Genomic DNA, 64,222 nt, shown 5'->3' with positions numbered 1-64,222 from the left:
TATCAGAGCAAGGTCTCTCCTTGTTTTAGGCTTCACCGTCTTGAGAGTAAAGATGTCGGCTAGTATAGTGCACAATGACACAATTGTCTTTAATGGCACAAATTATCTTTTGTGGCGTAATTGCTTGCTTTGTAATCTTCGGACCTTGTGTCCACATATAGAGCAATTTCTTGATGTCGGTTTTTCTCCTCCGATGGATTCTCAAAATCTATCTTTAGAGGATGAGAAAAACTTACATCTTGAAGCTCAAGTATCTAATGAGCTTTTATTCTCCTTGAGACCCGATTTTCGTAGGTTCTTGATATATATAAAGCGAAAGTCGTCTCATGAGATGTGGATCAAGCTTAATGAAATTTTTGGTGGATCCACTTCTCATTTGGTCGGTGGTGACTCCGAGGAGCTCTCTTCCCCTTCACATCATGAAGAGTTCCAAGTTGCTTCCACCTCCGGCCGTGATGAGTCATCATCTTCTTCCACTTCACCAACGTGTTGCAAGACATAAGGTAATGATATGGTGAGTGGTGAGGGAAATTGCAATGTTGATATTGTGCTCATTAGTGATGACTCTTCATCTCTATCTCATTGCAATGTTTCCTCTTTGGACTTAAACACATCTTGCATTGAAAATAATCTCCATGCTTGTGTTGATAGTCCTTGCATATCATGTGTAAATTGCTTACATAGATCTCATGAGGATATGCTTGCCTTGTCTTGCTCCCATAATCAAAATGTTTTTATTTCCTCTAGTTGCTTGTTGACTAACATTGTAGAGGAAACCGAACACTCTATGGATCAAGACATGATTTCAAATGAGGATTCAAGAATATCTTCATCTTCATCCTCCGGTATGCACATGTGCCTTATGGCAAATGGACCAAAGGTATCTCCTACTTTGACTCCTAACACATCCTCTAATGATGAGAGTGATGATGATGATGATAATGATGAAGAACATAATATCTTGGTGCATGATATGGCAATGGTATATGCTTCTCTTCGTGGTAATAAAGAAGCTCGTGCTTATCTCGAACACTCTATGGATACCTTGAATAAATATAGGGAAACCATAGTGGAGTTGGAGTCCCATGTTGAAAATGGCGAAATGAGATTCACTCTCCTCAAGCATGAGCTAAAAGATGAGAAGCATGCTAATTTCATGCTTACACAAAAAATTGAATCCTATATGCATGAAAATGAGAAAACTATTGTTGATGCTTGTGCTACTAACTCTAATTCTTGTGAAGCATCAACCTTAAAGGAGAATGTTGAGCTAAGGGCTCAACTTGAGTTGCTAACTAGCAATTATAGGGAATTGGAAGAAAGTCATAAAAAGCTCTCAAGCTCTCATGATGATCTTCTAATTTCCTATGATGGGCTAAAGTTAGCTCATGAGGCAAGTATCACTAAGGTAACATCTTGTGAGCCTCATATGGATGTTAGCACAATCTCTACTACAAATGTTATATTGCCATGTGCTAGTCCTTGTAATCCATCTAGTCAAACTAGTGATACACCTTGTGTTGGATTACTCACTTTGCCTTGTTGCTCTAACAATGAAGCTTCTACTTCCTCTAGTACTTGTATTTCTACTAACCATGTAGAGGAAATAAAAGAGCTCGAGGCTCAAGTCCTTTCTTTGAAGAAAGACTTGGAAAAACGTCATGAAGGGAAATCCGCACTTGACAAGATGCTAAGTGTGCAACAATCCCCCAATGACAAGATTGGACTTGGATTCAACTCCAATAACAAGAACAAGTCCAAGAGCAAGAGCAACAAGAAGAAGGGTCAAGACAAAGTCAAGGATCCGGCCAAGTTGGTTTGTTTCAAGTGCAAGGTTGAAGGGCATCATGTTAGATCATGCCCATTGAAGAAGAAGAAGAAGCACTTGAGTGAGAAACAACAAGGGAAACGGCCACAAGGTAAAGGTCAAGCTCATGATCGACCTCAAGTTGAAGATAGGTCACTTCCCAAGAAGAATCAAGATATTGTTCCCCAAGAGAAGAAATCAATAAAGAAGAGAAAGGGGAACACTTGCTACTTATGCCGTGAGAAGGGGCACTTTGCTTCTTCTTGCTTAGGTGGTACCTTATCTAACCTTATAATTGTTGATGATGATTATTCTCTAGGGAAGGATAAGGATGGCAATGTGTTTGCCAAGTTTGTTGGAACTCAAAGTGGTTTCAAGAAAAGAACCATTTGGGTTGCCGAGCCTATTGTGACTAACCTCTTAGGACCCAACTTGGTTGGGGACCAACAATCTCAAACTTGATCAATAGGCACAAGTGGAGGGCTTTGGAGATTTGGCTACTTCATGAAGAATTAAGGGATCTTCATATATTAAACTTTGACCAAGCCAAGTCATATGGATCATCATCTATATCTTATATCCAATGTTCCTCCTTGCGGTAACTTATACTTCAACTCTTCATGTGTATTGTAAGTTACTTGCCCCCTTTTGCATGTTTGGTTTTGTACCAAATGTGTGTATGTATGTGTTGTGTCTTACTTGCTTATCTTGTGTGTTCAAGTATGTTTGTTTGACTCACCATATACTTGTGTATTGTTTTGAGCCTAATGCATCTTGATGATATCTTATTTGGCTCTCTTGAAGTGATTAATGGAACATCCCATTTTGGGGGAGTGATATGCTTTGTGCATCTCTCTTTCTTTAAAATGTGTGTACATGGGTACCACCACTTAGTATTGATATCGCAAGATTATCTAGTCACTATGTGGTGTGCCATACTCATGAGAAATTCAAATTCTAAATATCCATTAATCATCTCTAGTTGAATTTTAGTTGCCTCTTATTTAGAAGAAATGTTTTATCACATTATGGGGGAGTAATATGTTTTGTACATATCACAAGCCTAGAAAATGTGAACATATGAGGTTATGCCACTTAGAGTTGATGCTCTTAATTATCTTGTTCCTAGGTGGCATGTTTGCTCAAACAAGCTCCATTCCTAATAAAAATATTTTATTACTCACCTTGTGGGCTTTTGTTTGAATATGAAATTCTTGGTGCGGTTTTTCCTCAAATACATATCTCTATATCTTATTTGGGACACCGTTTGCTTCAAGTTATTCTAATCATTGCCGTGCGTGATTGTGTGACTAGTTGAAGCTATCAAGAATCTTCATCCGTGCATAGTGCTCAATTCTATATACTTATCCTATGCCTTTTATTGTGAAGTTGATCCTTTCTAACATTGTCAATACTCCACCGGAAATTATTTCCAATATACTCATTGTCTTTGACAATTGATAACCTTGTATGTGGTTGAATTTTTGGATCATCTTCACCTTGGATTGTTTCTTATTGCCTTATTTTACTTCCAACAAATCTTTGTTGCTCCCATGTGTCTTCCTTGTCCCTTTGAAAAATCTTTTGATAAATTCTCTTGATTCATATCAAGTGTTTGTTTTGGAAGACAAACCTTTTCCTTACGGTACATTGTGCCATTGTGAAAAGTGTATAGGGTTTGGTTTATTTTGTTTGAACCTTGCTCTTTTGGGGAGTTTGCTATCTCATTCTTTCTTACATGATTTATTTGCTTGAATGAGATAAATCCTTGAGCATGTTTGCTTTATTTCATCCTTTATGCTCAATGGTTTCTTCTTAGTTCATTTGCTGAACTTTGTTGAACAAATCTTTTGTGATTTGCTTCTTAGATATAACTTGGATAACAAATTTGTTTTGTGGCACCTCTATGCCTTATCTAATTCTTTTGGTGTTTTGTCCAAAGTATATCTTTCTTGGATCTTTAAAGGTTTTGGTGCATGCTTATATGTAATTTGTTTATACTTGTAGCATGCTTGCTTTCTTTTGATCCATTATGTAGGATATACTCCATCAAATCCTAAATGGCTAAGATGTGCATGAAATTCAAACTTCATCTAAATATGCACATGTTTATATGGAGTGTGTCCTATATATTGTGGTTAGTCTAACCATGTTGGACCCAATGAGTTTGGGGACCAAGATGTACTTGAATAATTGATACGTCTCTGACGTATCGATAATTTCTTATGTTCAATGCCACATTATTGATGTTATCTACATGTTTTATGCACACTTTATGTCATATTCGTCCATTTTCTGGAACTAACCTATTAACAAGATGCCGGAGTGCCAGTTGCTGTTTTCTGCTGTTTTTGGTTTCAGAAATCCTAGTAAGGAAATATTCTCGAATTGGACGAAATCAACGCCCAGGGTCCTATTTTGCCACGAAGCTTCCAGAAGTCCAAAGAGGAGACGAAGTGGGGCCACGAGGTGGCCACACCCTAGGGCGGCGCCCCCCCTTGGCCGCGCGGCCCTATGGTGTGGGCCCCTCGTGCCGCCTCCTGACCTGCCCTTCCGCCTACTTAAAGCCTCCGTTGCGAAACCCCCAGTACCGAGAGCCACGATACGGAAAACCTTCCAGAGACGCCGCCGCCGCCGATCCCATCTCGGGGGATTCAGGAGATCGCCTCCGGCACCCTGCCGGAGAGGGGATTCATCTCCCGGAGGACTCTACGCCGCCATGGTCGCCTCCGGAGTGATGTTTGAGTAGTCTACCCCTGGACTATGGGTCCATAGCAGTAGCTAGATGGTTGTCTTCTCCCCATTGTGCTTCATTGTCGGATCTTGTGAGCTGCCTAACATGATCAAGATCATCTATCTGTAATTCTATATGTTGCGTTTGTTGGGATCCGATGAATAGAGAATACTTGTTATGTTGATTATCAAAGTTATGTCTATGTGTTGTTTATGATCTTGCATGCTCTCCGTTACTAGTAGATGCTCTGGCCAAGTAGATGCTTGTAACTCCAAGAGGGAGTATTTATGCTCGATAGTGGGTTCATGCCTCCATTGATATCTGGGACGATGTGAAGAAAGTTCTAAGGTTGTGGATGTCTGTTGCCACTAGGGATAAAACATTAGTGCTATGTTCAAGGATGTAGTTCTTGATTACATTACGCGCAATACTTAATGCAATTGTCTGTTGTTAGCAACTTAATACGGAGGGGGTTCGGATGATAACACGAAGGTGGACTTTTTAGGCATAGATGCATGCTGGATGGCGGTCTATGTACTTTGTCGTAATGCCCAATTAAATCTCACTATACTCATCATAATATGTATGTGCATGGTCATGTCCTCTTTATTTGTCAATTGCCCAACTGTAATTTGTTCACCCAACATGCTGTTTATCTTATGGGAGAGACACCTCTAGTGAACTGTGGACCCCAGTCCAATTCTCTATACTGAAATACAATCTACTGCAATACTGTTCTACTATTTTCTGCAAACAATCATCTTCCACACAATACGGTTAATCCTTTGTTACAGCAAGCCGGTGAGATTGACAACCTCACTGTTTCGTTGGGGCAAAGTACTTTGGTTGTGTTGTGCAGGTTCCACGTTGGCGCCGAAATCCCTGGTGTTGCGCCGCACTACATCCCGCCGCCATCAACCTTCAACGTGCTTCTTGGCTCCTCCTGGTTCGATAAACCTTGGTTTCTTTCTGAGGGAAAACTTGCTGCTGTGCGCATCATACCTTCCTCTTGGGGTTCCCAACGAACGTGTGAGTTACACGCCATCAAGCTCTTTTTCTGGCGCCGTTGCCGGGGAGATCAAGACACGCTGCAAGGGGAGTCTCTACTTCCCAATCTCTTTACTTTGTTTTTGTCTTGCTTAGTTTTATTTACTACTTTGTTTGCTGCACTAAATCAAAATACAAAAAAATTAGTTGCTAGTTTTACTTTATTTGCTATCTTGTTTGCTATATCAAAAACACAAAAAAATTAGTTACTTGCATTTACTTTACTTATTTCATCATGTTTCCTCCTAAGTTTGTTCTTAAAGATGTACCGGTAGGTCGAGGGTCTATCCTTGGGAAAGACAATATAGAAGATTTTTTCACTCATATTAGTACGGTCGAAGATTTTGAAGATAGACACTTGGTAGAACTTGCTCCCACTTATGAAATTGCAGTTGCTTCTTTAGTACACGCGTTAGAAGCTAGATTTGTTAATCTTAATCCTGTGATTCAACATATGTTTCTTACACTCAGTGATATGGAAGAAGGGGAAAAGAAAGATTTTGTTTTAGAAACCCTTCTTAGAGAATTTGGTGGTATAGCAAGAGAGGCTAGAAAGGTCTTTGCTAAATTTAATATGCTTGGTTCCTATACCAATTTTGTTAGTCTCCTTGAAAAGATGGACATGGATAGAATAAGATACACTAATAATATTGATGATGGTGGGGAGATCAAAGCACCAATACCATGTAAACTCCTAGCTATGAATGATGCACTAGAAAATAACTATGCTTGGCTTGTTCCTGAAAATTTGTTTGATGAGAGTAGCACGCCTAAGACTAATGAAAAGGGAGATGCTAAAACTTATGTATCTAATATACTATGCCTGGTTGAGAAAACTCCGCACCCCGCTGTAGAAGCCCCATCCTTCGATAATACTTGATACACACTTTCTGCGCCTAGCTGAAAGGCGTTAAAGAAAAGCGCTTATGGGAGACAACCCATGTTTTTACCTATAGTACTTTGTTTTTATTTTGTGTCTTGGAAGTTTTTTACTACTGTAGCAACCTCTCCTTATCTTAGTTTAGTGTTTTGTTGTGCCAAGTAAAGTCGTTGATAGAAAAGTTCATACTAGATTTGGATTACTGCGCAGAAACAGATTTCTTTGCTGTCACGAATCTGGGCAGTTTTCTCTGTAGGTACCTCATAAAATTATGCCAATTTACGTGAGTGATCCTCAGATATGTACGCAACTTTCATTGAATTTGAGCATTTTCATTTGAGCAAGGCTGGTGCCTCGATAAAATTCGTCAATACGAACTGTTCTGTTTTTGACAGATTCTGCCTTTTATTTCGCATTGCCTCTTTTGCTATGTTGGATGAATTTCTTTGATCCATTAATGTCCAGTAGCTTTATGCAATGTCCAGAAGTGTTAAGAACGATTGTGTCACCTCTGAACATGTTAATTTTTATTGTCGCTAACCCTCTAATGAGTTGTTCTAAGTTTGGTGTGGAGGAAGTTTTCAAGGATCAAGAGAGGAGTATGATGCAACATGATCAAGGAGAGTGAAAGCTCTAAGCTTGGGGATGCCCCGGTGGTTCACCCCTGCATATTCTAAGAAGACTCAAGCGTCTAAGCTTGGGGATGCCCAAGGCATCCCCTTCTTCATCGACAACATTATCAGGTTCCTCCCCTGAAACTATATTTTTATTCCATCACATCTTATGTGCTTTGCTTGGAGCGTCGGTTTGTTTTTGTTTTTTATTTTGTTTGAATAAAATGGATCCTAGCATTCACTTTATGGGAGAGAGACACGCTCCGCTGTAGCATATGGACAAGTATGTCCTTAGTTTCTACTCATAGTATTCATGGCGAAGTTTATTCTTCGTTAAATTGTTATATGGTTGGAATTGGAAAATGATACATGTAGTAATTGCTATAAATGTCTTCGGTAATGTGATACTTGGCAATTGTTGTGCTCATGTTTAAGCTCTTGCATCATATACTTTGCACCCATTAATGAAGAAATACATAGAGCATGCTAAAATTTGGTTTGCATATTTGGTTTCTCTAAGGTCTAGATAATTTCTAGTATTGAGTTTGAACAACAAGGAAGATGGTGTAGAGTCTTATAATGTTTTCAATATGTCTTTTATGTGAGTTTTGCTGCACCGGTTCATCCTTGTGTTTGTTTCAAATAAGCCTTGCTAGCCTAAACCTTGTATCGAGAGGGAATACCTCTCATGCATCCAAAATACTTGAACCAACCACTATGCCATTTGTGTCCACCATACCTACCTACTACATGGTATTTTCCGCCATTCCAAAGTAAATTGCTTGAGTGCTACCTTTAAAATTCCATCATTCACCTTTGCAATATATAGCTCATGGGACAAATAGCTTAAAAACTATTGTGGTATTGAATATGTACTTATGCACTTTATCTCTTATTAAGTTGCTTGTTGTGCGATAACCATGTTCACTGGGGACGCCATCAACTATTCTTTGTTGAATTTCATGTGAGTTGCTATGCATGTTCGTCTTGTCTGAAGTAAGAGCGATCTACCACCTTATGGTTAAGCATGCATATTGTTAGAGAAGAACATTGGGCCGCTAACTAAAGCCATGATCCATGGTGGAAGTTTCAGTTTTGGACATATATCCTCAATCTCATATGAGAAAATTATTAATTGTTGTTACATGCTTATGCATAAAAGAGGAATCCACTATCTGTTGTCTATGTTGTCCCGGTATGGATGTCTAAGTTGAGAATAATCAATAGCGAGAAATCCAATGCGAGCTTTCTCCTTAGACCTTTGTACAGGCGGCATAGAGGTACCCCTTTGTGACACTTGGTTAAAACATGTGCATTGTGATGATCCGGTAGTCCAAGCTAATTAGGACAAGGTGCGGGCACTATTAGTATACTATGCATGAGGCTTGCAACTTGTAAGATATAATTTACATGATACATATGCTTTATTACTACCGTTGACAAAATTGTTTCATGTTTTCAAAATCAAAGCTCTAGCACAAATATAGCAATCGATGCTTTTCCTCTATGGAGGACCATTCTTTTACTTTCAATGTTGAGTCAGTTCACCTATTTCTCTCCACCTCAAGAAGCAAACACTTGTGTGAACTGTGCATTGATTCCTACATACTTGCATATTGCACTTATTATATTACTCTATGTTGACAATATCAATGAGATATACATGTTATAAGTTGAAAGCAACCGCTGAAACTTAATCTTCCTTTGTGTTGCTTCAATGCTTTTACTATGAATTATTGCTTTATGAGTTAACTCTTATGCAAGACTTATTGATGCTTGTCTTGAAGTGCTATTCATGAAAAGTCTTTGCTTTATGATTCACTTGTTTACTCATGTCATATACATTGTTTTGATCGCTGCATTCACTACATATGCTTTACAAATAGTATGATCAAGGTTATGATGGCATGTCACTCCAGAAATTATCTGTGTTATCGTTTTACCTGCTCGGGACGAGCAGAACTAAGCTTGGGGATGCTGATACGTCTCCGACGTATCGATAATTTCTTATGTTCCATGCCACATTATTGATGTTATCTACATGTTTTATGCACACTTTATGTCATATTCGTGCATTTTCTGGAACTAACCTATTAACAAGATGCCGAAGTGCCGATTCTTGTTTCTGCTGTTTTTGGTTTCAGAAATCCTAGTAAGGAAATATTCTCGGAATTGGACGAAATCAACGCCAGTGGTCCTATTTTGCCACGAAGCTTCCAGAAGTCCGAAGAGGAGACGAAGTGGGGCCACGAGGTGGCCACACCCTAGGGCGGCGCGGCCCCCCCCCTTGGCCGCGCGGCCCTGTGGTGTGGGCCCCTCGTGCCGCCTCCTGACCTGCCCTTCCGCCTACTTAAAGCCTTCGTTGCGAAACCCCCAGTACCGAGAGCCACGATACGGAAAACCTTCCAGAGACGCCGCCGCCGCCGATCCAATCTCGGGGGATTCAGGAGATCGCCTCCGGCACCCTGCCGGAGAGGGGATTCATCTCCCGGAGGACTCTACGCCGCCATGGTCGCCTCCGGAGTGATGTGTGAGTAGTCTACCCCTGGACTATGGGTCCATAGCAGTAGCTAGATGGTTGTCTTCTCCCCATTGTGCTTCATTGTCGGATCTTGTGAGCTGCCTAACATGATCAAGATCATCTATCTGTAATTCTATATGTTGCGTTTGTTGGGATCCGATGAATAGAGAATACTTGTTATGTTGATTATCAAAGTTATGTCTATGTGTTGTTTATGATCTTGCATGCTCTCCGTTACTAGTAGATGCTCTGGCCAAGTAGATGCTTGTAACTCCAAGAGGGAGTATTTATGCTCGATAGTGGGTTCATGCCTCCATTGATATCTGGGACAGTGACAGAAAGTTCTAAGGTTGTGGATGTGCTGTTGCCACTAGGGATAAAACATTAGTGCTATGTTCAAGGATGTAGTTACTGATTACATTACGCGCAATACTTAATGCAATTGTCTGTTGTTAGCAACTTAATAATCGGAGGGGTTCAGATGATAACCTGAAGGTGGACTTTTTAGGCATAGATGCATGCTGGATGGCGGTCTATGTACTTTGTCGTAATGCCCAATTAAATCTCACTATACTCATCATAATATGTATGTGCATGGTCATGTCCTCTTTATTTGTCAATTGCCCAACTGTAATTTGTTCACCCAACATGCTGTTTATCTTATGGGAGAGACACCTCTAGTGAACTGTGGACCCCGGTCCAATTCTCTATACTGAAATACAATCTACTGCAATACTGTTCTACTATTTTCTGCAAACAATCATCTTCCACACAATACGGTTAATCCTTTGTTACAGCAAGCCGGTGAGATTGACAACCTCACTGTTTCGTTGGGGCAAAGTACTTTGGTTGTGTTGTGCAGGTTCCACGTTGGCGCCGGAATCCCTGGTGTTGCGCCGCACTACATCCCGCCGCCATCAACCTTCAACGTGCTTCTTGGCTCCTCCTGGTTCGATAAACCTTGGTTTCTTTCTGAGGGAAAACTTGCTGCTGTGCGCATCATACCTTCCTCTTGGGGTTCCCAACGAACGTGTGAGTTACACGCCATCAATAATGTTTTAGGTACATTAGAGATGCAATGGAGGCTTGTCTCATCTATAAGGAAAGTGTTGTCACCATATGAGAATTGGAGTCAAGCTAGGATGATCGATGAACTCTTATCTACTACATCAAGCCATTGCTATCTCGGTAACAAGTATCTTTTTCATGCATTCTCATATAGCATCCAACCTCTTATAGGTTGTATCTTGGCATGAAATTATTTATTTCAAAAATATTGCGGTTCTTGAAAACTCATTTTTAAAGTAAAACTTTTTATTGTACATTTGAGTAATTTGAGAAGATGCATATGTTGGGAATATATATACATCATGTTTATGATTCACCTACCCAAATATGCCCTCTAGCAATTTATTGCATATCAATTCCTCAAAGAGCTCTTATGTGCAATATTGATGAAATTGCAAAATAAATCCATATTTATGATACTTGTTGCCTTTCTCAAAACACTCCAACTAGCTCTATTTCCCTTATTGTTAGTTGTGATGTTTTTGAGGTTTAACTTGGTTGAAGTTCATTCATATACCATAAGTGAAAATTGGAGCCATAGGCTATATATGCTTCTTAAGCAAACATCCTTTGGTATATTTTATGACTTCATCTAGGATATCTTGTCTTATCTATTTTGTTAACCTCTTGTGTGTGCATGTTTCTTTATGGATCACTTTGTCCACTTTAGAAACTCATATACATAAGAGCGTTAATCCATCATCTTGATATCCTTGTTCTTTGCCGACCATCTTTTACCCCTTTTGTTTTTAGTGGTTTGGTAAAGAAAATTTATGAGTGCTTGGTTTATTTATTTTCTTCATGCACTCATATCTCGTAATTGTTGGACTAAAGTTGTTCTTGATAAGCATACTCTCTTTATCTTAGTTGTGTTCTAAATGATATATAGGGAGTGAGGATTCCATGTTTGTGCATATTGTATTCAAATGCAAACATTATAAATTGTGCACGAACCTTGGGGAGCTTTCTTATTTCCAGAAGCACTATATCTCTCTTATCATGATATCTTTGTTTGTCCAATTGGATCTTTGATTGCTTGCTTTATTTGTTGAAGCTCACTTCACCATGTTATCTTTATGCAATCTTTGATCCTCAATATAGTTTGACTTCCTTCAAGTATTCATCATTGGATATGTGCACTTGATTCCACTCAAATTATGAGAAGTGCACACTTTGGGGAGGAACTCACATTATATTGGCCTTCTAAATTTTTCACCCATTTTGACAATCGATGCCAATGGGGGAGAAGTTTAGAGGGTTTAAGGGAATGGTTTTATACTTAAGTTTGGTTTGTGCTTAAGTGTTTTGCCTCTCATGCATTCCATATCTACATGTCTTGCATGGTTGTATATATATAGTGGAAACTATCCCAAAGGTTAATCTTGACAATATATGCAATGAATTCATGTTCATCACACGTGCATACATTGTGGGGGAGTTTTCTATATATATATTGGTTCTACTCACATCTCCTGCATTTGTTGTAGTTGTGTGAGTAGAGCCAGTTTTGAGATGGGCTAGTAGCTTTGTGCTACTTGACCATATCAAATACAACCTCTTGTATACAACTTATTCTCGGATAAGTTGCGTACTTGTTTCTAATATTCATTATATAAACCCTCTTATTGTGGTTGTCATCAATTACCAAAATGGGGGAGATTGTAAGGGTATATTGCCCCTATGTGTGGTTTTGGTAATCAATGACAACCCCTATGGACTAATGTTTTCATTGAGTTTATATGAAGAAATATTCCATAGGATCTACTTGCTCTCCATGTGTCGGATTCAGGTATGGATGCCATGAAGATAAAGATATACCTTGTGATTTGGCATCAAGATCATCGGTATGAAGATATATATGTGATATGATCAAGAAGAAGAAATGAAGATGGAGTTCTTATGTGGAACTCAATATTAGCCATGCTCTATCTCAAGTGAGTATGAGAAGATACAAGGTTGAGTTGGGCAAGTTCAAGATGAGCATCTTGAGTGGATCACATGCTTGAAGCTTGCCGTCCATTTGGTGATAGTGGACATGTGAAGATGTGCATCAATGAAGCTTTCCCATCATTGTGTATAGGGGAGCATTTGTGAGTATACACGAAGCGACAATGATCAAGTGATGGGATGCACAAGGCAAAGGTATGACCTAGATAGGTTTTCCTTTTACCGGTCTCGAGGTGGTTGATGGGAGACCGGATTATAGGATAGATAGCCACACTATCAAGAGGGGCTTTCTGTTGGGTAACTTGATCACGTCGTCTTAGGGAGCTCAATCCTTTGCATCTTTGCACATTCTTATTGCTTCTTGGTATTTCTCGGTGTGAGGTTCTTGAGCTTGTTGCTAGCTTTACAACAAGTCCAAGTTCATTGAAAACGGAGTTCGCATGCATCTTCTATTGCGTTTTCAAGGTTGGGTGATTTTACCGGTTATTCATGATATAAGGTTGTACCTTTTATATTCATGATAAAATCCCCTCCTACAGATTCTTGGGTTTTCACTTTCCATAAGATAGCATTTGTTGTTATCTTCCAAACAAAATTGGTTTCATGCGATTCAGAGTTCGGGAGCATTTGTTATTAAAGAAAAGATAAAAAGGGAAAAGAATAAAAAGAAAAGAAAAGAAAAAAAGAAAAAGGGGGAGAGGCTGCCGGCCGGCCGCCGGCTGCGGGCCGCAAGGCTGCCCACCCGGCCGAGTCCGGCCTGGCGGCCTGTGCCATCCGGGGGCAGGTCCCGTGGGCCTGCCGGTTTTACTCCGGCCCAAGTGCCGGTTCCGCAACGGGCCGCCAGTGCTCACCCGGCCCGGCCAGGGGCCTCCTCCGGACCGCGCGTCGCCCCCTTACGCGCCGCCCACGCGCGGCTGGGCGCCCGGCTTGCCCCGCCTGGGCCTGGCTGCTCCGAGCGGCCCACGCGCCCCGCCCGGTGGCAGCCGGCCTGACCGGACCGGCCACCGGCCTCCTCAGCCTGGGCCGGTCATTGGGCCAGGCCACTTTTTGGAGCTTTTTTTCTGCCCGTTTTTCTGTCTTTTTCCCCCAACAGTTATTTTTCCACTTGGGCTATAAATACCTTTCTTCCACCTTGAGCCCAGGTAGTTCTTCTCTCTCTCACCTCCATTGTTGCTATTTGAAGAACTCGCTCTCCCTCTTGAAACCTCCAACCATTCTTGCTCATATTTGAGGATTTGAGAGAGGGGATCTAGATCTACACTTCCACCAAACCATTTCTTCTCTAAGTGAGGGAATCTCTTGGGATCTAGATCTTGGAGTCTTTGGTTGACTTTCCCCCTTGTTCTTCCTCTCCAATCTCATCCTAGCATTCGTTGCTTTGGTGGGATTTGAGTGTGAAGGAATTGAACACCTCCGGTGTTCTTGCTTTGCATCATTGCATAGTGTTGAGCTCTCCACCACGATTTGTTCGAGTGAGAGACCGTGAGCTTGTTACTCTTGGAGGGTGACCTCCTAGTTGGCTTGGTGATTGGTGTCCCGGTGATCTCTTCGTGGAAGATTGTGAAGGGGCCCGGGCTTCTCCTTCGTGGAGCTTGTGAAGTGGTTGTGGAGCTTGCCATCTCCGGAGCGGAGGAAAAGCTAACCATAAGGAAAGGGCCATTATCCTTCGTGGGTGTGGTTCGGAGAATAGGGTGAGCCTTCGTGGCGCGGGGAATCCTTCGTGGGACCTCCACTCCTCCAAACGTGACGTACCTTGTTGCAAAGCAAGGGAACACGGGAATACATCCTCGTCTCCGCGTGCCTCGGTTATTTCTATACCCGAGCTCTCTTTTCTTGTGATAGCCATCGTGCTTGAAGTACATATATCTTGCTATCACTTGTGCTACATATATCTTGTGCCTATCTTGCTTAGCTCTAGTTGCTATTGTTACACTTAGTTGAGCTTAGCATATTTAGGGTTTGTGCTTGTAAACTAAACGATAGTTTAATTCCGCATTCTTACAAGACAGATCCGCAAGAGTTTGTAATTGCCTATTCACCCCCCCCCCCCCCCCCTCTAGGCGACATCTCGATCTTTCATTAACAAAATCCGAAATAAAGAAATTTGCAATATTTTGGATGAACAAGTTTTAATGAAATTTGGTTTGGAAAATGTTGAACTTGCTTCCCCATCTTTCTTCATCCTCCCCTTTCTTTCTTTTGCATGCTCCATCCATTCTACCTTCTCTCTATTTTCTATCTTCTTTTCTCTATATGTGTTCCTGGAATATCTGACCGCAACCTTCCTATTTGGAAGTGTATTGTGTCTTTGGCCTAACTAGTAAGCGTGCACGTGCAACAGACGTCCTATATTGTGTCACAAAACATATATACCGTCAATCACATTTTTCTTTTAGTGTGTTATATGCCAAGCCACTTAAATGTAGTGGTCTGGAATGTCTTTAGTGGCATGCTAGAATCCGTACAGCTATATTAAAACAACTGATATCCATATTTTCATCTATCCTCAAGATGTTCCTTAGTTGCCTCAAATTTAGGCTAATAGGATAAGAATATGAACTTCTCACCCATTCCCCCTGTAAAATCGGAAGGATGATTTATTTATAAGAACACAAAACAAAATGAAAAATATGACTTACTCGAGTGAAGGGACAACATGCTGATGTATAAACAAAGTTCATATATTAAATCCTCTTGTGTTGGATTGGGATTGGTAGAGGGTGAAAAAGGCAATGAATGCGCTATCAACTCAACTTCTGATGAGCTGTTCGATGTTTTGATTTTTAGAGGGTCCATCCACAATCATACAATCCGTCGGATCTGTGTCGCTATCATCATTTTCCAAGTCCCGGTTTATCATAATTTAGTTCCAAGTCTACTAAAATGACAGCTAGTTTGCTTCTAAAATTTGTCATATGAACCTATCATCAATAAAGTAGTAGTCAAAGTTAGTTTTCAAATAATGATACAACGTGGAACAAGTATGTGATACAGAGCAAAATATACTTGTTCAGGAATGTCAAATAAAATACTGTGAAATACTCCATGAAATTTAACATCCACATAGCACATGATGACCTGCATATTTATACAAAATGTACCATATAAATATACTATACTATTAATAAAAATAAATTATCAACAAAACTTAACAAGCTTATAAACCCTGAAAATCATGGAATGATCATGAACCGTACAAAAGGAACCTACACACAGGCAGTAGTACATTATCAAACCATACGTGCATTGAGAGAGATTTTATTTGTTTTAAGAAACGATGGTTGATGGCCTCAATCAGTCACTGAGCGAGTCACAACTCACAACTCCCAACATCTATCCCCACCGATTTTGCCAAAAAAAAAACCTCTATCCTCACCGTAGTATCTCTCCCAGCCTCATCTCCTTCCCCACACTCCTCACTCCTCGCTCCTCACTGTTCTCCATGTTCCTGGTCGCCTCATCGATGAAGAGATCGACTCCTGCCACCTCAACCTCTCGCGTCTGTACTCCTCCTTCCCCGGCCCTCCTCCCAGCGACACACCGGATTCAGCTCTCCCCCATCCCGCCTCCTGTCTGACCGATGGCTCCACTTCGACCTCCAGCGATCGCTGACCCACGAACGACGGGAGCACGACTACCTCCGGCCGGAACCCCTGCTTCACGCATCCGCTCTAGCCTGCCCTCTAGGGACTCCATCCAGGCGGGTCCATCCTCTCTGCTTTTATTTCCTTTTTCTTGCAATGAGAGGATTTTGTGATTCAGCTTAGGCAAAGATTCAAGAATCAAGATATGATGTGTGCTTATTTTTGTAGGCATAATGGTTGTTTTGCTATCTACTGTGATGCATGATCCATGGGATAGAATGGCCTGAAATTTTAAGGTTTTGTTGAACAAATATTGATCCATCCCATGTATGCAATGAACTGGGTACAAAAATAGCCGTGGTGAAATTTCTGTTTGTAGTGTAGTGAATTTTTTGTGCGGTTTATCTATAATAAATATTCACATATTTTTGTGGCTCGGAGATATTATCTTAACTTTTGTTAATTAAGGCCTTGGGAATATGTCATAATGTTCCTGGAATATATTCTGCCTACATTCTATTCCAGTTTCTACTTTCTAGCGATATGATATTATTCAGGTCAGGAATTTTGGTCAGCGTTGTTGCTTCCTAATCTTAGTTTGATTTTTGGCCATTTATAGCGGAGTTTTCATTTCAAAGGAGGGACAAGAGAGCATCTCCACTGACAAGGACATGTATTTGAATGCATCAGGTAAAATTAACTTTTGGTATCATTCATTTTCACCCTTCTAAATTTTGTAGTTTGCTATCTGTATGAAGCTTCATGGTACAAAATTGCATGGTTTATAAAATGAAATCCTTGCAGAAAAGGTTTAGTGTCAAGTAATGTGCATCGATACTACTAAAAAGAAGCTAAAGGTACATCATCATGGCCATTTGCTTAACTACTAAAAACAAAATTTTAACTTGTGTATTCAGTTAATAGGACATCTAAAAAGAATAACACGATAAAACTTATTTTCGAGTCTGCTGGAGTTTTGTTATTACCTTTTGTCGCCAAGCATTCTACCATGTAAAATCAAGAGCTTTGAGCCAACATGAAAGGAAATAATAGACACGAAATTTCACTTGCATATATGAATTACCAGGCAAGCAAGGATGGCTATTGGATGGATCAAATAATCCTCTGCTACCATTGTGTCAGTTTGAATATCATCCATTGTGGCAGCCTGAATATCTTCATCATTGTTCACAATAAATGTTCCATGGCTTTGATTAGTACAGTCTCCTTTCTAGAAGCAGTAGTAGTAATTATTAATAACGCAAAACTGAATGTACAAACTGCGAATATGAACATGTACATAATATCTTAATCAATATACCATTGTTTGAATGAGAAAATATCTTGCTTGGAGTTGAGCCTACATCGGCAGTACCCATTAGTTTGTCTATTTTTTATGACTGCCAGCAGCCTCAGCTTTACTTTTTAGGTAGTACGTACTCTTATTCTGACGGAGAGTCTCCACTTGTTCGGGACTCATAGAGCAGTATCGAGCAGTATGAAGTTTTTGTCCGCTTCACGAAAATTTATCTGCGTCGAGCCTGCTTTTTCAGGAGAATGGTGGGCTGACAACATACAAAATATATATGTAAGAATTTATGATCTCATAAAATATTATAGATAGAATAAAATTAACAGAAATTCAGCAGAAGTGTCTATTTGAGAAACGTCCATAGGATCTTGAACCGGTCATTGGCTATTTTAGAAACATTCATAGGAGACTGAACTATATGGTTACTGACTTTTTGTGTCACATCCATAGGAATCTGGTACTTGGTGACTGCACTTTTGAGACACATCCATAGGAATCTGACCCAATTGGTTACTGCACTTTTGAGACACATTCATAGTAGACGGAAACATTTGGTTACTGCATTGTTGAGACATATCCATAGGAGTCCGAAACAATCGGGTATCGGTTATTTGAGACACTTGTATAGAAGTCTGAGCTGATTGGGTGCAGACATTTGTAAACCGAGGTTTGGATTTGGAAGAATCCAAATGGAAACCTTTAACAGCATATGCTTCCATAATAGTCTTCCGTTTATGATACTACCCACATTTTTTTTGAGATATGCTTCTTTCTTTTTGACGCTCATATTTGTGTATCTTTCTCTGGCACGCTTATTTGATTGCTCTTCAAGGCTTGACTTACAATAATTAATGGCAATTGGAGTAGCTAAAGAATGCAGGTCTTGATTGGAGCAAAACAGAAGAAATATTTAGTATAGGATATTATACAGAACTAACAGTTTTAAAATCAGCTAAATTACCTTCATCACAGTTAGATGGTGTTGGATGATTGTTGACAACACGCGAATTATTTAGACCAACTGTACAGATGAACGCAAACATATGAAAGATCAAATAGTAAGCATATGCATAGGAAAGCTGTTTAAAATTAATGTTTTCGTATTTACCTTGTGTTGAATCAGAGCGGCGGATGAGTACGTTTGTAATATCGCCTAAAGCAGGCCGAACCATTACTCCTGACACAATATTTACATGGAAAATGTTACATCATTTCCTGGAGAAATATACATAAAACTTCTGACAAATATACTTTGTTGTAACTACTATTGTTTATGCTACAGAAGTATACAACATCATTCGTAGGAGAAGTAGTTCTTACTCACTACTACATTTGCAGGAGAAGTATACATCATTTGACAGGAGTACGATATAGGCTGGTCCGCTGGTGTGGACTGGAAATTGGTACTGTTGGTAAGGTATGGTAATCTATCTCACAGCATGATGTTCATAATTATGTTTTTTGCATATCATATTGAGGAGATTTTGTATATCATTTCTAACTTTTCATAAACTCGAAAACACATTTGGATCTGGCACCATATTTGTTGTTTATTCCAGAATCTACAAAATTGCAAGCCACAGATTCAACAAAAAATCCGCAAATACCTTAAGCTAAAGTGGACAACTGTGATTTTGTATTGGTATTAACCTGCCCAGGATTGGTATCTCCAGGATCTATTTCGCTTTTTGGACATGATTGCCCTCGTCTGGATTCACTGCGTGCAGTTCCTTTCTGGGTGTGCGTGGAGTTCCTTGCTAAGTGGAGTTCATTTCTGGGTGTGCGTGGAGTCCCATATTGCCACCACCACCTCCTACAGCTATTGTTTAGTTATCAGGTCTGCCTTGTGAGTGGTAGTGCATGCTAGTGCTGTTTTATCTCGTTACCGTTATTATTATCTTATCGGGTTATATGTTAGGTAGAATCATGGTTACTTTAGTTGTTGATAATTGTTTAGCGGAGGCATCGGTGGGTCAGCTGATCGTTTTATGACGGCTCACTTGTATTTCCTAAATATCTTAAGACCCCGAGTTCTTGTTATCTGTTCCGAGACTGAGCGCTCTAACCACACGCGTGTATGCTTACCGGCTCTCCCCTCGACCATTGCCGAAATCTACAGCTTTGTCTGTAACATCCCAAGAGTAATACATAGATCCTTTTTACCGTTCTTGCATTTGTTTCATGTCATCATGTTGCATTCATGCATATCACCACCTTTGGTTTTACTAAATTGCTTTTGCCTTTGGTTTTTCTTTGTTGCTTGTTGTTCCCTCCTTCTTCTTCTTGGTTCATCCCCTTACTCTTGTGATGTTCCAAGAAAAGCACACACCATCCTCCCCATCTCTTAAACCCTAAAACAAAAAGGTCATGGCCAAATTTTCTAAAATTTGGTGTCAACCCTAACCTCTTCTTTGCCCAAACCAATTTATGATTGGGTTGGAGATACTCCATCCCAAGTAATTGGTTTGATATGTAGTACAACCAATATCTTGTTGCACATAAAATCATGGAGTTTACATTTATTCTAGCTCCGTGCATCTTCCTCTTTTAATGCTATTCTTCTTTCTTCATCACATGTGTATGTGACTTCCCTCATATTTCTCTCCCCTTCAAATACTCAAACTTTATCTCTAATCAAAATACACATTTGGTTTTGAGTTGAAAATAAAACAAAAATCAGAAAAAGGAAGAGAGAAAGAGATAAAAGCCTAACCTAAACACTATCTACCCAAAAACTAGCCGGAAGCCCACCTAGCAACCTGGCCCAGCTCTCTCTCCTCTCTCACCGTGGCCAAGTCCATCTCTGGCCCAAACCCACTTACCTCAATCGGTACGAGGACCCCTCGTCTCATCCTCTTTCCACGTCGACGAAGCAACCTGTATCGAGCAATGGTGTGCTCCTGCCTCTCCACGTCGCCATCTCCCTCCATCCTCCGGTCTCCCTCCTTCTCTTTTAAGCAGCAGCACCAGCAGTCCTCTAACCCTAGCCTCCTTTCCCTCTCCAAGCCGCCGCCACCATCCCTGTCTTCTTCCAAAACCCTCCTGTGAGAAAATCATCACCACCGTCAAACCAACCATCCACCGCCACCGTCGCCATGGCCGTCAACGCGCCCACCTGATCTGTGGAACGGAGCCACCTCGACCTCCTCTACGCCATCGTCTTCTGCACGGAGAAAAGGGAGGCCAAGATCTGCTCGAGCCCGACCATCTCTGCCTCGTCGTCACGGCCACCTCGACGTCCTCGACACCGGCGACCTCCTCTGTCTCCACCATCTCGTCGTCACGCACCCCAGGGTGAGCATCAGCCACACCCTGCCCTCCTCCTCCTTGCATGGCCCTGGATCGACGTTGATGAGAAAGAAACGAGTAGATGAAAAACGTATGTTTTCTGCTTCACAGTGCCCTCTTCCGACGAGCGTCGCCGACGAAACGCTCCACCTCAGGTCGTTTTGCTTGCACCGCTGGATGCACCGCATCACCCTCTCTCTGGAGCACTTTGAATCGCCCAAAACGGATCAGAGACGACGACGCCACCTTCTTCCAAAGTTGGACCAGAAAACGTTTTTCAGAGTTGTGCTGTTCCTCGCTGCGTCACTGCCCCGTTTTTCCGATGATCACCGCCGGCGCCACGCTGCTCCGTTTGCAACGAAACATGTTCCTTTACAATCTTGGCACCTTCCTCTTACTCAAAATTTCCAAATCCATGCCTAACAATGCACGGTTTCGTCGCGTCATCCACTTTAAATTTCGTGCAGAGAATAGCAGCTGTCACGCTTTTCAGTTACAACTGCTTCGTTGTCAGTTAATCGCCGCCGCCTCGGCCTCACTTCTCCGGCGTTTCACCGGCGATTACGACCACCTCAGCACAAACCGTGGACATCATTCGAAGCACACCACGGTGTAATTTCTCAACCCCCTTTCTCTCGCTCAAACCGGTGGCCAGAATCGTCGCTACAGTTGCTTTAAAATCCGTGCATAAGTTTACCTGCAGCTGTCACGATCCAGTTCTGCACTGTCGAAATTCAGTTAACTCGTCTGTAAACGATACCTTCTCTGAAATCTGTATCTGCACAAGATCCGTACAGCAGCCCATTGGCTTCGCCAAGCCCCTCTCTTCCGAGCAGCCTGAGTTCAAATCCTGGCCGGCTCTGTTTTTAAAATCCTTTTTTTTACAAAACTGCTGGTATTCAGTTTTGCCCCTGCCTATATTTCATATGTTTCAAAACTAGTCTTCTACTAATCCAAATTTGACAAGTTATATATCCATTTTGATCAGCATTCCATGATCTATCCATATAAGAACTTTGTTTTGGTTTTTGGATAAATAAAATTTGGACATATTTAAAATCTGAAGTTAATTGGAGTAATATGGCATAATTCATATCTTCTTTTCTACAATTCCAAATTCTACAAACTTTATGTCTATTCTCATTAGAAAAATGTGAGGATTTCAAATCTGAAATTGTCATGCATCATTGGTATCATCTCTGAATTGTCTAAATTAAAACTTGCAAATTCAATTAAGATCTATGTGAGGGTGTTTATCATTTCGTGTGAATTATGAGCACCCCACTTAATTTTGTCTTGCACAAATCATCTTGCCATGCCATCATGCATCATATTGCGCATTGCATTTACTTGTATTGATTTGTGCCTTTACTTTCCTTGTATGTGCTATTTGGTTCTTCTCGAGTAGACGCCGACGCAGAGCAGTACGAGCAGGAGTACGAGTTCCCCTTGGAGGATCGTGTCGGTGCTTCTACCTCTGATCTGACAGGCGAGCCCATCCCTTCACCTATTTTACATTTACATGCTCTTTTGATCTATTGCTATCCTTATGTTGCGATTCTGTTGTGTCACGTGTCCTATTCCACCTGTTACCTATATGTCCGAGATACACCTCCTCACCCTACCTATTGTTTGTTGTTTGTCAGCTTTGCGAGTCGTAGGCGAGTTTAGGGTTTTTGTTGATATCTCGAAATGTTCGGGATATCTTGTTGGGATGTTGACACATGTACTACCTTTTCGAAAATGAAGTGGATAACTTTTGCTACAACTAAAATTGCTAAGGGTTATAATATTGCAGAGGCATCGGTGAGCCCCTTTGTGAAAGCATCGGAACTTTGACTTGCTAATGTCCCCTAGGACCCGAGTTCTTGTTATCTGTTTCTAAGACTGAGCGCGCTAACCACTCGTGGGAGGTTTTATCGGAACCCTCCATCACCCATTACCATTTCTCAAGTCTGTTGAAAAGGGGGCCACAACCTTGGTTTTATTTGCCTATGCCATGTATACCATGCTTTACTTAATGTTGCCTTCGGGTGTTTACTTCCTGCTGCCTTCGGGTGTTTATATTCTGTACTGTACCTTGCGGGACGTTTAGCGAAGCGTGTGGCTCGCACGCCTATCCGCCGGCGCAAACCTCTGAGTCTCTCACGGAGTACGGCCGAACTTCGATACGGGTAGCTTAGGCGGGTGCCCCCCCTAGACTTTCTTGTTGATTTGGGAACGGTCTTGTTGTGAGACTCCGCGCTTGTCTACGCGGGTTCGAGCATGCGTGTATGGTAACATTGGTGCACCCCTGCAGGGTAAATCTTATCGATAAGCCGTGTCCGCGGTTATGGACGACTTGGAGCTGTTTAACTCGATCATAGAACAACTTACACCTAAAGTTGTCGCTAATAACTTGCTAATTACTTGCGGAGTAAGTTAGCCCTATTATAATGGAATGGATATAAAATTGTCAACTGTGTGAGTGCCTTGTTAGTACCTCTTGGCTAAGGGGGATCGCACTGGCTGGGTTTTTGTTTGCAGAGTATAGAACTGCTAGAATATGCGCTCTCTCACCTTCTCTATTAGACGGATGTTGTAGCGTGTCTCTATTGGTTAGTGCTTTGCTGCCGCTAAACTCCACATATAGCCGGGCGAAGTTTACACCGCCCACCAGCAAGCATAGCTGGTCTTGTCTCGCAAGTACGTGCCAACGGTACTTACCCTCGTTTTTCTTCCTCTTTTTCCGGAACACGCTTTTCGACAAACAGGTACGACAGATGATGAGCAGTACGCAGGTGGCTACTTTGTCGAGTTCACGGACGACGACTTCGTTGCAGAGCAGGATCGTTCCTAAGGCAGCAGCCTGTGGCTTGTTGGTTATGGAAACACCGCTTGATTATCTTCAGGACTCTTAGCCCCATTTGGTTCTTGTTTGTACCTAGACTATTTGGCTATCTTATGTATGATGTAATGTTGGGACATGTGTCCTCTGAGTGTCATTTGGATCTTGCTCATTAGAGCGTTGCTATATATATGAACCTTATTTCCATCTTTTGTGTCGTACATAGTCATGTTGTGATATTCAAGCTGTATTCTACCCTTGTATCCTGTGCACAGTGTGTGTATGTGTGAAGTGCACAGGAAGGTGAAGCACTCAGGCCTGGAAAGCCTACCGTGAGCCTTTGAGGTGGGTGTTGTGTGCATGGGTGTGTCGAGCTGTTGCTTGGCCTACCCATATGCTTGGGAATGCGAGGCGACCTCACGGTCCTTTGTAGTGACCTCATGCACATAAACCCCTCTTACCTACGCGCTCTGGGTTTTCCTACTCCTGGGGCTTACAGACTTGGTATCAGAGCAGGACTGCCTTTAGGAGCCCCTTGCAGCGGACGAAGTTGAGTCTAGAAATTCATATTTTAGTAGTTACATAGGAAAAATTGTGCGCGAGAGTAGGAATTCTGCTTTTATTTCTTACCCCACCCACCCTCCCTCTGGTAAGGACGTGCAACGGTTTTAGTCTATTCTTATCTTGTTTCATCTAGGCTTGGACGTGTTTGTGGGAAACCATAGTGCCATAGGGAAAAGTATTTTGAAAATTTTTCTGTACTATGGTTGCTTCATTATCATCTTTTGTCAATCTCCACATATAATCTATTCCTTTGACATGTTGGTATTTTCATACTAACATGTTATTATCCTTTGATCCGATGCTATCTTGACCACTTCTTTGTTCCGGAGCCTGCTTCCTTTTCGTTATCCTCATGGAACTACCGTTTCCTCCACTGTCCTGCGTGTCGAGTGGATGTTCTAGTTTTCTATCCTTGTATCCGTTTGTATGGATCTCATGTGTACTTGAACCTTGTATGGTGTACCTTGATGAATTCTATGGAGTGATGTGTTATGTGATCTTAAATCCTTGTTCTAAGCTTTGTTCTTATCTTTTGTCTCAACCGTCTTATGTTTTCCCTCAACAGGATGGTTAGACCTCCGCCACCTCCTCCGCTGGGACCAGCCCTGTTGCAAATGACTCAACTGTTGAGCCAAATGCAGCAAACCCAGCACAACTTCGATCAAGCTCGTCATGACAATGGTCGAGTGATGATCCGGGACTTCTTGCAGTTGAACCCGCGATCGTTCAACTCTACTCCTGAACCGCTGGATGCAGATGATTGGGTGCGCGATGTCAACCGCATGCTCAACACAGCGGGAGTCGCCCCAGAAGACAAAGTGCGGTTTGCGACTCACCTACTGAAAGGAGGGTTCGCAGCATGGTGGGAGAACTTTCTCGAGATGCGTCCCGCCAATGCTCCTGATGTCACTTGGGAAGAATTCAGGGAAGCTTTCAGAAGCCACCACATTCCTGAAGGGCTAATGGATAGGATGAAGGAGAAATTCCTCAGTCTTGTCCAGGGCAACAAAGACGTGATGGCATACAGCATCGAGTTCTCAAGGCTAGCTCGCTATGGTGGTGAAGAAGTGTCTACTGATGCCAAGAAGCAGAAGAGGTTCCGTAATGGCCTCAAGCCGGCACTCAAGTACGCGCTCACTCATGTCTCGATGGACACCTTTGACAAGCTGGTCAACACTGCTATCAAGGAAGAGTCGGGTAGGCTTGCGTTCGACGAGTCACGCAAGCATACTCGAGAGGTTGGTGCTCCTTCTTCAGCGCCGCCTCAGAAGCGCAGGTTGTGGGTTCCTTATCCCGCACCGCCAGGACAAGCTACACAAGCTGGGTATGCTCCCCGCGCAGCACACGCTGGGTATGCTCCCCGCCCTCCCACCCCACAGCTTCAGCAGAGGACCTACCAACCTCCGCCAAGGCCTGCTTATGGTGGACCAAGGCCGATGGGTCCACGTGCCGACCCCACATGCTACAAGTGTGGTCAGGTTGGGCACATCTCTACCTTCTGCCCTCAGAAGCTTCCTCCACCACCACCTCGCTCTACTACAACAAATGCGATGGTTCGTGCACCAGCTCCGGGCCGTGCCTTCAACAACACACCAGGCAAGGTCCGAGGGCTGCTCGCGTCAACAACATCAACGTTGAGCAAGCTGAACAAGCTACCGACGTCGTGCTTGGTACTTTGCTTGTTAACTCCATTCCTGCAAAAGTACTGTTCGATACAGGAGCTTCTCTTTCGTTTGTGTCTTCAAGTTTCGCTGATACACATGGGTTAGTACAAGAGATCTTGCCATCTAATCTCGTGGTTCACTCTCCCGAAGGACAAATGATATCTTCGAAGATAAGCCATGGTAACCAAATTCAAATTGGAAACCATATCTTTCTCGCCTCCTTGATACTCCTTCGAAACTCTGGCATTAATGTCATCCTTGGCATGGATTGGTTGAAGGCCAACAAAGTTGTCATTGATTGCGCCAACCATTCAGTTTCTTTTCCTACTTCATCAGGAACCTTGATCTATACACCTTCTCAAACACCTTCCGTTCAGCTCTTTGCTTTGAATCCTAGTTCTCTTCAGGAGCTTGAGTCTATACCGGTGGTTTGCGACTTTCCTGACGTCTTTCCTGAAGAACTTCCAGGTATGCCACCTGACAGGGCTGTTGAGTTCGTCATTGAACTAGAGCCTGGAACAACTCCTATCTCAAAGCGGCCATACAAAATGGGTCCAAATGAGTTGGCTGAACTCAAGAAGCAGCTTGACGAGTTGCAAAAACTTGGTTTCATTCAGCCAAGCACTTCTCCATGGGGATGTCCTACCATCTTCGTGAAGAAAAAGGATAAAACCGATCGATTGGTGGTTGACTACCGTCCTCAATGAGAAAACGATCAAGAATACATATCCTCTTCCTCGCATCAATGAGCTCTTTGATCAGCTTGCGGGTGCAACTGTGTTCTCTAAGATGGATTTGAGAAGTGGTTATCACCAAATCAAAATCCGCAAGGAGGATGTACCCAAGACAGCCTTCAAAACTCGTTATGGTCTCTACAAATACACCGTCATGTCCTTTGGCCTCACTAATGCTCCTGCCACTTTCTCTCGGTTGATGAACTACATTTTCATGGAGTACCTCGACAAGTTTGTGGTAGTCTATCTCGATGATATCCTTGTCTACTCCAAGTCCAATGAGGAGCATGAAGAGCATCTTCGCCTCATCCTCATGAAGCTTCGTGAACACCGTCTCTATGCCAAGTTCTCCAAGTGTGAATTTTGGCTTCCTCAAGTCGTCTATCTTGGTCATGTCATTTCGGGAAAAGGCATTGCTGTCAATCCTGAAACCGTCAAGGCGATCGTTGAATGGCTTCCTCCGAAGAATGTCAAGCAAGTGAGAAGTTTCCTCGGTTTGGCAAGTTACTGCCGCCGCTTCGTTGAGAATTTCTCCAAGATCGCCAAGCCTCTTACCGATCTCCTGAAGAAAGACAAGAAGTTCCTTTGGTCTCCTCAATGCCAAGAAAGCTTTGACCTCCTCAAGCAGAAGCTCACTTCCACACCTGTCCTTATCCTCCCAGATACTTCTAAACCTTTCCAGATATTCTGTGATGCCTCTCTTCATGGTCTAGGTGCTGTCCTCATGCAAGAACGTCAAGTTGTGGCGTATGCTTCTCGTTAGTTGAAAAAGCATGAGCTCAACTATCCCACACATGATCTCGAGCTTGCAGCTGTGTTACATGCTTTAATAACATGGCGCCAATACTTGTTGGGCAACAAATGTGAGATCTTCACCGACCACAAGAGTCTCAAATACATCTTCACCCAACCCAACTTGAACCTCCGTCAAACGAGATGGATGGAAACCATCAAGGACTTTGATTTGTCTATCAGCTACACTCCAGGCAAAGCTAATGTCATGGCTGACGCCCTTAGTCGCAAGTCCTATTGCAACAACCTCATGATTCAAGAAAGTCAACCTGGTCTTCATGAAGAATTCAGGAAATTGAATCTTGAGCTTGTTCCCCAGGGCTACCTTGCAAACTTGGTGATCACGCAAACTCTTGAAGATAAGATCCGAAAAGGACAGTTGCGAGATATTTGCAGCAAGAATATCAAAGAGAATATGCACAAGCCCAAGTACAAGTCTTTCTCTCTCGATGATCAAGGAACTCTCTTCTTCCAAGGTCGTTTTGTTGTTCCGAACGATCCAGACCTGGGAAACCTCATTCTCAAAGAAGCTCACGACACTCCTCTTTCTATCCATCCTGGCAGCACAAAGATGTATCTCGATATCAAATCTACCTATTGGTGGACTAGGATGAAAAGGGATGTTGCTCGCTATGTCTCAGAATGTGATGTCTGTCGCCGTGTCAAAGCAGAACATCAGAGACCTGCCGGTGTCCTCCAACCCCTGAAAATTCCTGAGTGGAAATGGGATAAGATATAGATGGACTTTGTGACTGGTTTTCCAAAGTCTCGGAAAGGCAATGATGCTATCTCCGTGGTGATCGACCGTCTTTCTAAGCTTGCTCACTTCCTTCCTGTCAAAGAAACAATATCTGCTAGTCAGTTGGCTGAGCTCTACACTGCAAAGATTGTTTCTCTTCATGGTGTTCCTTTGGAAATAAGCTCTGATCGCGGAAGTATCTTCACTTCCAAGTTTTGGGCAAGCTTTCAGAAAGCTATGGGAACTAATCTGCTCTTCAGCACAGCTTACCATCCGCAAACGAGTGGGCAAGTCGAAAGAGTCAATCAGATTCTCGAGGACATGCTCCGTGCCTGTGTTATCTCCTTCGGCATGAAATGGGAAGAATGTCTTCCTTTCGCTGAGTTCTCTTACAACAACAGCTATCAAGCCAGTTTGGGCATGGCACCCTTCGAAGCTATCTATGGTCGCAAATGCAGAACACCTCTGAACTGGTCTGAAACTGGTGAAAGGCAAATCTTTGGCCCCGATGTCATCAACGAGGCTGAAGAAAAGGTGCGAATCATTCGTGACAATCTGAAGATAGCACAATCTCGGCAGAAAAGCTATTATGATAGCAAGCACCGTGATATGTTATATCATCCTGGTGATCAAGCCTACCTTCGTGTTACTCCGATGAGGGGCACTCATCGCTTCGGTATCAAAGGCAAGCTGTCGCCAAGATACATTGGTCCCTTCAAGGTTCTAGCAAAGCGTGGTGAAGTCGCTTACCTCCTTGAACTCCCTGAGAAGCTCTCCAAAGTGCACGATGTCTTCCACGTGTCACAGCTCAAGAAGTGCTTCAAAGATCCGGGTCGTGCAGTTGATCACGTGTCCATTGACCTCCAAGAAGACCTCTCCTACAAAGAGCATCCCGTTCGGATTCTTGATGAAGCTGAACGTCGTACTCGCAACAACTCTGTCAAGTTCCTCAAGGTGCAGTGGTCGCACCATTCTGATAAAGAAGCAACTTGGGAGCGAGAAGATCAACTCCGTTCCGAGTACCCGTCCTTCTTCTCTTCTTCCTGAGAATCTCGGGGCGCGATTCCTTCAAGGGGGGGCGTTTGTAACATCCCAAGAGTAATACATAGATCCTTTTACCGTTCTTGCATTTGTTTCATGTCATCATGTTGCATTCATGCATATCACCACCTTTGGTTTTACTAAATTGCTTTTGCCTTTGGTTTTTCTTTGTTGCTTGTTGTTCCCTCCTTCTTCTTCTTGTTTCATCCCCTTACTCTTGTGATGTTCCAAGAAAAGCACACACCATCCTCCCCATCTCTTAAACCCTAAAACAAAAATGTCATGGCCAAATTTTCTAAAATTTGGTATCAACCCTAACCTCTTCTTTGCCCAAACCAATTTATGATTGGGTTGGAGATACTCCATCCCAAGTAATTGGTTTGATATGTAGTACAACCAATATCTTGTTGCACATAAAATCATGGAGTTTACATTTATTCTAGCTCCGTGCATCTTCCTCTTTTAATGCTATTCTTCTTTCTTCATCACATGTGTATGTGACTTCCCTCATATTTCTCTCCCCTTCAAATACTCAAACTTTATCTCTAATCAAAATACACATTTGGTTTTGAGTTGAAAATAAAACAAAAATCAGAAAAAGGAAGAGAGAAAGAGATAAAAGCCTAACCTAAACACTATCTACCCAAAAACTAGCCGGCAGCCCACCTAGCAACCTGGCCCACCTCTCTCTCCTCTCTCACCGTGGCCAAGTCCATCTCTGGCCCAAACCCACTTACCACAATCGGTACGATGACCCCTCGTCTCATCCTCTTTCCACGTCGACGAAGCAACCTGTATCGGGCAATGGTGTGCTCCTGCCTCTCCACGTCGCCATCTCCCTCCATCCTCCGGTCTCCCTCCTTCTCTTTTAAGCAGCAGCACCAGCAGTCCTCTAACCCTAGCCTCCTTTCCCTCTCCAAGCCGCCGCCACCATCCCTGTCTTCTTCCAAAACCCTCCTGTGAGAAAATCATCACCACCGTCAAACCAGCCGTCCACCGCCACCGTCGCCATGGCCGTCGACGCGCCCACCTGATCTGTGGAACGGAGCCACCTCGACCTCCTCTACGCCATCGTCTTCTTCACGGAGAAAAGGGAGGCCAAGATCTGCTCGATCCCGACCACCTCTGCCTCGTCGTCACGGCCACCTCGACGTCCTCGACGCCGGCGACCTCCTCTGTCTCCACCATCTCGTCGTCACGCACCCCAGGGTGAGCATCAGCCACACCCCTGCCCTCCTCCTCCTTGCATGGCCCTGGATCGACGTTGATGAGAAAGAAACGAGTAGATGAAAAACGTATGTTTTCTGCTTCATGGTGCCCTCTTCCGACGAGCGTCGCCGACGAACCGCTCCACCTCAGGTCGTTTTGCTTGCACCGCTGGATGCACCGCATCACCCTCTCTCTGGAGGACTTTAAATCGCCCAAAACGGATCAGAGACGACGACGCCACCTTCTTCCAAAGTTGGACCAGAAAACGTTTTTCAGAGTTGTGCTGTTCCTCGCTGCGTCACTGCCCCGTTTTTCCGATGATCACCGCCGGCGCCACGCTGCTCCGTTTGCAACGAAACATGTTCCTTTACAATCTTGGCACCTTCCTCTTACTCAACCTTTCCAAATCCATGCCTAACAATGCACGGTTTCGTCGCGTCATCCACTTTAAATTTCGTGCAGAGAATAGCAGCTGTCACGCTTTTCAGTTACAACTGCTTCGTTGTCAGTTAATCGCCGCCGCCTCGGCCTCACTTCTCCGGCGTTTCACCGGCGATCACGACCACCTCAGCACAAACTGTGGGCAGAATTCGAAGCACACCACGGTGTAATTGCTCAACCCCTTTTCTCTCGCTCAAACCGGTGGCCAGAATCGTCGTTACAGTTGCTTTAAAATCCGTGCATAAGTTTACCTGCAGCTGTCACGATCCAGTTCTGCACTGTCGAAATTCAGTTAACTCGTCTGTAAACCATACCTTCTATGAAATCTGTATCTGTAAAAGTTCCGTACAGCAGCCCATTGGCTTCGCCAAGCCCCTCTCTTCCGAGCACCCTGAGTTCAAATCCTGGATGTCCCTGTTTTTAAAATCCTTTTTTTTTTACAAAACTTTATGTTTTGCCCCTGCCTATATTTCATATGTTTCAAAACTAGTCTTCTACTAATCCAAATGTGACAAGTTATATATCCATTTTGATCAGCATTCCATGATCTATCCATATAAGAACTTTGTTTTGGTTTTTGGATAAATAAAATTTGGACATATTTAAAATCTGAAGTTAATTGGAGTAATATGGCATAATTCATATCTTCTTTTCCACAATTTCAAATTCTACAAACTTTATGTCTATTCTCATCAGAAAAATGTGAGGATTTCAAATCTGAAATTGTCATGCATCATTGGTATCATCTCTGAATTGTCCAAATTAAAACTTGCAAATTCAATTAAGATCTATGTGAGGGTGTTTATCATTTCATGTGAATTATGAGCACCCCACTTAATTTTGTCTTGCACAAATCATCTTGCCATGCCATCATGCATCATATTGCGCATTGCATTTACTTGTATTGATTTATGCCTTTACTTTCCTTGTATGTGCTATTTGGTTCTTCTCGAGTAGACGCCGACGCAGAGCAGTACGAGCAGGAGTACGAGTTCCCCCTGGAGGATCGTGTCGGTGCTTCTACCTCTGATCTGATAGGCGAGCCCACCCCTTCACCTATTTTACATTTACATGCTCTTTTGATCTATTGCTATCCTTATGTTGCGATTCTGTTGTGTCACGTGTCCTATTCCACCTGTTACCTATATGTCCGAGATACACCTCCTCGCCCTACCTATTGTTTGTTGTTTGTCAGCTTTGCGAGTCGTAGGCGAGTTTAGGGTTTTTGTTGATATCTCGAAATGTTCGGGATATCTTGTTGGGATGTTGACACATGTACTACCTTTTTGAAAATGAAGTGGATAACTTTTGCTACAACTAAAATTGCTAAGGGTTATAATATTGCAGAGGCATCGGTGAGCCCCTTTGCGAAAGCATCGGAACTTTGACTTGCTAATGTCCCCTAGGACCCGAGTTCTTGTTATCTGTTTCTAAGACTGAGCGCGCTAACCACTCGTGGGAGGTTTTATCGGGACCCCCCATCACCCATTACCATTTCTCTAGTCTGTTGAAAAGGGGGCCACAACCTTGGTTTTATTTGCCTATGTCATGTATGCCATGCTTTACTTACTGTTGCCTTCGGGTGTTTACTTCCTGTTGCCTTCGGGTGTTTATATTTTGTACTGTACCTTGCGGGACGTTTAGCGAAGCGTGTGGTTCGCACGCCTAGCCGCCGGCGCAAACCTCTGAGTCCGTCTCGGAGTACGGCCGAACTTCGATACGGGTAGCTTAGGCGGGTGGCCCCCCTAGACTTTCTTGTTGATTTGGGAACGGTCTTGTTGTGAGACTCCGCGGGTTCGAGCATGCGTGTATGGTAAAATTGGTGCACCCCTGGAGGGTAAATCTTATCGATAAGCCGTGTCCGCGGTTATGGACGACTTGGAGCTGTTTAACTCGATCATAGAACAACTTACACCTAAAGTTGTCGCTAATAACTTGCTAATTACTTGCGTAGTAAGTTAGCCCTATTACAATGGAATGGATATAAAATTGTCAACTGTGTGAGAGCCTTGTTAGTACCTTTTGGCTAAGGGGGATCGCACTGGCTGGGTTTTTGTTTGCAGAGTATAGAACTGCTAGAATATGCGCTCTCTCACCTTCTCTATTAGACGGATGTTGTAGCGTGTCTCTATTGGTTAGTGCTTTGCTGCCGCTAAACTCCACATATAGCCGGGCGAAGTTTACACCGCCCACCAGCAAGCATAGCTGGTCTTGTCTCGCAAGTACGTGCCAACGGTACTGATACGTCTCCGACGTATCGATAATTTCTTATGTTCCATGCCACATTATTGATGTTATCTACATGTTTTATGCACACTTTATGTCATATTCGTGCATTTTCTGGAACTAACCTATTAACAAGATGCCGAAGTGCCGATTCTTTGTTTTCTTTGTTTTTGGTTTCAGAAATCCTAGTAAAGATATATTCTCGAAATTGTCAGAAATCTACGCCCACGGTCCTATTTTGCCACGAAGATTCCAGAAGTCCGAAGAGGAGACGAAGTGGGGCCACGAGGTGGCCACACCCTAGGCGGCGCGGCCCCCCCCTTGGCCGCGCGGCCCTGTGGTGTGGGCCCCTCGTGCCGCCTCCTGACCTGCCCTTCCGCCTACTTAAAGCCTCCGTTGCGAAACCCCCAGTACCGAGAGCCACGATACGGAAAACCTTCCAGAGACGCCGCCGCCGCCGATCCAATCTCGGGGGATTCAGGAGATCGCCTCCGGCACCCTGCCGGAGAGGGGATTCATCTCCCGGAGGACTCTACGCCGCCATGGTCGCCTCCGGAGTGATGTGTGAGTAGTCTACCCCTGGACTATGGGTCCATAGCAGTAGCTAGATGGTTGTCTTCTCCCCATTGTGCTTCATTGTCGGATCTTGTGAGCTGCCTAACATGATCAAGATCATCTATCTGTAATTCTATATGTTGCGTTTGTTGGGATCCGATGAATAGAGAATACTTGTTATGTTGATTATCAAAGTTATGTCTATGTGTTGTTTATGATCTTGCATGCTCTCCGTTACTAGTAGATGCTCTGGCCAAGTAGATGCTTGTAACTCCAAGAGGGAGTATTTATGCTCGATAGTGGGTTCATGCCTCCATTGATATCTCGAGACGGATGTAAAAGTTCTAAGGTTGTGGATGTGCTGTTGCCACTAGGGATAAAACATTAGTGCTATGTTCAAGGATGTAGTTACTGATTACATTACGCGCAATACTTAATGCAATTGTCTGTTGTTAGCAACTTAATCTTTGGAGGGTTCGGATGATAACCCGAAGGTGGAATTTTTAGGCATAGATGCATCTTTGGATGGCGGTCTATGTACTTTGTGGTAAGGCCCAATTAAATCTCACAATACTCATCATAACATGTATGTGCATGGTCATGCCCTCTTTATTTGTCAATTGCCCAACTATAATTTGTTCACCCAACATCTTGTTTATCTTATGGGAGAGACACCTCTAGTGAACTTGTGGACCCCGGTCCAATTCTCTATCTTGAAATACAATCTACTGCAATACTTGTTCTACTGTTTTCTGCAAACAATCATCTTCCACACAATACGGTTAATCCTTTGTTACAGCAAGCCGGTGAGATTGACAACCTCACTGTTTCGTTGGGGCAAAGTACTTTGGTTGTGTTGTGCAGGTTCCACGTTGGCGCCGGAATCCCTGGTGTTGCGCCGCACTACATCCCGCCGCCATCAACCTTCAACGTGCTTCTTGGCTCCTCCTGGTTCGATAAACCTTGGTTTCTTTTACGAGGGAAAACTTGCTGCTGTGCGCATCATACCTTCATCTAGGTGTTCCCAACGAAAATGTGAGTTAAACGCAATCAAGCTCTTTTTCGGCGCCGTTGCCGGGAGATCAAGACACGCTGCAAGGGGAGTCTCCACTTCTCAATCTCTTTACTTTGTTTTTGTCTTGCTTAGTTTTATTTACTACTTTGTTTGCTGCACTAAATCAAAATACAAAAAAATTAGTTGCTAGTTTTACTTTATTTGCTATCTTGTTTGCTATATCAAAAATACAAAAAAATTAGTTACTTGCATTTACCTTACTTGATTCATCATGTTTCCTTTTAATTTTACCACGAAAGACATACCGGTAGGACGTGGGTCTATAATTGGGAGAAATAATATAGAAGAATTCTTCAACCATGTTAGTACCGTTGACGATTTTGAGGATAGGCACTTGGTAGACCTTGCCCCTACCTATGAAATTGCTGCTGCTGCTTTAGTTCGCATGTTGGAAACTAAATTTGTTAATCTCAATACTATAATCCAACACATGTTTCTCACACTTGGTGATATGGAAGAAGGGGAAAAGAAAGATTTTGTTTTAGAAACCCTTCTTAGAGAATTTGGTGGTATAGCGAGAGAGGCTAGAAAGGTTTTTGCTAAATTTAATATGCTTGGTTCTTACACCAATTTTGTTAGTCTCCTTGAAAAGATGGATATGGATAGAATAAAGTACACTAATAATATTAATGATGGAGGGGAGATCAAAGCACCAATACCATGTAAACTCTTAGCTATGAATGATGCACTAGAAAATAACTATGCTTGGCTTGTTCCTGAAAATTTGTTTGATGAGAGTAGCACGCCTAAGACTAATGAAAAGGGAGATGCTAAAACTTATGTATCTAATATACTATGCCTGGTTGAGAAAACTCCGCACCCCGCTGAGAATGCACCACCCTTCGATAATACTTGATACATACTTTCCGCGCCTAGCTGAAAGGCGTTAAAGAAAAGCGCTTATGGGAGACAACCCATGTTTTTACCTACAGTACTTTGTTTTTATTTTGTGTCTTGGAAGTTGTTTACTACTGTAGCAACCTCTCCTTATCTTAGTTTAGTGTTTTGTTGTGCCAAGTAAAGTCGTTGATAGAAAAGTTCATACTAGATTTGGATTACTGCGCAGAAACAGATTTCTTTGCTGTCACGAATCTGGGCTGTTTTCCCTGTAGGCAACTCAGAAAATTATGCCAATTTACGTGAGTGATCCTCAGATATGTACGTAACTTTCATTCAATTTGAGCATTTTCATTTGAGCAAGTCTGGTGCCTCGATAAAATTCGTCAATACGAACTGTTCTGTTTTGACAGATTCTGCCTTTTATTTCGCATTGCCTCTTTTGCTATGTTGGATGAATTTCTTTGATCCATTAATGTCCAGTAGCTTTATGCAATGTCCAGAAGTGTTAAGAATGATTGTGTCACCTCTGAATATGTTAATTTTTATTGTCGCTAACCCTCTAATGAGTTGTTCTAAGTTTGGTGTGGAGGAAGTTTTCAAGGATCAAGAGAGGAGTATGATGCAACATGATCAAGGAGAGTGAAAGCTCTAAGCTTGGGGATGCCCCGGTGGTTCACCCCTGCATATATCAAGAAGACTCAAGCGTCTAAGCTTGGGGATGCCCAAGGCATCCCCTTCTTCATCGACAACATTATCAGGTTCCTCCCCTGAAACTATATTTTTATTCCATCACATCTTATGTGCTTTTCTTGGAGCGTCGGTTTGTTTTTGTTTTTTGTTTTGTTTGAATAAAATGGATCCTAGCATTCACTTTATGGGAGAGAGACACGCTCCGCTGTAGCATATGGACAAGTATGTCCTTAGTTTCTACTCATAGTATTCATGGCGAAGTTTCTTCTTCGTTAAATTGTTACATGGTTGGAATTGGAAAATGATACATGTAGTAATTGCTATTAATGTCTTGGGTAATGTGATACTTGGAAATTGTTGTGCTCATGTTTAAGCTCTTGCATCATATGCTTTGCACCCATTAATGAAGAAATACATAGAGCATGCTAAAATTTGGTTTGCATATTTGGTCTCTCTAAGGTCTAGATAATTTCTAGTATTGAGTTTGAACAACAAGGAAGACGGTGTAGAGTCTTATAATGTTTTCAATATGTCTTTTATGTGAGTTTTGCTACACCGGTTCATCCTTGTGTTTGTTTCAAATAAGCCTTGCTAGCCTAAACCTTGTATCAAGAGGGAATACTTCTCATGCATCCAAAATACTTGAGTCAACCACTATGCCATTTGTGTCCACCATACCTACCTACTACATGGTATTTCCCGCCATTCCAAAGTAAATTGCTTGAGTGCTACCTTTAAAATTCCATCATTCGCCTTTGCAATATATAGCTCATGGGACAAATAGCTTAAAAACTATTATGGTATTGAATATGTAATTATGCACTTTATCTCTTATTAAGTTGCTTGTTGTGCGATAACCATGTTTACTGGGGACGCCATCAACTACTCTTTGTTGAATTTCATGTGAGTTGCTATGCATGTTCGTCTTGTCTGAAGTAAGAGCGATCTACCACCTTATGGTTAAGCATGCATATTGTTAGAGAAGAACATTGGGCCGCTAACTAAAGCCATGATCCATGGTGGAAGTTTCAGTTTTGGACATATATCCTCAATCTCATATGAGAAGAATTATTAATTGTTGTTACATGCTTATGCATAAAAGAGGAGTCCATTATCTGTTGTCTATGTTGTCCCGGTATGGATGTCTAAGTTGAGAATAATCAATAGCGAGAAATCCAATGCGAGCTTTCTCCTTAGACCTTTGTACAGGCGGCATAGAGGTACCCCTTTGTGACACTTGGTTAAAACATGTGCATTGTGATGATCCGGTAGTCCAAGCTAATTAGGACAAGGTGCGGGCACTATTAGTACACTATGCATGAGGCTTGCAACTTGTAAGATATAATTTACATGATACATATGCTTTATTACTACCGTTGACAAAATTGTTTCATGTTTTCAAAATCAAAGCTCTAGCACAAATATAGCAATCGATGCTTTTCCTCTATGGAGGACAATTCTTTTACTTTCATTGTTGAGTCAGTTCACCTATTTCTCTCCACCTCAAGAAGCAAACACTTGTGTGAACTGTGCATTGATTCCTACATACTTGCTTATTGCACTTATTATATTACTCTATGTTGACAATATCCATGAGATATACATGTTACAAGTTGAAAGCAACCGCTGAAACTTAATCTTCCTTTGTGTTGCTTCAATGCTTTTACTTTGAATTATTGCTTTATGAGTTAACTCTTATGCAAGACTTATTGATGCTTGTCTTGAAGTGCTATTCATGAAAAGTCTTTGCTTTATGATTCACTTATTTACTCATGTCATATACATTGTTTTGATCGCTGCATTCACTACATATGCTTTACAAATAGTATGATCAAGGTTATGATGGCATGTCACTCCAGAAATTATCTGTGTTATCGTTTTACCTGCTCGGGACGAGCAGAACTAAGCTTGGGGATGCTGATACGTCTCCGACGTATCGATAATTTCTTATGTTCCATGCCACATTATTGATGTTATCTACATGTTTTATGCACACTTTATGTCATATTCGTGCATTTTCTGGAACTAACCTATTAACAAGATGCCGAAGTGCCGATTCTTTGTTTTCTGCTGTTTTTGGTTTCAGAAATCCTAGTAACGAAATATTCTCGGAATTGGACGAAATCAACGCCCAGGGTCCTATTTTGCCACGAAGCTTCAGAAGTCCGAAGAGGAGACGAAGTGGGGCCACGAGGTGCCAGACCCTAGGCGGCGCGGCCCCCTTGGCCGCGCGGCCCTGTGGTGTGGGGCCCTCGTGCCGCCTCTGACCTGCCCTTCCGCCTACTTAAAGCCTCCGTTGCGAAACCCCCGATCGAGAGCCACGATACGGAAAACCTTCCAGAGACGCCGCCGCCGCCGATCCCATCTCGGGGGATCCAGGAGATCGCCTTCGGCACCCTGCCGGAGAGGGGAATCATCTCCCGGAGGACTCTACGCCGCCATGGTCGCCTCCGGAGTGATGTGTGAGTAGTCTACCCCTGGACTATGGGTCCATAGCAGTAGCTAGATGGTTGTCTTCTCCCCATTGTGCTATCATTGTCGGGTCTTGTGAGCTGCCTAACATGATCAAGATCATCTATCTGTAATTCTATATGTTGCGTTTGTTGGGATCCGATGAATAGAGAATACTTGTTATGTTGATTATCAAAGTTATGTCTATGTGTTGTTTATGATCTTGCATGCTCTCCGTTATTAGTAGATGCTCTGGCCAAGTTGATGCTAGTAACTCCAAGAGGGAGTATTTATGCTCGATAGTGGGTTCATGTCTCCGTGAATCTGGAGGGGTGACAAGAACCTCTAAGGTTATGGATGTGCTGTTGCCACTAGGGATAAAACATTGGTGCTATGTTCAAGGATGTAGTCACTGATTACATTACGCGTAATACTTAATGCAATTGTCTGTTGTTAGCAACTTAATACTGGAGGGGTTCGGATGATAACTTTGAAGGTGGACTTTTTAGGCATAGATGCATGCTGGATGGCGGTCTATGTACTTTGTCGTAATGCCCAATTAAATCTCACTATACTCATCATAATATGTATGTGCATGGTCATGCCCTCTTTATTTGTCAATTGCCCAACTGTAATTTGTTCACCCAACATGCTGTTTATCTTATGGGAGAGACACCTCTAGTGAACTGTGGACCCCGGTCCAATTCTCTATACTGAAATACAATCTACTGCAATACTTGTTCTACTGTTTTCTGCAAACAATCATCTTCCACACAATACGGTTAATCCTTTGTTACAGCAAGCCGGTGAGATTGACAACATCACTATTTCGTTGGGGCAAAGTACTTTGGTTGTGTTGTGCAGGTTCCACGTTGGCGCCGGAATCCCTGGTGTTGCGCCGCACTACATCCCGCCGCCATCAACCTTCAACGTGCTTCTTGGCTCCTCCTGGTTCGATAAACCTTGGTTTCTTTCTGAGGGAAAACTTGCTGCTGTGCGCATCATACCTTCCTCTTGGGGTTCCCAACGAACGTGTGAGTTACACGCCATCAGGTACTTACCCTCGTTTTTCTTCCTCTTTTTCCGGAACACGCTTTTCGACAAACAGGTACGACAGATGATGAGCAGTACGCAGGTGGCTACTTTGTCGAGTTCACGGACGACGACTTCATTGCGTAGCAGGATCGTTCCTAAGGCAGCAGCCTGTGGCTTGTTGGTTATGGAAACACCGCTTGATTATCTTCAGGACTCTTAGCCCCATTTGGTTCTTGTCTGTACCCAGACTATTTGGCTATCTTATGTATGATGTAATGTTGGGACATGTGTCCTCTGAGTGTCATTTGGATCTTGCTCATTAGAGCGTTGCTATATATATGAACCTTATTTCCATCTTTTGTGTCGTACATAGTCATGTTGTGATATTCAAGCTGTATTCTACCCTTGTATCCTGTGCACAGTGTGTGTATGTGTGAAGTGCACAGGAAGGTGAAGCACTCAGGCCTGGAAAGCCTACCGTGAGCCTTTGAGGTGGGTGTTGTGTGCATGGGTGTGTCGAGCTGTTGCTTGGCCTACCCATATGCTTGGGAATGCGAGGCGACCTCACGATCCTTTGTAGTGACCTCATGCACATAAACCCCTCTTACCTACGCGCTCTGGGTTTTCCTACTCCTGGGGCTTACAGACTTGGTATCAGAGCAGGACTGCCTTTAGGAGCCCCTTGCAGCGGACGAAGTTGAGTCTAGAAATTCATATTTTAGTAGTTACATAGGAAAAATTGTGCGCGAGAGTAGGAATTCTGCTTTTATTTCTTACCCCACCCACCCTCCCTCTGGTAAGGACGTGCAACGGTTTTAGTCTATTCTTATCTTGTTTCATCTAGGCTTGGACGTGTTTGTGGGAAACCATAGTGCCATAGGGAAAAGTATTTTGAAAATTTTTCTGTACTATGGTTGCTTCATTATCATCTTTTGTCAATCTCCACATATAATCTATTCCTTTGACATGTTGGTATTTTCATACTAACATGTTATTATCCTTTGATCCGATCCTATCTTGACCACTTCTTTGTTCCGGAGCCTGCTTCCTTTTCGTTATCCTCATGGAACTACCGTTTCCTCCACTGTCCTGCGTGTCGAGTGGATGTTCTAGTTTTCTATCCTTGTATCCGTTTGTATGGATCTCATGTGTACTTGAACCTTGTATGGTGTACCTTGATGAATTCTATGGAGTGATGTGTTATGTGATCTTAAATCCTTGTTCTAAGCTTTGTTCTTATCTTTTGTCTCAACCGTCTTATGTTTTCCCTCAACAGGATGGTTAGACCTCCGCCACCTCCTCCGCTGGGACCAGCCCTGTTGCAAATGACTCAACTGTTGAGCCAAATGCAGCAAACCCAGCACAACTTCGATCAAGCTCGTCATGACAATGGTCGAGTGATGATCCGGGACTTCTTGCAGTTGAACCCGCGATCGTTCGACTCTACTCCTGAACCGCTGGATGCAGATGATTGGGTGCGCGATGTCAACCGCATGCTCAACACAGCGGGAGTCGCCCCAGAAGACAAAGTGCGGTTTGCGACTCACCTACTGAAAGGAGGGTCCGCAGCATGGTGGGAGAACTTTCTCGAGATGCGTCCCGCCAATGCTCCTGATGTCACTTGGGAAGAATTCAGGGAAGCTTTCAGAAGCCACCACATTCCTGAAGGGCTAATGGATAGGATGAAGGAGAAATTCCCCAGTCTTGTCCAGGGCAACAAAGATGTGATGGCATACAACATCGAGTTCTCAAGGCTAGCTCGCTATGGTGGTGAAGAAGTGTCTACTGATGCCAAGAAGCAGAAGAGGTTCCGTAATGGCCTCAAGCCGGCACTCAAGTACGCGCTCACTCATGTCTCGATGGACACCTTTGACAAGCTGGTCAACACTGCTATCATGGAAGAGTCGGGTAGGCTTGCGTTCGACGAGTCACGCAAGCATACTCGAGAGGTTGGTGCTCCTTCTTCAGCGCCGCCTCAGAAGCGCAGGTTGTGGGTTCCTTATCCCGCACCGCCAGGACAAGCTACACAAGCTGGGTATGCTCCCCGCGCAGCACACGCTGGGTATGCTCCCCGCCCTCCCACCCCACAGCTTCAGCAGAGGACCTACCAACCTCCGCCAAGGCCTGCTTATGGTGGACCAAGGCCGATGGGTCCACGTGCCGACCCCACATGCTACAAGTGTGGTCAGGTTGGGCACATCTCTACCTTTTGCCCTCAGAAGCTTCCTCCACCACCACCTCGCTCTACTACAACAAATGCGATGGTTCGTGCACCAGCTCCGGGCCATGCCTTCAACAACACCAGGCAAGGTCCGAGGGCTGCTCGCGTCAACAACATCAACGTTGAGCAAGCTGAACAAGCTACCGACGTCGTGCTTGGTACTTTGCTTGTTAACTCCATTCCTGCAAAAGTACTGTTCGATACAGGAGCTTCTCTTTTGTTTGTGTCTTCAAGTTTCGCTGATACACATGGGTTAGTACAAGAGATCTTGCCATCTAATCTCGTGGTTCACTCTCCCGGAGGACAAATGATATCTTCGAAGATAAGCCATGGTAACCAAATTCAAATTGAAACCATATCTTTCTCGCCTCCTTGATACTCCTTTGAAACTCTGGCATTAATGTCATCCTTGGCATGGATTGGTTGAAGGCCAACAAAGTTGTCATTGATTGCACCAACCATTCAGTTTCTTTTCCTACTTCATCAGGAACCTTGATCTATACACCTTCTCAAACACCTTCCGTTCAGCTCTTTGCTTTGAATCCTAGTTCTCTTCAGGAGCTTGAGTCTATACCGGTGGTTTGCGACTTTCCTGACGTCTTTCCTGAAGAACTTCCAGGTATGCCACCTGACAGGGCTGTTGAGTTCGTCATTGAACTAGAGCCTGGAACAGCTCCTATCTCAAAGCGGCCATACAAAATGGGTCCAAATGAGTTGGCTGAACTCAAGAAGCAGCTTGACGAGTTGCAAAAACTTGGTTTCATTCAGCCAAGCACTTTTCCATGGGGATGTCCTACCATCTTCGTGAAGAAAAAGGGTAAAACCGATCGATTGGTGGTTGACTACCGTCCTCTCAATGAGAAAACGATCAAGAATACATATCCTCTTCCTCGCATCAATGAGCTCTTTGATCAGCTTGCGGGTGCAACTGTGTTCTCTAAGATGGATTTGAGAAGTGGTTATCACCAAATCAAAATCCGCAAGGAGGATGTACCCAAGACAGCCTTCAAAACTCGTTATGGTCTCTACGAATACACCGTCATGTCCTTTGGCCTCACTAATGCTCCTACCACTTTCTCTCGGTTGATGAACTACATTTTCATGGAGTACCTCGACAAGTTTGTGGTAGTCTATCTCGATGATATCCTTGTCTACTCTAAGTCCAATGAGGAGCATGAAGAGCATCTTCGCCTCATCCTCATGAAGCTTCGTGAACACCGTCTCTATGCCAAGTTCTCCAAGTGTGAATTTTGGCTTCCTCAAGTCGTCTATCTTGGTCATGTCATTTCGGGAAAAGGCATTGCTGTCAATCCTGAAACCGTCAAGGCGATCGTTGAATGGCTTCCTCCGAAGAATGTCAAGCAAGTGAGAAGTTTCCTCGGTTTGGCAAGTTACTGCCGCCGCTTCATTGAGAATTTCTCCAAGATCGCCAAGCCTCTTACCGATCTCCTGAAGAAAGACAAGAAGTTCCTTTGGTCTCCTCAATGCCAAGAAAGCTTTGACCTCCTCAAGCAGAAGCTCACTTCCACACCTGTCCTTATCCTCCCAGATACTTCTAAACCTTTCCAGATATTCTGTGATGCCTCTCTTCATGGTCTAGGTGCTGTCCTCATGCAAGAACGTCAAGTTGTGGCGTATGCTTCTCGTCAGTTGAAAAAGCATGAGCTCAACTATCCCACACATGATCTCGAGCTTGCAGCCGTGTTACATGCTTTAATAACATGGCGCCAATACTTGTTGGGCAACAAATGTGAGATCTTCACCGACCACAAGAGTCTCAAATACATCTTCACCCAACCCAACTTGAACCTCCGTCAAACGAGATGGATGGAAACCATCAAGGACTTTGATTTGTCTATCAGCTACACTCCAGGCAAAGCTAATGTCATGGCTGACGCCCTTAGTCGCAAGTCCTATTGCAACAACCTCATGATTCAAGAAAGTCAACCTGGTTTTCATGAAGAATTCAGGAAATTGAATCTTGAGCTTGTTCCCCAAGGCTACCTTGCAAACTTGGCGATCACGCAAACTCTTGAAGATAAGATCCGAAAAGGACAGTTGCGAGATATTTGCAGCAAGAATATCAAAGAGAATATGCACAAGCCCAAGTACAAGTCTTTCTCTCTCGATGATCAAGGAACTCTCTTCTTCCAAGGTCGTTTTGTTGTTCCGAACGATCCAGACCTGAGAAACCTCATTCTAAAAGAAGCTCACGACACTCCTCTTTCTATCCATCCTGGCAGCACAAAGATGTATCTCGATATCAAATCTACCTATTGGTGGACTAGGATGAAAAGGGATGTTGCTCGCTATGTCTCAGAATGTGATGTCTGTCGCCGTGTCAAAGCAGAACATCAGAGACCTGCCGGTGTCCTCCAACCCCTGAAAATTCCTGAGTGGAAATGGGATAAGATTGAGATGGACTTTGTGACTGGTTTTCCAAAGTCTCGGAAAGGCAATGATGCTATCTTCGTGGTGATCGACCGTCTTTCTAAGGTTGCTCACTTCCTGCCTGTCAAAGAAACAATATCTGCTAGTCAGTTGGCTGAGCTCTACACTGCAAAGATTGTTTCTCTTCATGGTGTTCCTTCGGAAATAAGCTCTGATCGCGGAAGTATCTTCACTTCCAAGTTTTGGGCAAGCTTTCAGAAAGCTATGGGAACTAATCTGCTCTTCAGCACAGCTTACCATCCGCAAACGAGTGGGCAAGTCGAAAGAGTCAATCAGATTCTCGAGGACATGCTCCGTGCCTGTGTTATCTCCTTCGGCATGAAATGGGAAGAATGTCTTCCTTTCGCTGAGTTCTCTTACAACAACAGCTATCAAGCCAGTTTGGGCATGGCACCCTTCGAAGCTATCTATGGTCGCAAATGCAGAACACCTCTGAACTGGTCTAAAACTTGTGAAAGGCAAATCTTTGGCACCGATGTCATCAACGAGGCTGAAGAAAAGGTGCGAATCATTCGTGACAATCTGAAGATAGCACAATCTTGGCAGAAAAGCTATTATGATAGCAAGCACCGTGATATGTTATATCATCCTAGTGATCAAGCCTACCTTCGTGTTACTCCTATGATGGGCACTCATCGCTTCGGTATCAAAGGCAAGCTGTCGCCAAGATACATTGGTCCCTTCAAGGTTCCAACAAAGCGTGGTGAAGTCGCTTACCTCCTTGAACTCCCTGAGAAGCTCTCCAAAGTGCACGATGTCTTCCACGTGTCACAGCTCAAGAAGTGCTTCAAAGATCCGGGTCGTGCAGTTGATCACGTGTCCATTGACCTCCAAGAAGACCTCTCCTACAAAGAGCATCCCGTTCGGATTCTTGATGAAGCTGAACGTCGTACTCGCAACAACTCTGTCAAGTTCCTCAAGGTGCAGTGGTCGCACCATTCTGATAAAGAAGCAACTTGGGAGCGGGAAGATCAACTCCGTTCCGAGTACCCGTCCTTCTTCTCTTCTTCCTGAGAATCTCGGGGCGCGATTCCTTCAAGGGGGGGCGTTTGTAACATCCCAAGAGTAATACATAGATCCTTTTACCGTTCTTGCATTTGTTTCATGTCATCATGTTGCATTCATGCATATCACCACCTTTGGTTTTACTAAATTGCTTTTGCCTTTGGTTTTTCTTTGTTGCTTGTTGTTCCCTCCTTCTTCTTCTTGGTTCATCCCCTTACTCTTGTGATGTTCCAAGAAAAGCACACACCATCCTCCCCATCTCTTAAACCCTAAAACAAAAAGGTCATGGCCAAATTTTCTAAAATTTGGTGTCAACCTTAACCTCTTCTTTGCCCAAACCAATTTATGATTGGGTTGGAGATACTCCATCCCAAGTAATTGGTTTGATATGTAGTACAACCAATATCTTGTTGCACATAAAATCATGGAGTTTACATTTATTCTAGCTCCGTGCATCTTCCTCTTTTAATGCTATTCTTCTTTCTTCATCACATGTGTATGTGACTTCCCTCATATTTCTCTCCCCTTCAAATACTCAAACTTTATCTCTAATCAAAATACACATTTGGTTTTGAGTTGAAAATAAAACAAAAATCAGAAAAAGGAAGAGAGAAAGAGATAAAAGCCTAACCTAAACACTATCTACCCAAAAACTAGCCGGCAGCCCACTTAGCAACCTGGCCCAGCTCTCTCTCCTCTCTCACCGTGGCCAAGTCCATCTCTGGCCCAAACCCACTTATCTCAATCGGTACGATGACCCCTCGTCTCATCTCTTTCCACGTCGACGAAGCAACCTGTATCGGGCAATGGTGTGCTCCTGCCTCTCCACGTCGCCATCTCCCTCCATCCTCCGGTCTCCCTCCTTCTCTTTTAAGCAGCAGCACCAGCAGTCCTCTAACCCTAGCCTCCTTTCCCTCTCCAAGCCGCCGCCACCATCCCTGTCTTCTTCCAAAACCCTCCTGTGAGAAAATCATCACCACCGTCAAACCAGCCGTCCACCGCCACCGTCGCCATGGCCGTCGACGCGCCCACCTGATCTGTGGAACGGAGCCACCTCGACCTCCTCTACGCCATCGTCTTCTTCACGGAGAAAAGGGAGGCCAAGATCTGCTCGATCCCGACCACCTCTGCCTCGTCGTCACGGCCACCTCGACGTCCTCGACGCCGGCGACCTCCTCTGTCTCCACCATCTCGTCGTCACGCACCCCAGGGTGAGCATCAGCCACACCCCTGCCCTCCTCCTCCTTGCATGGCCCTGGATCGACGTTGATGAGAAAGAAACGAGTAGATGAAAAACGTATGTTTTCTGCTTCATGGTGCCCTCTTCCGACGAGCGTCGCCGACGAACCGCTCCACCTCAGGTCGTTTTGCTTGCACCTCTGGATGCACCGCATCACCCTCTCTCTGGAGGACTTTAAATCGCCCAAAACGGATCAGAGACGACGACGCCACCTTCTTCCAAAGTTGGACCAGAAAACGTTTTTCAGAGTTGTGCTGTTCCTCGCTGCGTCACTGCCCCGTTTTTCCGATGATCACCGCCGGCGCCACGCTGCTCCGTTTGCAACGAAACATGTTCCTTTACAATCTTGGCACCTTCCTCTTACTCAACCTTTCCAAATCCATGCCTAACAATGCACGGTTTCGTCGCGTCATCCACTTTAAATTTCGTGCAGAGAATAGCAGCTGTCACGCTTTTCAGTTACAACTGCTTCGTTGTCAGTTAATCGCCGCCGCCTCGGCCTCACTTCTCCGGCGTTTCACCGGCGATCACGACCACCTCAGCACAAACTGTGGGAAGAATTCGAAGCACACCACGGTGTAATTGCTCAACCCCTTTTCTCTCGCTCAAACCGGTGGCCAGAATCGTCGTTACAGTTGCTTTAACATCCGTGCATAAGTTTACCTGCAGCTGTCACGATCCAGTTCTGCACTGTCGAAATTCAGTTAACTCGTCTGTAAACCATACCTCCAATGAAATCTGTATCTGTACAAGTTCCGTACAGCAGCCCATTGGCTTCGCCAAGCCCCTCTCTTCCGAGCAGCCTGAGTTCAAATCCTGGATGGCCCAGTTTTTAAAATCCTTTTTTTTTTTACAAAACTGCTGATATTCAGTTTTGCCCCTGCCTATATTTCATATGTTTCAAAACTAGTCTTCTACTAATCCAAATTTGACAAGTTATATATCCATTTTGATCAGAATTCCATGATCTATCCATATAAGAACTTTGTTTTGGTTTTTGGATAAATAAAATTTGGACATATTTAAAATCTGAAGTTAATTGGAGTAATATGGCATAATTCATATCTTCTTTTCTACAATTTCAAATTCTACAAACTTTATGTCTATTCTCATCAGAAAAATGTGAGGATTTCAAATCTGAAATTGTCATGCATCATTGGTATCATCTCTGAATTGTCCAAATTAAAACTTGCAAATTCAATTAAGATCTATGTGAGGGTGTTTATCATTTCATGTGAATTATGAGCACCCCACTTAATTTTGTCTTGCACAAATCATCTTGCCATGCCATCATGCATCATATTGCGCATTGCATTTACTTGTATTGATTTGTGCCTTTACTTTCCTTGTATGTGCTATTTGGTTCTTCTCGAGTAGACGCCGACGCAGAGCAGTACGAGTAGGAGTACGAGTTCCCCCTGGAGGATCGTGTCGGTGCTTCTACCTCTGATCTGATAGGCGAGCCCACCCCTTCACCTATTTTACATTTACATGCTCTTTTGATCTATTGCTATCCTTATGTTGCGATTCTGTTGTGTCACGTGTCCTATTCCACCTGTTACCTATATATCCGAGATACACCTCCTCGCCCTACCTATTGTTTGTTGTTTGTCAGCTTTGCGAGTCGTAGGCGAGTTTAGGGTTTTTGTTGATATCTCGAAATGTTCGGGATATCTTGTTGGGATGTTGACACATGTACTACCTTTTTGAAAATGAAGTGGATAACTTTTGCTACAACTAAAATTGCTAAGGGTTATAATATTGCAGAGGCATCGGTGAGCCCCTTTGCGAAAGCATCGAAACTTTGACTTGCTAATGTCCCCTAGGACCCGAGTTCTTGTTATCTGTTTCTAAGACTGAGCGCGCTAACCACTCGTGGGAGGTTTTATCGGGACCCCCCATCACCCATTACCATTTCTCAAGTCTGTTGAAAAGGGGGCCACAACCTTGGTTTTATTTGCCTATGTCATATATGCCATGCTTTACTTACTGTTGCCTTCGGGTGTTTACTTCCTGTTGCCTTCGGGTGTTTATATTCTGTACTGTACCTTGCGGGACGTTTAGCGAAGCGTGTGGTTCGCACGCCTAGCCGCCGGCGCAAACCTCTGAGTCCGTCTCGGAGTACGGCCGAACTTCGATACGGGTAGCTTAGGCGGGTGCCCCCCCTAGACTTTCTTGTTGATTTGGGAACGGTCTTGTTGTGAGACTCCGCGCTTGTCTACGCGGGTTCGAGCATGCGTGTATGGTAACATTGGTGCACCCCTGCAGGGTAAATCTTATCGATAAGCCGTGTCCGCGGTTATGGACGACTTGGAGCTGTTTAACTCGATCATAGAACAACTTACACCTAAAGTTGTCGCTAATAACTTGCTAATTACTTGCGTAGTAAGTTAGCCCTATTATAATGGAATGGATATAAAATTGTCAACTGTGTGAGTGCCTTGTTAGTACCTCTTGGCTAAGGGGGATCGCACTGGCTGGGTTTTTGTTTGCAGAGTATAGAACTGCTAGAATATGCGCTCTCTCACCTTCTCTATTAGACGGATGTTGTAGCGTGTCTCTATTGGTTAGTGCTTTGCTGCCGCTAAACTCCACATATAGCCGGGCGAAGTTTACACCGCCCACCAGCAAGCATAGCTGGTCTTGTCTCGCAAGTACGTGCCAACGGTACTTACCCTCGTTTTTCTTCCTCTTTTTCCGGAACACGCTTTTCGACAAACAGGTACGACAGATGATGAGCAGTACGCATGTGGCTACTTTGTCGAGTTCACGGATGATGACTTCGTTGCGTAGCAGGATCGTTCCTAAGGCAGCAGCCTGTGGCTTGTTGGTTATGGAAACACCGCTTGATTATCTTCAGTACTCTTAGCCCCATTTGGTTCTTGTCTGTACCCAGACTATTTGGCTATCTTATGTATGATGTAATGTTTGGACATGTGTCCTCTGAGTGTCATTTGGATCTTGCTCATTAGAGCGTTGCTATATATATGAACCTTATTTCCATCTTTTGTGTCGTACATAGTCATGTTGTGATATTCAAGCTGTATTCTACCCTTGTATCCTGTGCACAGTGTGTGTATGTGTGAAGTGCACAGGAAGGTGAAGCACTCAGGCCTGGAAAGCCTACCGTGAGCCTTTGAGGTGGGTGTTGTGTGCATGGGCGTGTCGAGCTGTTGCTTGGCCTACCCATATGCTTGGGAATGCGAGGCGACCTCACGGTCCTTTGTAGTGACCTCATGCACATAAACCCCTCTTACCTGCGCGCTCTGGGTTTTCCTACTCCTGGGGCTTACATTGTCCAGTGGCCACAATTAGTTTGAATGCTTTGTTTCTCTCGGGCGTGCAAGCTTGTTTCTTTGTGGTCAGATGATATGATGTTACTTTTGGGGAAGCCGTGAGTGCCTTGTAACCCCGTTGTCTCTTGCACGCTCATAGGCGCGGTGCGCATTGTTAAGAGGTCATCCTCTAGTGGGCTCTGATCCTCTTAGTCGTTCTTGCAACAGCTAGGTCCGTCTCGGAGAGTTGGCCGGACTTCGATACGGGTTTTAACTTAGTTAGATGGCTTCCTGGACATTGTTGTCATGAAGGAGAGTGTGAGTCGTGATATCCACCTGTCGCAAGTGGGTTGAGCGTGCGTTTGGGCACATTTGGGCACCCCTGCAGGGTTACATCTTATTGATAAGCCGCGTCCGCGGTTATGGACGACTTGGAGCTGTATGACTCGACCATAGACAGCTTACACCAGTTGTTTCAATCATAATAACTTGTGTAGTAAGTTAGCACAACTTCAATAATAAATGGTTAAAACTTGATAACAGTGTGAGTGCCTTTGTAAGTACTTCTTTGTGAAGGGGGAACACATCGGTTGTGTTATGTTTGTAGAGTATAGAACTGCTAGCTTATGCGCTCTCTCATCTTCTCTGATTAGACGACTGTTGTAGAGTGTCTCTATAGGTTTTTAGTGCTTGCGCGCTGCCGCTTAACCCCACCATATTGCCTATGACGTTCCTCTTGCGTCCTCTAAGTCCCCTGCGTGCCTCAAATACAAAGGACGACTGGTTGACGAATGCTTATACGTCTTGAAGTCTTGATAAGTGCGAACCCGTACTTATTGTTGCTTCTTTGGGACATAACCGGGCAGCTATGAAGTTATGTTCGATGAAGACGATGTTAGCAAGGTTACCTTCCGGCTTGGCCTGGGCAGGGTTATGGACGCGACTGGTTATCTTCAGGACTCTTAGTCCAATTTATATCTTGTCCGTACTCGGACGCATTCGATCTTCTGTATGATTTGGATCTTTATATTGTATATTTGTATCTTGACTCATTGGAGTTTTTGTTGTAATATATCTGTTTCTTGTGAGCTCTACTGTAATCCTGTTGTAATGTTACCGCTCGTGTTAATTCCTCTGGCATCACGTGTGTGATTAGTCGCGCACGTCGTGTCGGAGGGCGTCTCTGAATCGATATCGTGCGGATTTCGGCGGGATCGCTGGATCCTCATGGTACCGGTTCCGGGGCGTCACAACGAGCTTCATTTTGGAGTGACTAAGTGGAAGAGTAAGATCCATATCCCGTGTTTTGTGTGTTTGATGACAACACTTGAATGAATTTAACCGTGCACAAAGATTGTCTTTGATAGATTTGCAAGTGTACGGTGCCCTCGTTGAACACATTATGATCGGAAGACTGAAGCGTAGCTCTTAGGTTTTCTGGTTTTGCGTGTGTGTCGCGAGGTGACATGGTAGGAGAGGAAAAGAGAAAAAAGCAGTTTCAGCCAAAGCGGTACTACCGGTACTAGGGGCGGTAGTACTGCTACCCTACTGGTACCGCTTAGCAGTACCGCTCTGGAGGTTTCTCACGCAAATGTCTCACAGAACAGGTTACGGTACCTTGGGCGGTAGTACCGCTTGAGAGCGGTAGTACCACCTATGGTACCGCTTAAGTACCGTAACTTAAGTTACGGCAGTACCGCTTCGGTACCGCTGCGGTACCGCTTGGGATCCAGTAAGCTCTGGAGACCAATGCAGTACCTCGAGCGGTACCGCAAGCGGTACTACCGCTTTGTGTCCACGTGGACAGTTCTGTGGGGATTTCGAATCCAGAGCGATAGTACCGCTTCCCAAAGCGGTAGTACCGCTTAGGCAGAAACTGCACATAATAGTTGGATTTGAGGGGATCTATATAAAGGCCCCTTCTTCCCCAACTCGAGTTTAGCTCTTCTCTCTCTCTCCTCCATTGTTGCTGAGCTCAAACTGAGTGGATCTCCCTACCTACCCAATCAATATTGCTCATACTTTGAGGAGTGGTGGAGGAGACCCCGATCTATCGTTCTACCGAGAGAAATTTCACCAATTCGTGGTAATCCTTAGTGGATATTGTTGGTAGGGTTCCTATGGTGGGATCTTGGAAGAAGTGCTCCTATGGAGGCTAGCTTGGAGTTGTGCTAGCCCCATAGGGTGTTGGGAGCCTCCTAGTGTTGTGGAGCTCGCCCCAACCTTGTGAAGGAATCACCGCCTCGACCGGTGCCTTAGTGGAGAAAAGGGAGCCCCTTTGTGGAGCTCTCTTGAGGAAGAAGGTGAGGCCTTCCTTCGTGGTGTGGCCGTCTAGTATCTTGTGTGAGACTACCACCTCCTCAACACAGACGTACTCCCTCTTGTGGGAAGAAATGCGGGAAACAAATCCTCGACTCGACTCCGCGCCCTCCAGTTGTCTCGTTCCTCATCTTTCTTATTTGTACTTGGTTCCTTTACTTGTTGCACTGGCCTAGGATCATACTAGGAACATCACCACCACTAAAGCTATCACCTTTACCTTCCGCTTTGCTAAAAACTGAAAAAGACATAAAAATAGCGTAGCGCCCATTCACCCCCCTCTTGTTCGCTACGATCCATTCAATTGGTATCATAGCAAGGTTTTCTTGCTCGGGATTTACCGCCTAAGAAATGGCCAAACAAGAGATGGTTGCGAATGGGTCCCTTCCCGGTGAGCAATCACCTCCACCATCAATTGTCAATAGCACTCCGGCTACTTTGGATGACCTCAAGAAATTGGAGTCATCCATTGTATCTCAAATGAAGGCTATGATGATGGAGTTGATTGCTCCCAAACCAACCCCCATTATAGATCCTAAGGCAAGTGTTGATGTTCCTCCACAACAAGTCAACACCCTTCCTTTTGTTGATTTTGTCGCGCAATCGACAAAGCCACCTCGAGAAGGGGATCTTGAGGACATTAGAACTTCATCAAAAGGGAAGGATGAACCACCTGTTGCGGGACAATTAGGGGGTTATCATACGGTGCCTCCACCAAGTGATTAAGCCATAAATGTCCCAATACCCATGCCTCGTATTTTGTCTCATGGCTCACCACCTTCACTTGAAATCAAATAGCTTTGAGAATTGGCAATTCTTGATGAAATCTCATGTGCGCATCATCGAGGAAGGATATTCACATCGAGACCCAAGGAACTTGACTAGGAGAGAAGTGGTGGATGACCAACTCAACGCTACCGCCATCAACATGATCCACATGGCCGTCACGCCCAAGGATCGCGCTCATATCCGCTCGCTCAAGACTGCCAAGGAAGCATGGGATAAACTCAACAAGCTCTTCCTCGGAAATGAGAGCATCCAAAGCTCTCGTTTTGATGAAGTGAATAACATGGCCGACAACTTCTTCATGAATGAAGGAGAGACCCCCGAAGAAATGTATCGGCGCCTCATCGCTCTCGCCGTACAAATGGAAGATCTTGGAGCAACGTTTGTGGATGACCATTGGATCAAGCGCAAGTTCTACAACACTCTCCTCCCTTATGAGGAAGTGAAGTTGACGGCCATCCGCCAAAACGCCTCCTTCCGTGCTATGACATCCGATGAAGTCCTTAGCGAAGTCATCCCTTTGGACATTTCCAAGAAGAATGCGGAGGATCTTGTTGCTCGCGCCCACAACACTCGCAAGCCCAACCTTGCGTTGAAGATGAAAGAGCATGGAGCTAGTGAGAGCGATGAGGATCCCATTGAGTGGGGTCCAGATGATCTCAAGGCCAACTATCATGAACACATGGCACTTGCCGCCAAGAGTTTTTGGAGTGGGAACAAGACACAAAGCTCAAGGTTAAGAAGATATTCACCTCATGACTCGTCAATATACACCTCCAAGAGTCCAAGGGAAGAGCAAAGGGGGAGAGCTTGCTACAATTGCGACGACACAAGTCATTTTGTTGCGGATTGTATCTATGAGAGGAGGGGAGACAACGGTGGAAGGCTTGTCCGAAAGGACAAGTTCAAATCTCTCTCAAGAGGATTCTCCAAGTTCTCCTCCAACTCCGGTGACACCAAGGTCTCCTTCACCAAGAAGCCTAGAGATTTCATTATCCGTGAGGAATACTCCTCCGATGAAGATGAAGAACGCAAAGACAAGGGCTCGAACAAGGAGGAAGGGGAGGTGGACGCCATCACCATCTCCACTCCCTCCATCTCCCTCTTCAACTCTCCAAATGAGAACCTCGTCTTCAGCAACTTCCATTGTCTTGTGGAAAAGGTATCATCGGAGGTTGTATCCCTTTACAAGTCTACTTCTTCCTCTAATACTATCTCTATTGCGAGTTTGGATGCTCCTACCACTAACATGCTAGGAGATATCAAGACTCATGTTGAGGAAATCTTGACTCAACTTGATGCGGCTCAAGTCCGTATTGAGGGAAGAGGGAGGCTCGAGAAGAAGGCGGAAATGGAGATTATCTCTCTCTCAAGCTCATGAGGAAGAGTTGTGCATGCGCATGTCACTTGAAGCTAGTGCTATTGTTCTCGAAAACTCCAACAATTTCTTCATCTCCCAACTCATCAAGGATTGAGACCATGCACTTGGTTGGGTGGAAGAACTCAAGATGAAGAAGCGCTGTCTTGAGGAAAGTCATGAATGGTTGCGTGAAGAAGTTGCAACTCTCACCAAGAACTTCAAATCCTTGGAAAGTAGGTTCACACTTCTATCCGAGATGAAGAGGCATCCTCAAGAAGAAGTGTACAAGAAGAAAGAAGATGAATGTCCCTACTCATGTTGTGACGAGCTCCTTGACGAAGTTTTCTTCCTGGAAAGACACAAGAGTTTGCTCTTGAAAAGGAATTCTCTTCTTGAAGAAGCTCTATCGGAACAATTCTGGGTGAATAAGGAGAAAGAGGTTCAAGTGTTTGATATAACACACCCTCACCCGGATCATGAAGATGAAGTCAATCGCTTGAAGTCTAAAATTGAAAGCCTCCAAATCCAAGCCCAATTCTTGGAAGGAGTCATTGAAGATAGAGTTGAAACCCATGAGGACTCATGCAATGAAGGAGAAGTGGCAATCAAGCCAAAGAAGAAGAAGAGAGGAAGAAGGATCAATATAAAGAGGAACGTCATGATAGGGCCCATTGAAAAATGGGTTCCTATTTCCAAGTCTTGATCCATGAAGGACCTTGCTTTCGATGGTGCTTATTGGGTGGGTGATTTTGAAGCCACAAGTCTTATAACCGGAAGCAATGAATTCGTTGTCGTCATCAAGTCATCTACCTCTACCATTCTCTTGACGACAACACAAGCAAGCTTAAAGGTATTAGGCCGTGACAAGGTGGTGATGATGTCCTACCTTGTCAAGACCTTTGTTTTATGATTCTCTCCGTTCATTGCTTTACACGCTTGGGTCTTTGTACCTACTATAATGAACATGTGGTGGCTCTCTTGTGGAGCTAGTCTCTCCAAGAGGCCACGGTCTCGGACTAATATAAGATGCTTCCTTGTGTAGAGATCGTGTTTTGTAGGAATTGCGTTGAAGAAAATGATCCATGATGAAGGTTGTCAAACAAGTTCAATGCAAGTTCTATACCATGATCCTTGCAAGAAGGAGAAACAATGGAATGGAGTTCAAGCTCAATATCTTGGATGTCTTCATTGGCAAAGAAGGAATCCGTCATATATGTGGTGACCCTACATACCACTGCATGTTGTAGTATGCCAGTCATTGATATAACATTCACGAAGTACCAATCCGCAAATATTACATCCCTCAAAGTAGTACAACAGAACATAGCAGGTCCATAACTCATTCATTTATTATTACAAGCAACATGTACATATCATCTCGGAGCTCCTCTTGGGTCCTAAGAGGAATATTCCTGGGTTCGAGGCGAACCTGACTCAACTTACAATATAAGAGTCTTACTAGGTTATACATTTATTCTCCTCGAGCAGTTAAGTACTAAGAGTCTGGTTGTAACTCTATCTGTTGTTGTTGTTGTTGTTGTTGTTGTTGTTGTTGTTGTTGTTGTTGTTGTACCTTGGCTTGAAACTCAAGCCAGTGTTAGGCTTGTTGCTGACAAATCTCTTAGGCTCAAATTTGTCCTTCTTTCTTTTCTCCTCTTGCAGCTGTTTGAAATCATCTTCAAGAGTGATGGCTGCATCCACCAACTCCTAGAAATCGGTAGCTCTCATCATCCTGAGCTGTACCTTAAACTGAGGACTTAATCCCCGCAAGAACCTCTTCTTCTTCTTGTCCTCGGTGTTGACCTCCTCAACGGCATACCGGGACAGTTTGGAAAACTCCCTGACATAAGTCAGGATAGCCTTATCCTTCTGCTCGAGACTCTCAAATTCTCTACGCTTCATCTCCACTATACTTTCAGGGACATTGGATTCCCTGAACTTCCTCTTGAACTCTTCCCACGTGAACACCTTCTCAGCCGGATAAACGGCTACTATGTTATCCCACCAAGATGCGGCGGGTCCACACAATAGATGCGTTGCGTACCTGACCTTCTCCAGGTCGTTGCATCCCACCGTGTTGAGCTTACGCTCCGTATCCATCAACCAATCCTCCGCGTCCATGGGTTCGGGCACGTATGCGAAGGATATTGGCTTCGTATTCTGGAAGTCCGACAAAGTGACTCCCTGATTATCTGGCCTTTCCACCTTGTTCTGTTGCAGCAGTTCCTGAAAGAACTTGTTTTGCTGCTCCATGGTCACCCGTTGCCTTTCCTCCAACATTTGCATGTATTGGAGGAAGTTCTGCTGCGTCATAGGTGGTGGTGGTGGTGGAAACTGGTTTCTGGCTGCTTCATCGGTCTCCTCCTTTTGCCTTGCCTCGTGCTCGAGGCACCGTGCTTCACTCTCCTCACCCGTCGCTCCCGGCATTTCCCCCTAGTTCTGCAACACAAATTGGTACTCATAGTTACTCCATGCGCAAGTTTTCTGAGCTCATCTTTGTGCACAGAACTAGTCACGCAATGGAAATCAAGAAGCAAATTCAAATCATACAAAACATATACCATGTATATACATACTTAAGTGGTTATTACAATACTCAGTAGCGATGTGAGTATGCAAACTCACTTATTGAAGTATATGTACAAATTTCTACAAATATTACATACTACAATACATGTGGTACAACTGTATTGTAGTCTCGCCTCCCATGGTGGTCTCTAGTCGTGCTTTACTCCCGGTACATCCGAGGCTTCCATCCGGTCGAACGTGTAGTCCTCCTGACAGAATCTGGAACATAGGGTCTTCCCGTCGGCTGGTAGTCAGAATCAGAGGATGATCCCAGGGAGAAATCTGTGTTCATGAACTGGTTATTCAATGCAGCATAATCCACCCCTGGGGTGTACTCCCCTGTGACTCCGCCATAGGTATTCCCACCATCTGTATCCGACTCGATCAGTATCGGATACTCCTCATAGTATCCCCTACTATACCGATGGTTCTGAATCTGGGTTGTGGCGTCCTCATCCATCTCAGGATTACACCTGACTGGATCGCTATAGGTTCCCATGTATGATCCCCAACGCCAACCTGTGGAGTTCTCTATAGGAGTCTCGGAACGTTGATGGTTTCCGGATTCCTCTCCACCCTCATATCCTCCATGGGAACTACTAGGAAAGTACCTAGGTGTAATGGGTGTGGTTTGTTGTTCTCGATGGTCAATACTAATGAAGTCACCAGCTGAATAAACTGGTGTGTGAACCTCACCCTCCATTGGTTCCTTTCCCTTTGTCTCCTCCTTGGGCTCAGTGAATTCTTCCAACATTTTATCAATTGCCCCCGACAGATGTTGGTTCAAATGAAAGAACAATGTCAGTAGGTTACGGCTATTATCCATGTACTTAGCGGTTTCTGCTGGTTTGCGTTTTGCAAGCTTGAAGTGGTTAAGCATAGGATCATCTTCCTCCTCCATATGAGGAATATGTGCGAATTCGGAACCAATAAGCTCCTTGGTCTTATGTTCCCGAATATCAGTGATGGCTCTCATTATGGCTATGTGGTAGGCTGTTCTTATGGTTCTAGCCTCACCTGCTGGCATCACTACACTCATTCCTAGGGATTCTGCAAGTTTTAATCCTACCCTACACTTCGCCAATACTGTACCATCGTAGTACATGTATTTCATTACTTGGATCTGGGGATCGCACCCAAATTCAAGTAACATGGCACGAAGAATGTCCACAAGTCCTCCGTCATAGTCACTCAAGGTTGATTCCTTCACTTTCACGTTACGTCCAGAACGTGAACTTGCCATAGTTGGCTGTAGAATAGAAAGAATATAATATTAGTAATGATGCAACATAATAGAGATAATAAAGAATTATCGCACTAAAAGATATGATTGTTTTATTCTCAAGTGAATATACACCATATTTTTAGAGAATTCTTTACTAATCCTATTTGACTCCTAACGTTCTGTCCCATTTACTAGGTTCCAACCTAAGGTCAAAGCTTTTGCTCTGATACCAACTGTGGTGAACCTGCATACCACTGCATGTTGTAGTATGCCAGTTGTTGATATAACATTCACGAAGTACCAAATCGCAAATATTTCATCCCTCAGAGTAGTACAACAGAACATAGCAGGTCCATAACTCATTCATTTATTATTACAAGCAACATGTACATATCATCTCGGAGCTCCTCTTGGGTCCTAAGAGGAATACTCCTGGGTTCGAGGCGAACCCAACTCAACTTACAATATAAGAGTCTTACTAGGTTATACATTTATTCTCCTCGAGCAGTTAAGTACTAAGATTTTGTACTGCTCGGATACTACTACTACTACTAAGTAAGTCTATGCTTGTTCTCCTCCGGAACCCTCCCCGGTTCCGTAGACGATGAGGTAGTCAACTCCTTCTATACCTCCGGAGAGGTCTGGTTCTTCATAGCAGATGTCCTCTGCTCCTTCGGGGTCATCGTTGCCCTCCTCAAGTCGATTCAGACAATCTAAGCAGGGGATTTAAGAGTGGTATGAGTACGAGCGTACTCAACAAGTTCATTATAGAAAAGAGGTGTTTAATGCACTAGCTACGATATCAGACCAGAAAGTCTAATACCAATGCAGGTTTTGATAATCATTTCTTCAAGAGGTTGATTTTATTCAGAAGAAGTATGTCCGTCAGCCTTCACCGGTTTACTAGAACTTCATGGAGTTCCTTTCCGGCAGCATTCGCAGTTCCAAATCCTGTAACAGGGAGTGATAGGTCACGGTTCATTACACTCTGCAGAGGTGTGTTGCTTTACCCATAAGAGATCTTAACCTTGGTGCCAACCGGGCAGCTTTCCCGTCCACACTTCCTTCGGTGTGAGGCCCTGTATAAGGTCATAGCCAATTATATTCCTCCGCTACCTCGCACACCCACCCTTTGTTGCATCCCCGACCCTGGGTCCTCGCCGGTGTACTTATAACAATTAAGGATGGCCCCCGACCACGACAACAATCTGGGATCGAACCAAACTCCTTCGCCGGTAGATGCAACCCCTCATAGACCGCAATACCGTGGGGACTTAGAGTGGGATCCCCACCCTCAAGTTGTTCCGCAAGCCGCACCTGCTACGGTATGCACAACATAACCGTGGGGAATTAGAGTGGGATCCCCACCCTCAAGTTGCTCCGCAAGATACAACCGCTATGGTAAGCACATCCGTTGATGTACAAGAGGTGGAAATACAATTGACTAGTCCATCCCATTTCAGATCTTATGGTTAACACGAGTTTTACGGCACAAGAATCACTGGACGACATTTGTTGTTTAATCCTAGATGGATATAAACCCTTGCAATGGAACCTCCACCACATCAACACAATCCATGGTTCCATTGCCCACCACTTAGTCATATTCATAGTTATGAAAATAGTGGTTTTGCTTTTTATGCAATAGTGATAAACATGGTACTTTGCAAGTAATTTGGTAAAAATACTCAAATGACATGAGCAAGTGATGAACTTGCCTGAACACTTCAAAGTGTTGCAGTTGGATGGTGTGGACTGACCCTTGTCCTCTGTTGCTGAAATAGCATCATTGTCCGATAAGGGCAATGGTTAAAGAAGCAATTATGCATGTTTTCCATTTTTAGGGTTTGTTCCCCCCTTCCGGTGTCTTATCATTTTATTTGAGAGGTAAATACTAAGAACAATTTAGGGATACTCTATTTAGGGTAAAATACTACCTTGAAATGTTGTCAAGGTGTTTTTTAAAGTCCAAAAGAATCTAGGGATTTCTATTTTCGTGCCCTCGATTCCTTAGTTGTGCTCAGTTTTCCCCAGCTCCTTAGTTTTTCCTCAGTTTTCCCCAAGTGCTTGTGTGAAATCCGCAGAAGCAGCTCAGACGGCAGGATTCCCGTTAAGTTGACCGTTCCGTGCTGACGTGTGGGGCCGCATCGTGTGGGCCCGCGTCGCGTGGGGCTGGTAGAAAGGGACCGTGTGGGACAGGATGAGATAACATTTGGTTGCACGTGAGCAGGAGATGGGTTTTGTCTCTCTCGGCCATTGGCATTTCCCTTTTAAGAGTAACTTTTCTGCCTCCTTCTCTCTGCCTTTTTCACCTAATTAGTATCAAATCTAGAGAAGCTTGCATTTCTGTCTTTCTTCAATTATTATTTGTGCCTTTTGGCCCTCGTTGTTTGCCCAATATGGCAGCAAATCTAGTAGGGAGCTCAATCTAGTACTCCATCTGGTCCATATGTATGTAGTTAAATCTAGAAGCAAATCTACAGGGAATGTACAATAAATTCACAAGGTCATATAGTAGAATAGGGATAGATAATAGGGATCCCTCCCTAGATAATAAGCTGCATTCAGCAGCCAAACATAGTAGGGTTCGAGGTTCTTCACAGCACCATCATACTAACAACATAACAACGAGGGATCCCTAGCTAACAACAAAGGGATCCCAACAACAAAATGGAGGAGGCAGCAGCAGCACACGTCCAGGACTCCGCCTACCCCATCTGCCTCTGCCTCCACTTGTTGCTCCCCTTGGGAGCCTTGGGCTTGAGCGGAGGCATGCGCCCGTCGGAGATCTCCACCCGCTGGATGCTGCGGAGGTGCATGCCGAGCGCCAAGTGCTTAGCGTGGAAGGAGTGGGGGTTCACCGACGCGCCGACCTTGGGGTTGGTGTTGCCGATGTTCTCGGCGTGCGTGAGGAGGCAATTGAAGTCAGTGCCGCCGAGCCTCCTAGTGCAGAAGGGGCACCTGTAGACACACTTGTCGATGGCGAAGTAGGAGACGTACTTGCCGACCTGCAGCCTCCGCAGCACCTGGCGAGTCTTGATGTCATGGTGCTCGTCGTCGCTACCGACGTCGCTGCCAGACAGCTGATCCATATCAAACGGGAACTATTAGTGAATGAGTTGCAACGATGACTAACGTGCATGATAACAAAGTTAGGAAAAACAGAGGTAGCCTCAGTTAGAGTGGACGCGATTATATGTCTACAGGGACGGTGTAAGCGAACCAAAGCTCATGCACAACAGATTTGTACACAGAAATGGTTCGCTGAACCCTCCCTGTAAAAATCTGTGCCCACCGATTCATCATAGGCAAAGAAACAGATTCCAGATCTGAACTTGAACACATTCCAGATTATTTGCAAAATTAAACGGTTGATATCTTTTGATTCGTGCATAAAATAACTGATTGAGATCCTATGATTACTTGCATAAATTAACTGATTGAGATCCCATTATTACTTGCATAAATTAACCAAACGGCCGAACCCCAAATCTTAAATGAAATCAAGGAGGGATCAAAGCAAAATGGAATAAAATCGGCGCAAATATTAGCCCAATACTCATCCATCCACAGATCCATCTACACCAGCAAAAATAGGATTCAAAAAGGAATGGGGAACAAAAAAGGAAGCAAACCGTAGTTACCTCGTTCCATGGGTCCTCCATGGAGGTGTCGTAGGGGTTCGGGGGCGGAACGTACGGCACCTGCTTGTAGGGGTCATATCCCGGCGGGATCTGACCGCCACCGGCGGAGGCGGCGGCAACATCCATTGAGGGGACGGCGGCGACGTCCGTTGAGGGGACGGTGTCGAAGAGGGAGGCATCGCGCTTGGAGCCGACGGCGCCACGGACGATGGGATTGGCATTCTCCTTGTCCATCTCACCGGCAGAGGAGAGGGAGAGTGAGAGGGTTTTTTTTGCTTTGGAGAAGATGATGGGACGTGAGAGAGGCGGCATTGCGTAGGCAAGTGAGAGTGACAGAGATTGTGGGAGGATGCGTCTATAAAGGCAAGGGGTGGTTAATGCGACCCGCGTCCTACGCGTCCACCGCTGCACGACTTGGACTTCTGCAATGCGACACGCGTCCACGATTGCACGTCTTCGACTTCTGCACCGCGACCGGCGTCTACGCGTCAACAATTGCACGTCTTCCATTTCTGCACCGCAACACGCGTCCTCGAGTCTAACCCTGGAAATTTAGATATACTCAGGTATAACCTCGAGTATTATACTAGCATTTTTTGTGTGCTCAGTTTTCCCCTTGAGTGCTAATGCTGGCTAGTGCAATATGCTCAGTTTTACCCTTAAGTAGCTGGTCAATAGATAGTCAACAGATGGGATTAACTAGTTAAATGAGTCATTTAATGTGCAAAAAATTCCGAAAAATAGTGGCACGTACTCATGGAGTCTTTACCACAAATTGCCAGTTCGCAAAACATAGATAAGTCATAGATAAATCAAGTTTTACCACAAATTGCCACTTCTCAAAGGCCTTCTCAAATCACCTAGTAGCTATGAAGGTGCATGGTTTTCCACATAAGCCCTTCCCAAAACAGCTTTTCACAAAACATACTTTGTCAAAATGAGGCCACAATTCTCACACTCATGTATATTTGTATTGCAAATAGTTTGAGATAGGCCAAGATGGGTTTTATTGTACAAAACACGCATTTTCCATTTTTGAAATCTCATATTTGAATCCCTTAGTTTGTTTATTACATAGGTGCCCTTGGTTTCTTGATACTACTCAGTTTTGCCCTCTCCCTCCACAAATTCTCTCACACGTGCAACATTGCCCTGATTGGTCTAGCCCATGTCACGCGGATCGTGCCCGTCGACCGTTGATCGTATGATCTAACGGGCAGGATAACCCCTCTCTCTGTCGGCGGTTACCTTCCACTCTCTAAGTATGCTAAAGGGCGGTTTTCTGTATTCATTTTCACGCGCTAAAAATTATAAACTCTTTTAGGCATTACTTTTCACGCAAAAAATGATAAACCATCACCGATTTGTTGTAGCCATTAATTTTCACGCAAAAAATGATAAACCATCACCGATTTGTTGTAGCCATTAATTTTCACGCAAAAAATGATAAACGAACCAATCTATCTATCTCTGTATTTGAAGTTTGGAAGGGTTCACCATCTAGTTATGTTAACTTTCGAGGTTTTGACCTGAAAACAAATGGGTATTATAAAGGGAAATAAAAGTTCAAAAAAATGTAAAAACGAAACAATCTACCTATCTTTGTATAGAAGATCGTTTGTATGATTTTTGAGGTCATTTAGAGAAGGTAGAAAAAAATCCCTTTTGAGAAGGTCGAAAAAACTAACTTGTTACAAAAGCTGGTTTCAGTGAGACCTAACCAAATTTGGCATACATTATGCCATATCTATAACAACAAGGAATATCTAAAGGGGAAAGTTTCACAAAATTTGAAATTTATGGCGAAAATGATGCCATACATGATGCTGTTTTTCGAGGTTTTGACCTGAAAATCAATTGGTTATTATAAAGGGAAATAAAAAGTTCGAAAAATATAAACACGAAACAATCTATCTATCTATGTATAGAAGATCAGCTGTATGAAATTTGAGTTCATTTAGAGAAGGTAGAATAAATCACCTTGTTAGAAAAGCTGGTTTCAGTGAGACGAAACAGGCATGCTTTTAAGCAAAGTGATTTTTTCGAACATCTCCAAATGACCCCAAATTTGCCATACATGATGGCATACGTGTAACAACAAGGAACCCTATCTAAAAAGTGTCAAAAAAGTTGGCCCAACCGTATAGCTCTATCAAAAAGAACCTCACCATTGCGCTAGTATAATTTTGGGCTTAGTTACAAACTTTCGTTACCTAACATTCAACACGAAACTTGTTTCAAATCACTTTTGGCGTACAAGAAACAAATCCCTCCTTGATTCGAGCACCACAACCTCCAAACTTTGCCGATGCCGATATCGGCATGGTCAGAACGGCTATGCTCGCCCCCACTGCTAGGTCACCATCGGGATGCACCCTCAATCCCGTCCCCTCATTCGATCACTGACACACCAGAGATACCGCCGAGGCCGATGCCGAACGTA

General features: G+C 43.9%; 2 protein-coding genes across 7 annotated transcripts; both read left to right on the top strand.

Annotated features, from left to right (window-relative positions):
• Nucleotides 1-15,933: 15,933 nt before the first annotated feature.
• On the top strand, nt 15,934-40,039 carry LOC127299724 (uncharacterized). Of its 6 annotated transcripts, XM_071819948.1 has the most exons (9): nt 15,934-16,318; nt 16,822-16,892; nt 17,007-17,059; nt 18,853-18,931; nt 19,074-19,655; nt 22,211-22,291; nt 23,556-25,863; nt 31,771-31,851; nt 39,759-40,039. In XM_071819948.1, the coding sequence occupies exons 7-8, from the start codon at nt 24,742-24,744 to the stop codon at nt 31,846-31,848; spliced, it is 1,200 nt and encodes a 399-aa protein (XP_071676049.1). In that variant the 5' UTR covers nt 15,934-16,318; nt 16,822-16,892; nt 17,007-17,059; nt 18,853-18,931; nt 19,074-19,655; nt 22,211-22,291; nt 23,556-24,741; the 3' UTR covers nt 31,849-31,851; nt 39,759-40,039. The 6 variants fall into 6 exon arrangements, 5 of the variants coding, with proteins under 5 accessions (XP_071676049.1, XP_071676048.1, XP_071676046.1 ...); XM_071819947.1 differs by lacking the exon at nt 17,007-17,059 and having other exon boundaries at nt 19,188-19,655; XM_071819945.1 differs by lacking the exon at nt 17,007-17,059 and having other exon boundaries at nt 15,934-16,892; nt 19,173-19,655.
• Nucleotides 40,040-40,962: 923 nt separating this feature from the next.
• LOC139831574 (uncharacterized) lies at nt 40,963-47,184 on the top strand. Its single transcript, XM_071820870.1, has 5 exons — nt 40,963-42,064; nt 42,526-42,723; nt 43,456-43,540; nt 44,726-45,278; nt 47,083-47,184. The coding sequence occupies exons 1-5, from the start codon at nt 40,963-40,965 to the stop codon at nt 47,182-47,184; spliced, it is 2,040 nt and encodes a 679-aa protein (XP_071676971.1).
• Nucleotides 47,185-64,222: the final 17,038 nt, after the last annotated feature.

The sequence above is a fragment of the Lolium perenne genome, chromosome 5, assembly GCF_019359855.2.
Source record: "Lolium perenne isolate Kyuss_39 chromosome 5, Kyuss_2.0, whole genome shotgun sequence".
NCBI classification, from domain to species: Eukaryota; Viridiplantae; Streptophyta; class Magnoliopsida; order Poales; family Poaceae; genus Lolium; species Lolium perenne.
Note: the sequence above shows the minus strand (reverse complement) of the source record. Positions and strands in the feature narration are given on the sequence as shown.

Excerpts from the sequence above, each read along its gene's own strand:
- LOC139831574 (XM_071820870.1), top strand. The coding sequence starts at position 40,963 with ATGGTTAGACCTCCGCCACCTCCTCCGCTGGGACCAGCCCTGTTGCAA. Across the intron at positions 42,065-42,525 it reads AGCTACCGACGTCGTGCTTG|GTATGCCACCTGACAGGGCT; the intron begins GTACTTTGCTTG and ends AAGAACTTCCAG. Across the intron at positions 43,541-44,725 it reads CAAGAACGTCAAGTTGTGGC|CTATCAAGCCAGTTTGGGCA; the intron begins GTATGCTTCTCG and ends TTACAACAACAG.
- LOC127299724 (XM_071819947.1), top strand. The coding sequence starts at position 24,742 with ATGTTTTCCCTCAACAGGATGGTTAGACCTCCGCCACCTCCTCCGCTG. Across the intron at positions 25,864-31,770 it reads AGCTACCGACGTCGTGCTTG|ACGCCGACGCAGAGCAGTAC; the intron begins GTACTTTGCTTG and ends CTTCTCGAGTAG.